Consider the following 70515-nt stretch of genomic DNA (forward strand, 5'->3'; position numbering starts at 1 on the left):
GTTTAGGTTTTAGGTGCATTTTTTATTTTATTGCTTAAATCGCATTTTCTCGACGAACTGAGCACGTTTTCTGAAATGTGCTCCTCCCGTCACTCTGGTTGGGTGCGCATATTAAAAAAGTGCTCTTGGCAGCTAGAGAGTGCCGTGTTGACCACTGCGCATGTAGAAATAACCACCTGCAACGTTTGGTTTAGGTTTTGGGTGCATTTTTAATTTTATTGCTTAAATCGCTAATTCTCGACGAGCTGAGCACGTCTTCTGAAATGTGCTCCTCCCGTCACTCTGGTTGGGTGTGCATAGTAAAAAGTGCTCTTGGCAGCTAGAGAGTGCCGCGTTGACTGCTGCACATGAAGAAATAAACACCTGCAACGTTTGGTTTAGGTTTTAGGTGCATTTTTAATTTTATTGCTTAAATCGCATGTTCTCGACGAGCTGAGCACGTTTTCTGAAATGTGCTCCTCCCGTCACTCTGGTTGGGTGCGCATAGTAAAAAGTGCTCTTGGCAGCTAGAGAGTGCCGCGTTGACCACTACGCATGAAGAAATAACGACCTGCAACGTTTGGTTTAGGTTTTAGGTGCATTTTTAATTTTATTGCTTACATCGCATTTTCTCGACGAGCTGAGCACGTTTTCTGAAATGTGCTCCTCCCGTCACTCTGGTTGGGTGCGCACAGTAAAAAGTGCTCTTGGCAGCTAGAAAGTGCCGCGTTGACCACTGCGCATGAAGAAATAACCACCTGGAACGTTTGGTTTAGGTTTTATGTGCATTTTTAATTTTATTGCTTAAATCGCATTTTCTCGACGAGCTGAGCACGTTTTCTGAAATGTGCTCCTCCCGTCACTCTGGTTGGGTGCGCATAGTAAAAAGTGCTCATGGCAGGTAGAGAGTGCCGCGTTGACCACTGCGCATGAAGAAATAACCACCTGCAACGTTTGGTTTAGGTTTTGGGTGCATTTTTAATTTTATTGCTTAAATCGCATTTTCTGGACGAGCTGAGCACGTTTTCTGAAATGTGCTCCTCCCGTCACTCTGGTTGGGTGCGCATAGTAAAAAGTGCTCTTGGCAGCTAGAGAGTGCCGCGTTGACCACTGCGCATGAAGAAATAACCACCTGCAACGTTTGGTTTAGGTTTTGGGTGCATTTTTAATTTTATTGCTTAAATCGCATTTTCTCGACGAGCTGAGCACGTTTTCTGAAATGTGCTCCTCCCGTCACTCTGGTTGGGTGCGCATAGTAAAAAGTGCTCTTGGCAGCTAGAGAGTGCCGCGTTGATCACTGCGCATGAAGAAATAACCACCTGCAACGTTTGGTTTAGGTTTTGGGTGCATTTTTAATTTTATTGCTTAAATCGCATTTTCTGGACGAGCCGAGCACGTTTTATGAAATGTGCTTCTCCCGTCACTCTGGTTGGGTGTGCATAGTAAAAAGTGCTCTTGGCAGCTAGAGAGTGCCGCGTTGACCACTGCGCATGAAGAAATGACCATCTGCAACGTTTGGTTCAGGTTTTAGGTGCATTTTTAATTTTATTGCTTAAATCGCATTTTCTCGACGAGCTGAGCACGTTTTCTGAAATGTGCTCCTCCCGTCACTCTGGTTGGGTGCGCATAGTAAAAAGTGCTCTTGGCACCTAGAGAGTGCCGCGTTGACCACTGCGCATGAGGAAATAACCACCTGCAACGTTTGGTTTAGGTTTTAGGTGCATTTTTAATTTTATTGCTTAAATCGCATTTTCTCGACGAGCTGAGCACGTTTTCTGAAATGTGCTCCTCCCGTCACTCTGGTTGGGTGCGCATAGTAAAAAGTGCTCTTGGCAGCTAGAGAGTGCCGCATTGACCACTGCGCATGAAGAAATAACCACCTGCAACGTTTGGTTTAGGTTTTGGGTGCATTTTTAATTTTATTGCTTAAATCGCATTTTCTCGTCGAGCTGAGCACGTTTTCTGAAATGTGCTCCTCCCGTCACTCTGGTTGGGTGGGCATAGTAAAAAGTGCTCTTGGCAGCTAGAGAGTGCCGCGTTGCCCACTGCGCATGAAGAAATAACCACCTGCAACGTTTGGTTTAGGTTTTGGGTGCATTTTTAATTTTATTGCTTAAATCGCATTTTCTCGACGAGCTGAGCACGTTTTCTGAAATGTGCTCCTCCCGTCACTGGTTGGGTGCGCATAGTAAAAAGTGCACTTGGCAGCTAGAGAGCTACTCGTTGACCACTGCACATGAAGAAATAACCACCTGCAACGTTTGGTTTAGGTTTTAGGTGCATTTTTAATTTTATTGCTTAAATCGCATTTTCTCGACGAGCTGAGCACGTTTTCTGAAATGTGCTCCTCCCGTCACTCTGGTTGGGTGCGCATTGTAAAAAGTGCTCTTGGCAGCTAGAGAGTGCCGCGTTGACCACTGCGCATGAAGAAATGACCATCTGCAACGTTTGGTTTAGGTTTTAGGTGCATTTTTAATTTTATTGCTTAAATCGCATTTTCTCGACGAGCTGAGCACGTTTTCTGAAATGTGCTCCTCCCGTCACTCTGGTTGGGTGCGCATAGTAAAAAGAGCTCTTGGCAGCTAGAGAGTGCCGCGTTGACCACTGCGCATGAAGAAATAACCACCTACAACGTTTGGTTTAGGTTTTAGGTGCATTTTTAATTTTATTGCTTAAATCGCATTTTCTCGACGACCTGAGCACGTTTTCTGAAATGTGCTCCTCCCGTCACTCTGGTTGGGTGCGCATAGTAAAAAGTGCTCTTGGCAGCTAGAGAGTGCCGCGTTGACCACTGCGCATGAAGAAATAACCACCTGCAACGTTTGGTTTAGGTTTTAGGTGCATTTTTAATTTTATTGCTTAAATCACATTTTCTCGACGAGCTGAGCACGTTTTCTGAAATGTGCTCCTCCCGTCACTCTGGTTGGGTGCGCATAGTAAAATGTGCTCTTGGCAGCTAGAGAGTGCCGCGTTGACCACTGCGCATGAAGGAATAACCACCCGCAACGTTTTGTTTAGGTTTTAGGTGCATTTTTAAATTTATTGCTTTAATCGCATTTTCTCGACGAGCTGAGCACGTTTTCTTAAATGTGCTCCTCCCGTCACTCTGGTTGGGTGCGCATAGTAAAAAGTGCTCTTGGCAGCTAGAGAGTGCCGCGTTGACTGCTGCGCATGAAGAAATAACCACCTGCAACGTTTGGTTTAGGTTTTGGGTGCATTTTTAATTTTATTGCTTAAATCGCATTTTCTGGACGAGCTGAGCACGTTTTCTGAAATGTGCTCCTCCCGTCACTCTGGTTGGGTGCGCATAGTAAAAAGTGCTCTTGGCAGCTAGAGAGTGCCGCGTTGACCACTGCGCATGAAGAAATAACCACCTGCAACGTTTGGTTTAGGTTTTAGGTGCATTTTTAATTTTATTGCTTAAATCGCATTTTCTCGACGAGCTGAGCACGTTTTCTGAAATGTGCTCCTCCCGTCACTCTGGTTGGGTGCTGTCAAACGCACCTCTTGGATTAAGGTGCCCCCGGCTTCCCGGTAACGGGTTTGTTTTAGCCGGGTTCGGAGATTCGTCCGTAATCTAACCACCCGAGTTAAATTAACTCCACCGGAATCAATCTAATTTCTGTACGACGGCAATCCCTCTCAAATCACCCGAAGCTCGTGCCGAGTAACTCAATTCGAGGCAGGACTTCGAAGTGACCGCATCGTATTGATGGCTCCCCGCTAATGTTTGAAGTTCTTATTTTGTTACGGATATTTTTTAGATGTCTTTGTTAAGACCTCAGGGATTCGTTTGTATAGCGCACCCAAGCACTAGTTTTGCCGAAGTAAATGTTATATGGGTCCGTTCCACTTGGTCGCTCATGCAGCGAGCCGACCAACTTGTTTATTCGAAAGAGAATCGAATTAATAAAAGTGTGACAATAATAGCATTTAAGAAGAAAATTAATGCACTTTATATTATTAATTCTAACTTCTTATATGTAAATCTAGCACTTAACTGTCGGAGTGCTTCACCCCACTTGATTGCTTTAAAAAGATTAACAACTTTCTTAAAACGAATAAAAATGTCTTACTCTATTTAGATTTGCCCAGTAATTAATTTGGAAGGCAAGTCTATCTTTCGATCGTGTCCTGTTAAACTTTTGACGCGGCCCGACAAATTTAATTTAATTTTAAATTTTACGAAGGCGGGGGTGGTCCTGCTTCGGTGCTTCCTCCACTCTTGCAGCCGGTTGCCAGTGCGGATAGCCAGAGCGATGATGGCGTCGAGGTCGGTGGGAAGGTCTAAGGGGATTAGCTGATCCTGTATGGACCCAGAGAGGCCCCGGAGGAAGACGTCATATAGTGCCGTCGCGTTCCAACCGCACTCCGCGGCCAGCGTGCGGAACCGGATGGCGTAGTCCCCGACGGTGTCTTGTCCCTGGACTATCTGACAGAGTTGGCGAGCCTTTTCTCGGTCAGCGGAGATTGGATCGAACACCGTTCGCAGAGCCTTGATGAACGCGGGGAGAGAGTGACAGGAGACGGAATCCCTGGCCCATTCCGCGGTGGCCCACGTGCGGGCCCTTCCCGTCAGGTAGGAAACCATGTAGGCCACCTTGGAGCGCTCGGTGGGGAAATCTGCTGGGGCCCTCTCAAAATGCATCCCGCATTCTGTAATAAATGCCCGGCTAAGGCCGGGTTCACCGGAGTAGCGCTCTGGAGGAGCCAGTCTGGCACCGCCGGTCATGGGAGCTATGGCAAGGGGAGTAACTGAGGAAGCAGCGGGTGTACTGGAAGTCGCTGCTGGTCCCGCGTTTAAGAGCGAGAGCACGTCCTGCATTTGCTGGCCCAGCTGTGCTACTTGGGTGGCGACCGCTCCTCTGAATTCTTCTTGGCACTTAGCGATTCCTCGGATTTCTTCCCTCAAGTCGCCCACTTGCTTCTGGTGCTGGGCGAGCTGTGAGGCCTGGGAACGCACTGCGGCGCACAGGTGCTCTGACTCTGCCGAGTCCATGTCTGGCCAGTGTGTACTGTCAGGCAGGGGACAAGACGGAGGACTCAGATGCAGAGTCGTTTCTTTCTGGGATTTATTCCAGCAAGCACACTGAGCAAAAGTACAAATCAAATCGCCTCTTGCGAGGGAAAACACGTGGCAAAAAGTACAAACAAAAGGTGTCGCACTGAGGCGAGTCAAAAGGCTAAAAGTACAAATCAAAACGCCTCTTACGACGGAAAACACGTAGCAAAAAGTACCAACTAAAGGAGTCGCACTGGGGCGAGACAAAAAGGCGATGGAGACCAAGGCACAAACAAAAGCGTCGCTCGGTGGCGAGACAAAAAGGAGGGTTCTTACAGAGAGTTCGGACATCAAGGGATCGCTGGTGGTCGGGACGAGGCAAGACACACTGGCACAAGACAAGGGGAAGACACGGACTAAATACACACAAAAGGGCGGGGACACAGGTGATGACAATTAGTGTCGATTACGCAGGTGCACACAATCGGGATCAGGGAAGACAAGACAACCAAACACCGAGGAAGGAAACACGAACTGAAACGGAAGGGATGACAAAATAAAACCGGAAGTAAAGTTACGACAATTGACGAGACAAAAAACTGAAAAAATAAACGCGACCGCATGACAAATCTATTTTAACCATCGTCGTTATTTTAACTTTTAACGAAATTCACTCTTCCCTTAAATATCTACAAAAGTTATTTAATTCTCTAACATGTTCGGAGTTACCTTTTACGCGGCCCGTCAAAAGGGGGAACGGGCCTGCGCCCTTCAAATAATTAAATTACTTTCAGTTCTACACCAAACTAATAATCCAATTTAAACACTTCCGTTAATTTATTCAGACGAAGCAAACTTTCAAACGAATTGAAATTCACTCGTGTCTCAAATAACTACGAAAGTTATTCAATTCTCTACAATTGTCTGATGTTACTTTTATTTATTACGGTCCTATGTTATACCATAATAACCCCCCGCACATTAATCAAATCGTCAAATCAACCCCAAACCATCGATTGCACATTCAGTACAAATCAGAGCACAACCAAGTAAATAATATACGAAACACATTTATTGAAGAAACATGAAACAGAATTACAAATCTCAATTACTCCAGAAACCGAACAATTTCACTCACTGATACCCGTGTTAATAAAATCATTCAATCCCAGAACAATTCGATTGGAAAACACAGTTCATGAAAGAGGGAAAAGGTAGATACCAGCTGCGTGCTATTTTTGGTGGAAGCAAAGTCGAGTGATCAATTCGATCTTACTTCTAAAATCCAAATTAGAGAAACAGGCTGGCCTCGAGGGGGCCGGCGGCCCGATGACTATTCCCCACTCTCGCTAAAATACATAAAAGTCGTTTTCCTTCACCTAGTTTCTCCTGTAAAGTTGTCCAGTCCAATTTTTTGGAGTAAATCCAAGTTAGTTTCGGACCAGCGATCCTGCGTCTCACACAAAGATCCCGGGACTCTGGAAAAAATCTTGAAGCTCCTTCGGGCTTCTTCACGTATTCTTTGGGGGAAAAAGCCTCTTAGCTGCTCCTGCAGGACTTTTTATAGGCTTGTCTGGTACCTATATCCTCTCTATAGGGTAAGACCGCCTAGTTTCCCACGCCTTATAGATTTTGGTCAGTTTTCCCACGCTGTACACCTGCTGTCCTTCAGCAGATGTTTCCGCCTTGACCATGCATTACTTTCCACCAATGTACAGCTAGCCCCTGGTAAAGCCTTTCACTTCCCCTTTTCTTCACTTCCTGTTTCATGAAAATAACTTTTTAAAGTTACGCTTCAATTTACTCTGAAATAAAAATCCAAACCTTTGATCTATTTCTTCAAACAATTTTTGTCACGCCACTATTCTCATAGTGGCGGGCCTCTTGACCAAATTGACTAACAATATTGCTTTAAGCTCTTACAGAATACATTTTTAGCCAAGCAAAGAAATCAAAAAGTAAAAATCACATTTGTGCTTCTCCAAACAATTTATGTCACGCCACTATTCTCATAGTGGCGGGCCTCTTGATCAAATTGACTAACAATATTGCTTTAAGCTGTTACAGAATACATTTTTAGCCAAGCAAAGAAATCAAAAAGTAAAAATCACATTTGTGCTTCCATGCGTGACTCACAATCCGACACCGTGTTCCTGTTTTATTTCTATTTTAACTAGTTTAGCTTATTGTGGCCCCTTTTTGGTCTCATGTTTTGGTCTGGCGCTATCTTTTGGACAAATTTGGAATTTCAGCTCTGCCAATTTATTCCTGTGAACAATCCATATTTTACCATTTGCACCACCTTTACCCCCCATGTTACATGACAATATATATACATATACTATATATATATATATATATATATATATATATATATATATATATATATATATATATATATATATATATATATATATATATATATAAATAAGTACAAAGTGCAGCAGTGATAATTATGCAATAGTGCAAGTAGGCATAACAGTATTCAAGAGTGTGCAGAGGAATGCTAAACCATGTATTAAACTTCTATTTAAAGGGTTTATACAAGTTCAGTAAAGTTGGTAGTGCGAGATAGTGCAAGATAGAGGTCCGTAGTGTCATAAAGTACAGTTCTGTGAATGTGTGATGCAGAGTTCAGTTTAGAGCTCAACAGTTCTAGTGTTCAACAGTCTGATGACAGCAGGGAAAAAGTTGTTGCAGAACCTGGTGGACCTGCAGCGGATGCTGCGAAACCTCTTCCCAGAGGGCAGCAGGGAGAACAGTCCATGGTGGGGGTGTGATGGGTCATGGATGATGTTACGGGCACGGGACATGCAGCGCTGAGATGAAATGTCCTGAATGGAGGGAAGAGGAACCCCTATGATCCTCTCTGCTGTCCTCACCACTCTCCTCACGTTCTTCCAATCGGAGGCGGTGCAGCCTCCACACCACACAGAGAGACAGCTTGTCAGAATGCTCTCTATGGTGCTCCTGTAGAACGTCCTCATGATGGGTGGGGGCAGGTGGGCTCTCCTCATCCTCCGCAGGAAGTACAAGCGCTTCTGTGCCCTCTTGACCAGTGCCGTAGTGTTCATAGTCCAGGTGAGGTCTTCTGTGATGTGGACCCCCAGGAATTTGGTGCTGCTGACCACCTCCACAGCTGAGCTGTTGATGATCAGTGGAGCGTGGTGAGGCTGTTTTTTCCTGAAGTCGACGATGATCTCCTTCATCTTCTCCACATTCAGGAGGAGGCTGTTGTCTTTGCACCAGCCCACCAGCTGCTCCACCTCCTCTCTGTAGTCCAGGTCGTTGTTGTCTCTGATGAGCCCCACCACCGTTGTGTCGTCTGCGAACTTCACGATGTGATTGGTGGTGAACCTGGGGACGCAGTCGTGTGTCATCAGGGTGAACAGCAGGGGGCTCAGGACGCAGCCCTGAGGGGAGCCTGTGCTGAGGGTGATGACATCAGAGGTGTTCTGTCCGACCCGGACTGACTGAGGTCTGTTGGTGAGGAAGTCTAGCAGCCCAGTTGCGAAGGGGGGTGTTGAAGCCCAGGTGTTCCAATTTTCCTACCAGATGCTGTGGGATGATGGTGTTAAACGCTGAGCTGAAGTCCAGGAACAGCATCCGCACATGGGTGTTCTTCTCCTCCAGGTGAGCCAGGCTCAGGTGAAGAACGGAGGAGATGGCGTCCTGAGTGGAGCGGTTTTGCCGGTCGGCAAACTGGAACGGGTCAAATAATGGGGGGAGTCTGGAAACGATGTGACCTTTAAGCAGCCTTTCGAAGCACTTCATCATGACCGGAGTCAGTGCAACAGGTCGGTAATCATTAAATGAGGTGATTTGAGGTTTCTTCGACACCGGAATGATGGAGGCAGTCTTAAAGCACGCTGGCACTGTGGCTTGGCCCAGCGAGGTGTTAAAAATGTCTGTGATGACCCCAGCCAGCTGACTTGCACATTCCCTGAACACACGCCCAGGAATGTTGTCGGGGCCAGGGGCCTTACGGGGGTTGACTCTCCTCAGGGTCTTACACATCGGCGGAGTCAAGGCAGAGTACCTCCTCTTCCTGATGGGGGACAGTTTTAACTGCTGGAGTGCCGTTTAGTGCCTCGAACCTCCCAAAGAAGTTATTTAGACCATTTAGAAAGTCAGCATCAACTTCACCCACCGGGGGGGGGGAGGTGATTTGTAGTCTGTAATCGCCCGTATGCCTTGCCACATACTCCTGTTGTTGTTGGCATCGTGGAAACGATCCTGAATTTTTCGACTGCGGTCTCGCTTCGCTACCCTGATGGCACGGTTCAAGTTGGCTCTCGCTGTCCTCAGTGTCTCCTTGTCGCCAGACTTGAAGGCAGAGTTCCGCGCTCGTAGCGTTTGACGTACCTCCTCAGTCATCCAGGGTCGTTGGTTGCCCCGGGTGATGATATTCTTAGTGGTGCTGACGTCCTCGGTGCATTTGTTGATGTAGGCTGACACAGTCATGGCGCTCGTAGCGTTTGACGTACCTCCTCAGTCATCCAGGGTCGTTGGTTGCCCCGGGTGATGATATTCTTAGTGGTGCTGACGTCCTCGCTGCATTTGTTGATGTAGGCTGACACAGTCATGGCACACGCATGTCAAATCTACATCGGGAAAACTGGGAGGGAGGGAGGGAGGGAGGGAGGGAGACAGGCAGGCAGGGAGGCAGGCAGGGAGGCAGGCAGGCAGGCAGGCAGGCAGGCAGGCAGGCAGGCAGGCAGGCAGGGAGGGAGGCAGGCAGTGTCTGTCTGTTGAGGTTTTAACCTTGTTCTTCTCCTGCTGAAGTTCTAACTGGACGTCCATCAGTTTGGCTCTCAGCTCGTCATTGGCGGCCTGAAGGGCGCCCGTTCACTCCGCCTTGGCCCGCCCTGCCGGAGCTCGTTTGGACATCTCTTACTCGAGTCTCGCCCGGTCGTCAGTCAGAGATCACAACATTTGTACTTGGAGAGCACAAACGCAGTGCTGTTTTCCACTGGCTTCGGACTCAACTTCAATCGGTACCGTAACTTACAACATCATAAACATAGATCTAGCTTGACTTATTCATTGAATAAATGCATTTAGTTCTTCAAAACTGCATCACGCAACATAGCGTGACCGAGACGGCCGTTATCCACCTGCGTGAAGTTATTTGGTGAAATGAATGAGACGTTTAAGACACCATCGTTCTGTCTCTATGTAGATGAAGGGAAATAATCGATTGCTGAAGGTCCAAAGGTGTTGTGATAAACAAATAAACATTTTAGTGATTAGTGACATATTTGTGATAAACATATTAGGCAGGATAATCACATATGTTAACTTGCCTGCCCACACTGTATTTATGGTTATTTGTTAAATCGAGTACTGTTAGACATGAAATAGGAAGTGTTTCACATAAATGGACGACGAAAGGGGTACTCACCATTGTAGCTCCAGCTGGTCAATGATATGAGCCTCTTCTTGCAGTGGAAAACATACAGTCAACAAACACCGTGGAACCTAAAGGAATGAAATTAAACATTAACATTTAGCCTCAACCAACATTCACAAACGTAAATCTTTTTAAACACAATGAGTTGTACTTACCGTGTACGCTCTAGACGGTCCACTTGCAAGCAGAAAATAAAGATATTTCTGTTGATAATCGTCGTGTTTGTATCCGTTGTCTCGCTCAAGGCCATTGCGCCCACAGATTTGAATTTTGGCGAGAGTTCAGCCTATTGACGTCATTTCCGCGTTGTAATACCCGCATATCTGAAACGGCAAAGTTAAGAATAGAGTTAAAGTTTTTAATCAACGCAATAAATTACAACCGTTGACCAGTCGAAATAATCGTCGAAATTTGGCGTCTGTGGCTGGAAGCAGACGCCGAGTTCGACGTTCCTCCCAAACGCCACACTCCCTCGCTTTTCAGGGCTACACAAAAAAAAACATATTTTTCAAAACAACGAGTTGTAATTACCTTGTACGCTCTAGACGGTCAAGTTGCAAGCTGAAAACAAAAATATTTGTCTTGTTAGTCGTCGTGTTACTAACCGCTGTGTCTTGTTTGCCAGCATTGCCGCTTTCCTACTTCCTGTTGCACATGACTGCGACATAATATTATCTAAAACTGTTTGTGCTGTATTGTGTTGTTTTGTGCGGTATTGTGTTATTCTGTGCGGCGTCGTGTTGTTCTGTGCGGCGTCGTGTTGTTCAGTGCGGCGTCGTGTTGTTCAGTACGGCATGGTGTAGTTCAGTGCGGCATGGTGTTGTTCAGTGCAGCATGGTGTTGTTCAGTGCGGCATGGTGTTGTTCAGTGCGGCATGGTGTTGTTAAGTGCGGCATGGTGTTGTTCAGTGCGGCATGGTGTAGTTCAGTGCGGCATGGTGTTGTTCAGTGCGGCATGGTGCTGTTCAGTGCGGCATGGTGTTGTTCAGTGCGGCATGGTGTTGTTAAGTGCGGCATGGTGTAGTTCAGTGCGGAATGGTGTAGTTCAGTGCGGCATGGTGTTGTTCAGTGCAGGATGGTGTTGTTCAGTGTGGCATGGTGTTGTTCAGTGCAGCATGGTGTTGTTCAGTGCGGCATGGTGTTGATCAGTGCGGCATGGTGTTGTTCAGTGCGGCATGGTGTTGTTCAGTGTGGCACGGTGTTGTTCAGTGTGGCATAATGTTGTTCAGTGCGGCATGGTGTTGTTCAGTGCAGGATGGTGTTGTTCAGTGCGGGATGGTGTTGTTCAGTGCAGGATGGTGTTGTTCAGTGCGGCATGGTGTTGTTCAAAGCGGCATGGTGTTGTTCAGTGCGGGATGGTGTTGTTCAGTGCGGCATAATGTTGCTCAGTGCGGCATAATGTTGTTCAGTGCGGCATGGTGTTGTTCAGTGCGGCATGGTGTTGTTCAGTGCGGCATAATAATGTTCAGTGCGGCATAATGTTGTTCAGTGCGGCATAATGTTGTTCAGTGCGGCATGGTGTTGTTCAGTGCGGCATGGTGTTGTTCAGTGCGGGATGGTGTTGTGCAGTGCGGCATGGTGTTGTTCAGTGTGGCATGGCGTTGTTCAGTGCGGCATGGTGTTGTTCAGTGCGGCATGGTGTTGTTCAGTGCGGCATGGTGTTGTTCAGTGCGGCATGGTGTTGTTTAGTGCGGCATGGTGTTGTTCAGTGCGGCATAATGTTGTTCAGTGCGGCATGGTGTTGTTCAGTGCGGGATGGTGTTGTTCAGTGCAGGATGGTGTTGTTCAGTGCAGGATGGTGTTGTTCAGTGCGGCATAATGTTGTTCAGTGCGGCATGGTGTTGTTCAGTGCGGCATGGTGTTGTTCAGTGCGGCATAATGTTGTTCAGTGCGGCATAATGTTGTTCAGTGCGGCATGGTGTTGTTCAGTGCGGCATGGTATTGTTCATTGCGGCATGGTGTTGTTCAGTGCGGCATGGTGTCGTTCAGTGCGGCATGGTGTCGTTCAGTGCGGCATGGTGTCGTTCAGTGCAGCATGGTGCGTTCAGTGCGGCATGGTGTTGTTCAGTGCGGCATGGTGTTGTTCATTGCGGGATGGTGTTGTTCAGTGCAGCATGGTGTTGTTCAGTGCGGCATGGTGTTGTTCAGTGCGGCATGGTGTTGTTCAGTGCGGCATGGTGTTGTTCAGTGCGGCATGGTGTTGTTCAGTGCGGCATGGTGTTGTTCAGTGCAGGATGGTGTTGTTCAGTGTGGCATGGTGTTGTTCAGTGCGGCATGGTGTTGTTCAGTGCGGCATGGTGTTGTTCAGTGCGGCATGGTGTTGTTCAGTGCGGCATGGTGTTGTTCAGTGCGGCATGGTGTTGTTCAGTGTGGCATAATGTTGTTCAGTGCGGCATGGTGTTCAGTGCAGGATGGTGTTGTTCAGTGCGGGATGGTGTTGTTCAGTGCAGGATGGTGTTGTTCAATGCGGCATGGTGTTGTTCAAAGCGGCATGGTGTTGTTCAGTGCGGGATGGTGTTGTTCAGTGCGGCATGGTGTTGTTCAGTGCGGCATAATGTTGTTCAGTGCGGCATAATGTTGTTCAGTGCGCCATGGTGTTGTTCAGTGCGGCATGGTGTTGTTCAGTGCGGGATGGTGTTGTGCAGTGCGGCATGGTGTTGTTCAGTGTGGCATGGCGTTGTTCAGTGCGGCATGGTGTTGTTCAGTGCGGGATGGTGTTGTTCAGTGCGGCATGGTGTTGTTCAGTGCGGCATGGTGTTGTTCAGTGCGGCATGGTGTTATTCAGTGCAGCATGGTGTTGTTCAGTGCGGCATGGTGTTCAGTGCAGGATGGTGTTGTTCAGTGCGGGATGGTGTTGTTCAGTGCAGGATGGTGTTGTTCAGTGCGGCATGGTGTTGTTCAAAGCGGCATGGTGTTGTTCAGTGCGGGATGGTGTTGTTCAGTGCGGTATAATGTTGCTCAGTGCGGCATAATGTTGTTCAGTGCGGCATGGTGTTGTTCAGTGCGGCATGGTGTTGTTCATTGTGGGATGGTGTTGTTCAGTGCGGCATGGTGTTGTTCGGTGCGGCATGGTGTTGTTCAGTGCGGCATGGTGTTGTTCAGTGCGGCATGGTGTTGTTCAGTGCGGCATGGTGTTGTTCAGTGCGGCATGGTGTTGTTCAGTGCGGCATGGTGTTGTTCAGTGCGGCATGGTGTTGTTCAGTGGGGCATGGTGTTGTTCAGTGCGTCATAGTGTTGTTCAGTGCGGGATGGTGTTGTTCAGTGCGGCATGGTGTTTTTCAGTGCGGCATGGTGTTGTACAGTGCGGAATGGTGTTGTTCAGTGCGGCATGGTGTTGTTCAGTGCGGGATGGTGTTGTTCAGTGCGGCATGGTGTTGTTCAGTGCGGCATGGTGTTGTTTAGTGCGGCATGGTGTTGTTCAGTGCGGGATGGTGTTGTTTAGTGCGGGATCGTGTTGTTCAGTGCGGCATGGTGTTGTTCAGTGCGGCATGGTGTTGTTCAGTGCGGCATGGTGTTGTTCAGTGCGGCATGGTGTTGTTCAGTGCGGCATAATGTTGTTCAGTGCGGCATAATGTTGTTCAGTGCGGCATGGTGTTGTTCAGTGCGGGATGGTTTTGTTCAGTGCAGGATGGTGTTGTTCAGTGCGGCATGGTGTTGTTCAATGCGGCATGGTGTTGTTCAGTGCGGGATGGTGTCGTTTAGTGCGGCATGGTGTTTTTTAGTGCGGCATAATGTTGTTCAGTGCGGCATGGTGTTGTTCAGTGCGGCATGGTGTTGTTCAGTGTGGCATAATGTTGTTCAGTGCGGCATAATGTTGTTCAGTGCGGGATGGTGTTGTTCAGTGCAGGATGGTGTTGTTCATTGCGGCATGGTGTTGTTCAGTGCGGGATGGTGTCTTTCAGTGCGGCATGCTGTCGTTCAGTGCGGCATGGTGTCGTTCAGTGCGGCATGGTGTCGTTCAGTGCAGCATGGTGTCGTTCAGTGCGGCATGGTGTTGTTCAGTGCGGCATGGTGTTGTTCATTGTGGGATGGTGTTGTTCAGTGCGGCATGGTGTTGTTCAGTGCGGCATAGTGTTGTTCAGTGCGGTATCGTGTTGTTCAGTGCGGTATCATGTTGTTGTGTTGTTCGTATTGTGTTGTGTTGTTCGTATTGTGTTGTGTTGTGTTGTTCGTATTGTGTTTTGTTGTTCATATTGTGTTGTTCGTATTGTGTTGAGTTGTTCGTATTGTGTTGTGTCGTTCGTATTGTTTTGCCTTTAACACTTAGCCTCTAACACTTAGCCTCTAACATTTAGCCTCTAGCACCTAGAAGGTAAATAAATAGGAAGGAAGGACTCACCGGTGACGTCTTTGCCCACGTCCAAGCGTTGTACTTTGTATTTTCATCCTTCTGACATTGGAAAACATATAGCCAACAAACACCGTGGAACCTAAACGAATGAAAGAAAACTATCATTTGGCCACAACCAACATTCACAGATACAACACAATGTGACGTGCGGTGGTAGAGGTTAAAGGTTGAGTGAAGGGCCCTCGTTTTGAACAACTTTTTTGAAAAGGATTGGGAACAAGTAAGACGTATTTAATTTATTTAATGGGAAGTAGTAAGAGCTATTGAATTTAATCTATGTATTATATTCTATTGTATTGTATTCTGTTGTATTCTTTTGGATTGTATTCACACTAACCCCACTAAAACTTCAGCCCACAAAAAGCCTCTGGCACTTAGCCTCTAACACTTACCCTTTAACATTTAGCCTTTAACACTTAGCCTAGAAGGTGAATAAATAGGGTTAAAGGTTGAGTGAAGGGCCCTCGTTTTAAACTACTTTTTTGAAAAGGAGTGGGAACAAGTAAGACTTTTTTAATTTATTCAATGGGAAGAAGACTTATTTAGATTAATTGATCTATTTTTGTTCCCTGGCAAAATTCGATTTGCTGCAATTCCAAATTTCCAAAGTGAATGAAGGAATGAAGTCGTTTAAATTATGATTTTGTATAAATTGTAGGCATAGACACAAAATCCACGGCACAAAATGGGCAGACTTTACTTGTTTGAAGAGGACTGGTTACAAGACAGACTTTTCTGATTTATTTAATGGGAAGAAGACTTATTTAGTTTATTTAATCTATTCTTGTTCCCTGGCAAAATTGGATTTGCTGAAATTGTATTTTGCCAAATCTTGACTTGAGACCTGATAGGAAGTATTAAACGCTTAGTTAAATGAAAGCAATTTAAATTATGACTTTGTATAAATACTAGATATTAACAGAACATCTACTGCGCAAAATGGGCAGAGTTTACTTGTTTGAGGAGTGGCTTATTTAAGACTAAGATTTATTAAATCTGTTTGTTCCCAGGCAAAATTGGATGTGATGCAATTCCAAATTTCACCACATGATGGTGCCCAATTTTGACTTCATAGGACATTAAACACTTAGCTTGTTATTATCTTCAAGGTAATCAGATTTGTTTATTATTCTAATGGCCTTTTCAAAACTATTCTGGATTACTACTTTGGATCTATTCTACATTACTCGGCAACAACATACTCTGTAACAGATTAGGCAGTATAATCACATATGTTAACTTGAGAGTGCCCACACTCAATCTACTTATCGTGATGTGTTAAATCAATTACTGTTAGACTCTATTTGTCTGATAATCTACCAAATCTTTGAATTGAAAAATTTGTGGTTTAATTAATAGCTTGCTATTATGTTCAGGGTAATCAGACTTGTATATAATTCTAATGGCCTTCTTTTGAAAACTATTCTGAATTACAACTTTGGATCTTATATTACTTTGCAACAATATACTCGGTGACAGATTAGGCAGTATAATCACATATGTTAACTTCAGTGCCCACACTGTATTTATTTATGGTTATTTGTTAAATCAAGTACTGTTAGACATGAAATAGGAAGTGTTTAAGATAAATGTTATGGCTACTCACCATTGTAGCTCGCTCCTGGTCAATGATACTTGTAGCTCGCTCCTGGTCAATGATACGAGCCTCTTCTTGCAGTGGAAAACTTACAGCCAACAAACACCGTGGAACCTAAAGGAAGGAAATTAAACATTAACATTTAGCCTCAACCAACATTCACAGATGTAACGCAACGCAAACTACACAAACGTAAATCTTTTTAAACCTAATGAGTTGTACTAACCGTGTACGCTCTAGACGGTCCACTTGCAAGCAGAAAATAAAGATATTTCTGTTGATAGTCGTCGTGTTTGTATCCGTTGTCTCGCTCAAGGCCATTGCGCCCACAGATTTGAATTTTGGCGACAGTTCAGCCTATTGACGTCATTTCCGCGGTGTAATACCCGCATATCTGAAACGGCAAAGTTAAGAGTAGAGTTAAATAAAGTTTTTAATCAACGCAATCATTTACAACCGTTGACCAGTCGAAATAATGGTCGAAATTCGACGTTCCCCCCAAACGCCACATTCACTCGCTTTTCAGGGCAACAAAAGTACTTCTTTTTAAAAACGATGAGTTGTACTTACCGTGTACGCTCTGGACGGTCCAGTTGCAAGCAGAAAATAAAAATATTTCTCTCGTTAGTCGTATGTTACCATCCGCTGTGTCTTTGTCAACATCGCCATTTTCCTACTTCCTGTTGCGAGCCACGCCCACGGATTTAAATTCTGGCGGAAGAGCCCGCCCATTGGCGTCGTTTTCGCGTATAGCAAATCCGATTGGTTGGGAAGGGGGCGCGGTTATGCAGCCGAGGAGTCCTGTGATCGGTGGGATGTAAAGTAGGCGTCGACGTCACGTCCGCGTCACGTGACCACGACGTGGCAGACGTCATATAGCAACCGCTGTTTTGTTTAGTAGACTTACAGTTGTTATGCATTGACATAATGGCGCACACTCCAAATGGATTTGAATAAATTAAATAATTCTTCTGCCCACTCCCTTTTAAACAAGTTAACTCTCCCCGCGGATTTGAATTCCGGCGGAAGTTTCGCCCATCAACGTCACGTCTGTCACGTGACCACAACGTGGCAGATGTCATATAGCAACCGCTGTTTTGTTTAGTAGATTTACAGTTGTTATGCATTGGCATAATGGTGTGCACTCAAAATAGATTTAAATAAATTAAATATTTCTTCTGCCCACTCCCTTTTAAACAAGTTAACTCTGCCCACGGATTCTAATTTCGGAGGAAGGTCCGTCCATTGATGTCTTGTCTGCGTCACTTGACCACGTAGCGACGTCATATAGTAACCGCTGTTTTGATCAGTAGACTTAGTTATTATGCGTTGACATAATGGCGCACTGGTTAGCATGTCCACCTCTTAAGCATGATGTTGCGGGTTCGACGCCTGATCAATGTTAGCCATGGAGTGAGCTGAAGTGCATGGCGCTGAAGATTTGAATCTTTGAAATGCGCTGAGGTCTGACATATCAGGCAGAATGGTTTGCCATCACGTTCAACAAAAAATAGAAACTTTCCCACTCTGATAAAAACGTCCTGTGTTCATCTACATATTGCCGTTTTGCTGTGCATCTTTTCCCTGCGATTTCGAGAGCCCAATTGACACTAATAGTTTACTGGAATGTGTTTGCCCATCCTACTTTGTGGAATTTCACCACATGCGCTTTTGACCAAAATACCAAATTAAACTCAAGTGAAGCCAACACGCACAACCCCCCCCCCCCCCCCCCCCACACACACACACACACACAAATGTTGATATGAACATAAAAGGGCCGCATGAATCCAAGCAAAGAGCCGCATGCGGTTCAGGAATTGCGGCTTGGCCAAACCTGTACTATACAACTTTATTTGTATAAAATTTTCACAACAGCTGTCACACAAACAAAGCGGGAAAAAACGAAGACGTGCGTGTTCCGCCCACGCTGGATTTATTTGCACCTTTGAAAAGACACCGTATTGCCGCAGATGTGGCAAAGAGTACTTTTGGGCATCTGAGACGGAAGGATGTCCAAAGCATCACGTCACCTGCTCTGGTCGGCATGGTGGTGGGACGTTGAGGTCAACCGCTTTGGGGTTGGCTGAATCTTTGGTCGCAGGATGCCACACACTTGAAGACAGAAGCAGAAAAGCAGAGCTAAATGCAAAATGTACTCACCGGTGACTCCAATTTTTTTCCCCCCTGAAGAAATGGATGGACGGGTGGCCCCGGCTGGCCGGTGGGACTCTTGTTATTCTGACCCTTTTTAGTGCGCGTTTGGGGCAACAACCGTTTTTTGTGGCGCTCTCTTCTGGTTCAAGAGTGCCCTGCATGTGAATTTGCCTTTCCTGCCTTCTGATTGGATGAGCGCCGGTGTGACGCGGTGCCTCTGTCACCGTGGCGGGGGGTATACGTCGGCATCGGAGCGTCTGCCAACGTCTGAGACCGGCTGGCAGTGTATCGGAGGTGTCGAGTGCGGTGCCGCTGGAGCTCACTCACCAGCTGGTGTTAGGGCCACAGAATGAAGGCCAAGGAGAATAGAAAGAGAAACAGAAACTTCTCCTCCAATTGTTTGATTTGTCTCTTCTGAGCTTCGATGAATTCTTTCAGCTCTTTGTTCCTCTAGGACGGACAAATGGAAAGTGGCCTTCAAAAGCCAGTAAGCGTGCAAGTAAGTGCCGGGCTGGCTTTGGGCCCTTACCTGTTGCGCGCTGTGCAGCAGATCCATTCTCTCTTGGAGGATGCAAGCGTCGCGCTCCCTCAACTCGCACATCAGGGCTCACTTCCATTGGTCCACGGCGCTCCTAAGCTCTTCTCTCTGATCCGCCGTCAGCACGTCATTCACGCCAGCGTGGCTGGCTTTTTCGCCGTCCGTGGCGGGGCAGTCCCGCTGCGGTAGCGCCTCGTACAACATGGCCTCCAGCTCCAGGATCCTCTGGGCCGCAATCCTCGTCCATCAGTGGTCCGGCGGGAGATTTGAGGGTGGCTTACCTTATGAGCCTGGTCCATGGAACGCTTCCTGAAGTCCAACTCTTCATCCAGGTAGCCCTTCTGCTTACAGAACATATCCTAGCACAGCTCAAAGTCAGAATTGTTGGGGCACATTGCCGGAGTTCCCCTTGGCTGATGTCGCGTGTCTGTCTACCTTCTCACTTTCCATGTCCAACATCTACTGTTGAAGTGCTGACTTGGTCACTTTGATGTATTCTAACCACTGAGGAAAGGCTGCTGTCACATAAGCAGAATGCGAGAGCGTGCGTGGACGTGCGCGTTACCTTCTCGGCTAGGGTGAGAAGGGTCCTGGCGTGAATCACGACCACCTGCTCCTCGTTGGTGAGATTCTGCAAGAGCCCAAAGGCACAGCGTCAATAAGCTTCTTTCAGCGCAAAGCCTTCCAAAAGTCACATTTGAGCCGCCGAGTCTCGTGGAGTGCGAACATAAGGAGTTCGACATACACTTACGGCGTTATCGCCCAGGATGTCCAGCTTCTTCATCAGATCACTGATGACGATGTCCGGGGGAAAGGCGCAAGGAGCAATGTAAGGTGTTCTGGGACCTCGGGTTAAGGTTAGGGTTGCGAGGGACGCCTTACGTACGCTCACGCCCTCGGCCTCGCAGTAGATCTGCAAAGGGCTGAGGCCGTCTGGGAAACGGACTTGCAGAAACTTCAAGACGGGGGAGCGCCACTCCCTCTCCTGAAAGGCAGAGGCATGCATCCGTCCGTCCGTCGGTCTGTCACATCTCTGGCCTCAACACGCTTGTGCGAGTCTTCCCCCCTCCAGCTCCAGGATGCGGAACTCAAGCAGTTCGTTTTGGTCTCGGATATCCTGGATGTGCTCTTTCAGACGCGCTTCTTCCGCCTCCATCCGCCTGACCTGAAAAGACAGTCAGACCTCATCTGCGGGGCTTCCCGACGGGTGTGACGCCAAGCGACTCCGCCCAGCGCCTTTCTTTCCGTCACCTTTTCGGCCAACTGCTGATTGCTCTGACGCAGCAGCTGCTTCTCCTCCACCCACTTGACATTCTAGAAGAGACAAACGCGTGGACAGCTTTGGAATGTTGTGTCATTTTCATCCACAAATTCTTTGGTTGACTGGAAAATGACATTTGCTTTTCTCCGCATTTTCCCAGCCACGTTCAGGGGGGGGTTGGTCCAGTAATGCCAGACGAATGAGTGACTGAAGAATGTAGCTATTTTGTCTGAGAAAAAGGTCTGCTCATTGATGACCTTACCTGTCCTTGTTGCTTCAGCGCTGACTCCAGATCTGCTACTCTGCTTTGATAGTGACCCATTTCTACCATCAGCTTTTCTCTGGTCTGAAAGGAGGAGGAGGGTGGCTCCTCCTCCTCCTTTCAGACCAGAGAACACCCGAGGCTGGGTGAGAACGGGGAGGCTGCGACCCGGCCGGGGGTTGCGGGAAGGGGCGCCACCTTCTCCTTCTCGGCGTCGTAGTCCCCTCCGCTGGTCTGGGCGAGCAGAGCGTAGGCTCGTTGCAGCGCTTGATATTCTTGCGTCAGCTGGCGGTAGCGAAGCTCCGCCTCCTCATGCACACACCAATGCAACACAGCACTAGTACCAGAATCAGTCAGGCCGGCGACAAAGCACCCGCGACGCAAAGACGAGTCCGATTCCAGGCTGAAGAGGAATGTTTGGCGCCAATACGCTGGCAGAAATGGCGGGCTACCTCTTCGGGTTCCGTGGTGGGGGTTCTGTCGGTGTGAAAAGACAAGGACGATCCGTCCGAGTCCACCAACACGTCTTCGTCGTAGCCGTAAAATGTTTCGATGACCTGCGGGCGCGGAAGCAAACATCTCTCTGAACAAACTGAAGCGACACCTCACGATGAATCGACGAGAGGAACGATAGCGAGAAAAAGGCCATTTCATCTTGCGCAACACCAAGCAGCCGCAAACAAACAGACTCACCTTGCAGGACCTCACGCTTTGTTCCTCCTCAGAGATTCTCGACGTCGGTATCGTAGCAGCAAATCTCTCTCCTGTCGACACAAATAATCCGCCTTTGAGATTCTTTGGATGCAAAGGGAACGAACGGCTCCGGCGCAGAAACAAACGCGACTCACAATGACATTTCTGACATGAGCTCCTGTCTCCAGAGCCTGAAAAACACGTCACCGGCGATGATTGGAGGGACGCTCGTCTTTTCCAAAAGTGACAACTACAGGGTGTGTCAGGGTTTTCCAGATTATCTTTATCGTATGATTATGTTGCTTTGACTTTGACTGCAACCTGTAATAAATAATATTATTTATCCCTTATTTATCCCTATCATAAGCGATAGCAACTTCCTACACAAAGTTGTAAAACACCCCTTGCTATGATTTGACTAGAGGTCAAGGGCTTTCTCTATTCAATCCACGCTTACACCCACCCTGTTTCTCTTAATAAAAATGCTCGTGCAGGAGCCGAGAGTCAGACTTCATTCGTACAACGGATGGACTCTCCACCTGCAGGTGTCCAAAAGAATTTACTTGTCTCCCGTGTGGTTCTTCCAAAATAAGTTGGAGCGAGCGCAACTCTAACAGGGTGCATTTTGCCACTAGCTCCCTACGGACAATGACGTCGCGCTCGCGGCTAATGGTTGACGGGCTGAGCAGCCGGGCGAGTCCGTTGTTTTCAGCGCACAGCGAGTGGCAAAGGCGCTGACAAAACGGGAGCTTTGAGCTGCTGAAAACGGCAAAACAAGTCTAAAGCGTGTTCAAACGCGTGCGCACAATGCTCCTGTTTGAAAGGTCGGAATTTAAGGGGCCAATTTTTTGGATGGCGGCCGCCGGCCAAGCTTTGGACGGAAAAGGTTTCCTGGCGACAGCGAGCGAGCGCGGCGCTGCCGTACGTGCACCGAGTCGCCTGCCTGAAGACCTTGGACAAGTCGTCGATGATGTGCCGCTGCTCCACAACTTGAAGGAACTCCATTTCACCGTCCTGCTGGCCGCAACCGCGGTCCAGGTCATTGAGCGAACTAGGCCTTCTCTGTGGAACACAAATGCAGTGGACTCTGTTGGCACGCCGCCGTTGTCCACGTCGACTTACCAAGCTTGCCATCTCCTCGTTCTCCTGGGTGACAAAGCGCACTTTGTTTTCAAGGCGAGACAGCACCAGCGAGAGTTCTTCATTCTTCCTGCTCAGGCGTTTGTTTTTGTACAGGAGTGGCAGAAACTGGCTTTCTGTTTCTCTCAGTCGCTTTAGCTGCAAGCATGAAGTGCGGGATGTGAAAGACGCACAACACGCGGGCCAGAACGTATCCATTCCTTTTGCATCGGTTTGAACGGAATCGTGGCATTGGCTCCCAATAAAAGACATCTACCAGGCAAGCGACTCGCCGCGCCGCTCAACTAATAAGCAAGCGCAATGGGTGCCTCGCTGGATGGCGCGCATCAAACGTAGCGCAAACCTTCAAGCGTGCCGTCAATAAATTACCAGTTCATCGCGCTCTTCAGAAAGCAGGGCGTTTCGATCCTCCAGTTTCCTGATGACTGCGCTGAGCTCAGCGATTTTCAGATGAAACCGTCGCGTGTCCCGATCCTCCTGAGACTGAAAACGCCCCGCAACACACACACACAACCACTCGTTCAAAGTTCAAAACTGTTTTTTGTGCGACCTTCCTCCAGCAACGAACTAAGTCATGCGTACTGCAAGTGTGTGATGAGGTGGCTTACGCTATGAAGGGGATTGCTAGTAGCGGCGTTGACCCCACTTCCAGGGTAGTTTAGGCCCGCCCTTTGGGAATCCCTCAGGGCAGCGATCTGCTGCTCGGCAGCCTGAGTCTGCAGCTGAAGGCGGTGGACGTGGCCGGCCCCAGGGCTTTATCCAAAACACTAACCGCTCTGTCTTTCAGCTTGATCTCATCCATCTGGATGTACAAACGGGGAGCGTTCAGGCAGGCGGGCAAACTCATTTGCCAGAATTGTGACAAAAACAAAGAGAGCAACCGGCCAATTTTTTTCTTGAATCGACTAGAACACCTTTGCTGTGACAAAAGCGAAGCGAGCAACCGGACATTTTCTTCTTGTGAAATAGAATAGAATGCCTTAGGTGTCATTGCACTGCAGGTATACGACGAAATTGGGAACATAGCCACGCACCGCGCATCTGATCAGTCCTACCAGTCAACGGATCTCCCTCTCGCAGTCTCTCTTGGTTCGGCTCAGCTCCTCCCGATGCTGGTGATGAGCTGATCGGAGCTCGTCCGCTCGGGACCGCCAGGCCTGCTGGGCCGCTGCCAGGGCTTCTTCCGCGCTCCTGGTGGAGGCGACACCGCTCGGTCTCCCAACACCGCCGCGTCTCCTCCACCTCCGCCAGCAAAGCGCCCCCGCTCCTCACCTGAGCAGACATTGCGCCACACCGGGCCGTTGAGACCGCAACGGAGCGCCGCGACGCTTACTGGGGACAAGCTACACAATACGGTAGCGGCCGCATCGGAGCCCGACGTGGCGTGCGGATAGTCAGACACGGATTGAGCGGATCACCTTGTCCATGGAGTCGTCCCTCAGGCTGAGGACCAAGGCATTCAGTCGCTGGATCTCTCCATCTTTGATTTTGATCACTCTCCTCAGCTCCATTTCATACTGCCGCAGTAATGTCTCCCTGGTAACGGCTAACTCTTTCTGCTTCTCCTCATGGAGTTTGCTTTTGAGTTCCGTCATGGCGGCGGTGGCACAGTGGTGGTCCGCCCGCAGGTCCTGACTTCTCTCTCTCTCCAGACAGCTGACCTGACATGACTTAGACTTAGACAAACTTTATTGTCATCTTGTCTGCACATGGTGCATACAAAACGAAATTTCGTTGCATACGTCTTACAACAAAGTAGTGATATTGCAGTTGAATAGAAGTAACATATCCTATGAAAATATATTGTCAAACGCACCTCTTTCATTAAGGTGCCCCCGGCTTCCCGGTAACGGGTTTGTCTTAGCCGGGTTCAGAGATTCGTCCGTAATCTAACCACCCGAGTTAAATTAACTCCACCGGAATCAATCTAATTTCTGTACGACGCCAATCCCTCTCAAGTCACCCGAAGCTCGAGCCGAGTAACTCAATTCGAGGCAAGACTTCGAAGTGACCGCATCGTATTGATGGCTCCCCGCTAATGTTTGAAGTTCTTATTACGTTACGGATATTTTTAGATGTCTTTGTTAAGGCCTCAGGGATTCGTTTGTATAGCGCACCCAAGCACTAGTTTTGCCGAAGTAAATGTTGATATGGGTCCGTTCCACTTGGTCGCTCATGAAGCGAGCCGACCAACTTGTTTATTCGAAAGAGAATCGAATTAATAAAAGTGTGACAATAATAGCATTTAAGAAGAAAATTAATGCACTTTATATTATTAATTCTAACTTCTTATATGTAAATCTAGCACTTAACTGTCGGAGTGCTTCACCCCACTTGATTGCTTTAAAAATTTAATTCTCTAACATGTTCGGAGTTACGTTTTACGCGGCCCGTCAAAAGGGGGAACGGGCCTGCGCCCTTCAAATAATTAAATTACTTTCAGTTCTACACCAAACTAATAATCCAATTTAAACACTTCCGTTAATTTATTCAGACGAAGCAAACTTTCAAACGAATTGAAATTCACTCGTGTCTCAAATAACTACGAAAGTTATTCAATTCTCTACAATTGTCTGATGTTACTTTTATTTATTACGGTCAGAAATCAGAATCAGAAAACCTTTATTGTCATTCTACATAGTACAATGAAATTGGAGACCTCCATCCAGTGCATGAGGTAGACACAAGTAACATAGTCAAGTAATCGACTAGTAGAAAAGTAGATGAAATAATCAGAAACAGTAGTGCGGACAAAGTGCAGTAATAGTGCAGGAGGAAAGTGTCATCAGTGTCGGCTGTAGTTGAGGGCGGCTATGGCTTGGGGAAAGAAACTGTTTCTGAGTCTGTTTGTCCTGGTCTTCATTTGCCTGTAGCGTCTTCCAGAGGGCAACAGGTCAAACAGGGCGGAGCCAGGGTGGGAGCTGTCCGCTGAGATGGCCTTAGCCCTGCTGAGGCAGCGGGTAGTGTAGATGTCCGTAAGGGAGGGGAGAGGGCGGCCGATGATCCTCTGGGCTGCCTTCACCACTCTCTGCAGCTTCTCCCTGTCAGCGGCGGTGGAGCTGCCGAACCATACTACGATGCAGTAGGTCAGTAGACTCTCGATGGAAGATCGGTAGAAGGTCAGCAACAGGTCGGTGTTGAGGTTGTACCTCCTGAGGACTCTCAGGAAGTGTAACCGCTGCTGAGCCTTCTTGACGATGGTGGTGATGTTCTCTGACCAGGAGATCCGGTCAGAGATGTGGACGCCCAGGTACTTGGTGCTGTGGACCCTCTCCACCTGCTCGCCGTTGATGAAGAGGGGAGTTGGCTCAGGGCTGTGTCTTCTGAAGTCTATGATGAGCTCGTTTGTCTTCTTGGTGTTCAGAGCGAGATTGTTCTCAGAGCACCAGTCGACCAGCTCCAGGACCTCCTCTCTGTAGGCTACCTCATCGCCATTGGAGATGAGACCGACCACAGTGGTATCGTCGGCGAACTTGACAATCCGGTTGTGTTTGTGAGCCGGTCTGCAATCATGAGTGTAGAGGCAGAAGAGGAGGGGGCTCAACACACAGCCCTGTGGGGAGCCGATGCTCAGCGTACGGGTGGAGGAGAGGCGGGAGCCAACTCTCACAGCCTGGAGTCGGTTGGTCAGAAAGTCATTAATCCAGGCACATGTGAGAGAGGGGAGTCCGAGAGTGTCCAGCTTTGTGGTGAGTCTGTCCGGGAGGATGGTGTTGAATGCCGAACTGTAATCCACAAAGAGCATCCGGACATAGCTCTGCTGCTGCTCCAGGTGGTTCACCGCACAATGGAGGGCTACGGCGATGGCGTCTTCTGTGGATCTGTTGGTCCGGTATGCAAACTGGTGGGGGTCGAGGTGTGGGGGAAGATAATCCTTGATGTGCTGAAGGACCAGCCTCTCAAAGCACTTCATGATCACCGGAGTGAGGGCCACTGGCCGGTAATCATTCAGGCTAGAGATGGCCGACTTCTTCGGCACTGGGATGATGGTTGAGGTTTTTCAGGCAGGGCGGGACGGTTGCTAGGGCCAGGGAGCGGTTGAAGATCGTGGTGAAGGTGGGGGCGAGCTCCTCAGCGCATGCCCTCAGCACCTTGCCGGGGACCCCATCCGGGCCTGTGGCCTTTCTGGGATTCACTGTAAGGAGCACCTTTCTGACCTTGTGCTCCTGAACAGTGAGTGGAGTGATGTCAGAGCTGGGTGGGGGAGGGGGCAGGGCAGGGACAGGGGAGTGCTGCTGGGATGTTCCAAACCGAGCAAAGAAGCTGTTTAGCTCCTCTGCCAGCTGTGCGCCTTGGTCTTCGACTTGAGCGGCACTGCCCCTGAAGTTGGTGATCTCCTGGATGCCCTGCCACACCTTGCGGCCATTGTTGCTGGACAGGTGGGACTCGATGCGTTTTCTGTGGTCCGCTTTCGCCCGTTTGACTCCTCTCCTCAGCTCAGCTCTGGCAGCGCTGTACAGAGCTCTGTCTCCTGACCTGAAGGCGGTGTCGCGGGCTCTGAGGAGAGAGCGGACCTGGCTGCACATCCAGGGTTTCTGGTTAGGGAAGACCCGGATGGTTTTGGTCACAGTCACATTGCTGGCGCAGAACTGGATGTAGCCCAGAACTGTGTCTGTGTGTGTCCCCAGCTCCTGGTGGTCGAACAGGTCCCAGTCTGTCCGTTGAAAACAGTCTTTGAGTTTGTGGAGTGCATCCTCAGGCCAGGAGGTGATGGTCCTTAAGGTGGGTCTGAGTTTGCGTCTGAGGGGGGTGTAGGCAGGGAAGAGCAGGAGGGACAGATGGTCTGATTGCCCGAGGTGGGGGAGGGGGATGTGTAAACAGCAATGACGATAACAACAGCTAGCTCCCTCGGGAGGAAAAAAGGCCGGCACCTGACTGCCATGTACTCGAGGTCCGGACAGCAGTGGCTGCCTACGATGGTCGCATTGTTGCCCCAGTTTTCGTGCACATACATACAAAGCCCCCCACCTCTGCGTTTACCGGAGTCCAATGTTCTGTCCGCGCGTAGCAGGGAGCGGCTTGCTAGCTGCATGCTAGCATCGGGGATATCCGGGCGCAGCCAGGTTTCGGTTATAATAATCACACAACAGTCCCGGACGTAGTGGTTTCCCGTGAGCTGTAGATCCAGGTCGTCCATTTTATGCAGCAGGGATCTGGCGTTGGAGAGAAACAGGCTCGGGAGAGGCGGCTTGTGCGGTTGTTTACGTAGCCTTAGCATTAGGCCAGACCGACGGCCTCGCTTTTGCTTCCTCTCTCTTCTCCACCTGCGTCGCCTCCCAGACCCGACAACAATCCACGGAGACCCCGGCGGTCTCGCAATCTCGTCTGGGATGTTGTGCTTGCGGTGAAAGTCACTTGAAATAGGTATCCGTGCTTGGTGTCCAATGTCCGTGAGCGAGTGGAAAGTGTACTTGGGATTCCCAGTACAGAGTGTGCCAAAGAGTGAAAATAAAAAAATATAGGCAAGGAGAAAAGAGCACTGGCGTGGAGAGCCGTAAGCCGCTGCGTCCGTGCGCGCCGCCATCTTGGAACCCGCCGCCATCTTGGAACTATGGAACTCCTATGTTATACCATAATAACCCCCCGCACATTAATCAAATCGTCAAATCAACCCCAAACCATCGATTGCACAAATTTAGTACAAATCAGAGCACAACCAAGTAAATAATATACGAAACACATTTATTGAAGAAACATGAAATAGAATTACAAATCTCAATTACTCCAGAAACCGAACAATTTCACTCACTGATACCCGTGTTAATAAAATCATTCAATCCCAGAACAATTCGATTGCAAAACACAGTTCATGAAAGAGGGAAAAGGTAGATACCAGCTGCGTGCTATTTTTGGTGGAAGCAAAGTCGAGTGATCAATTCGATCTTACTTCTAAAATCCAAATTAGAGAAACAGGCTGGCCTCGAGGGGGCCGGCGGCCCGATGACTATTCCCTGTTAGGGTTTTCCAGGTTATCTTTATCGTAGGATTATGTTGGAATATAGACTATAATGATTAAATCAATCTTGTCTTGCCCTCACAATGTAATGATTAAATCAATCTTGTCTTGCCCTCACAATGCAGAGTAAGATGAAGTGGTTGCTTCCTCTGCTTGATTGACCAGCTGCAGGGGAAGCAATCAAAGTTGTTCTGTTTCCCACAACAGTGTAAAACACCCCCTGCTCTGATCTTATCAGAGGCCGGGGGTTCACCAAACCTGTCCACTCCCACCCCCACTCTGTTCCTCCTAATAAATATGCCCTTGCAGGGAGGAGACTTTTAGATTTCATTCCTGTAGCGAGTGATCTCTCCACCTGCAGGTGTCTAAAAGAACTTGCCTTGTCTCCCGTGTGGTTCTTGCAAAATAAGTTGGAGTGAGCAAATCTCTAACATTTTGGTGCCAAAACCCGGGATCCTCATACCCACCATCTGACCGGCGAAGGAGGACGTGCTGCATTGTCGACAAGCCAGCGTCCATTAAGAGGACCTGGAGGAGAAAGACCTGGGAAGGAAATTCTTCGCTGGGCCAGCATCTTAGGTCTGCCTTCGTCTGACAGAGGTGGATTGACGGGACCCGGCAGTGCAACGAACCAGGGGACAAGTAAGTTAAAGGCCATAATTGTGTTGTGTTGTTAAACGCGTAACACGTAGAGGTGCACGGGAGCCAGCTTGGGTTAAAGTCCCAGTGGAAGAAACAGGCTAAGAAAGGCAGAGCTTCTTTTTCGTTCATCGAAGAAGTGTGTAGACTCTTCTTGGTCTGTTTTTCCGAGCTGAGGGATCTGGCTTGGGTTAAAGTCCCAGTGGAAGGAACGTGCTAAGAAACACGGAGCTTCTTTTTTGTTAATCAAAGAAGGGCGTAGATTTTTCTTTGTATGTTTTTCCAAGCCAAAGAACAGCTTGGGTTCAAGTCCCAGTGGAAGAAACGGGCTAAGAAAAACAGAGCTTCTTTTTCTTAATTGAAGAAGGGCGTAGATTTTTTCTTTTGTCCGTTTTTCCAAAGCTGTTTGGGAGGGTTTTACACCCATCCCTGGATAGGCCTAAAAAAGCGCTGGAGTTTGTGTGATTGAGTGTGTGACTGGTAGGATAAATTGACTAAGAAGCAGTTCTAGCGTTGATCCATGGCAATAAAACAGGCTAGTAATTTGTTGAAAGGTCAATTTAAACCTGCATTGAGGATCCTCAAAGAAATAAATAAGTAATAATAATAATAATAATAATAATAATAATATTTTTGAGAAAAAGAAATTGTAAAACCTAAAACTACTAGAATTAAGATGGGAAATAAAAACGGTAAATCTTTACCTCTTAACGGAGATGAGAAGTATATGGCGAGTAGATTTCTTAATTGTATGCAATATATGCCGAAGTGGAAGAAAAAGTATGGAGTAGAAAGGAAGTTGAGAGTTCAAGTGGTAAAGAAATGCAACTTGCTTCTAGAAGATAAATAAATAAAATTAGAATGTGCTGTCCTCGTGTGCATGGGAGGGACCAGCTCATGATCGACCACAGGAAATGGCCAGCCTGTGACGAATCACTGGTGCTGGGAACTACCTTTTGCGTGCGAGAGCTGTGCATGTGTGTGCATATATGTTAAAATGATGAACATTGGCTAAAGTTTTAGTATAAAAAAATTGCTAGACTGTGGTCTATCCAATTTGCACCGCAGAACAGAAATGATTTTGAAAGATAAAAATGAGAGGAAAAAGAGAGAAATCTGTTTGCAAGCAGAAACTAATCCACACTAGTGCATGTTAAGTGTCGAGCCCACATGAGAAATTCGAAGAAAAAAAAAAAAAGACAGAACATGCTTTCAGGAATTGGAAGAAGCTAAATTGTGAATTTAAGATTTTGCAATGCTATATTTAATAGGAATAATTGATTGGTTGTGTTATAAGATTATACAAAATTCTAAATGTAAGCTAAATCTGAGAGATTGAGTTCTTCAAATTTAAAAACAAAGAAAAAATTCAGATTAATTTGCCAATTGTTTGTTTTAGTTAAGTTTTTTTTGAATTGGTGGATTGTTCTACCAGGAAACCTGAGTTGAAAATGATATATGAATGTTGTGTGGTGAGCTTGGATGAATTGGGACCAATGTGATAGAAAGACTCCTTTTTGGAGACTGTGTGTGAGATGCAAATGAACATTGATGAATGATAGCCTGAATGAAAAGAAATTACAGGTTGAATGGTTGAAGTTGTTGGCGACTACTATGGAAAATTAGTAGAGCAACTTTGATGAAAGAGTGATTTTGAGCAGGTTGAATGTTAGAAAGAAACACGTAGCTTTTGGGTTGATAATTAACTACAAAAAAAAAAAAAAAAAAAAACTGGAGAACCAGTAACACATGTAGAAGATGTGTGAACTGAGAAATTGAGAAGCGTTTTGGAAAGAAAGTCAAATTAAATGATGATGGAATCGTATGTAGTAAAGAACACATTCTCCCAAAAAGTTTGTCAAGGTGTGAGGCATGGGCGTTGCCAAGCCTCAAAAGGGGGGTGTGAGTAGGACAGATAGTGGAAGATAGTAATAATACAACACTTTATGACAATGAATTTTCGAATACATTTGGTGTTATACTGTGGTAAATTTTTTGTTCTGGTGTAGATAGGTTAGCAACACGAGAGATTTAGAGGTTCAAAAGAAAGACAGTTAAAAGAAAACATTTTTGATTTGGACAATTGCAGGCTAACAGGAACATAAGAACGATAAGAACTACGAGAGTTGCAAACAACAGATGAAGAGCAGTCCTTGGCAGATTATATGATCAGGACGCTCAAACTGTGTCAAAGACAAATTTACTGGCGCCTGATCTTTCCTCCTCACAGGTCGACAACCCCATCAATCCAGGAGGCTGGGTCTACATCAAGGTCATCAAAAGAAAGAACTGGGCCAGCCCGCGGTGGGAGGGACCGTTCCAAGTTTTTCTTGCTACTCCCACGGCGGTAAAAATTTCTCAACGGCCCAGCTGGATTCACCTCAGCCACTGCAAGTTGCAGAGAGTGCTGGACCCCTAATTCGGAGTGGTGGGGAAGGCTGACTACAAAGGGGCCCCATCGTTTAGGGTGAGGCGTCTCAATGTTGGTGAAGAATTCATCGATCCCCACTCCGCTAGGCGAGGGGATGTCCCGGTGTCTCTGCCATCCTAGTAGCAACGGGGCTCCATATGCCAGATGGATCCTCTGCTGCGTTGTGGTTGGAGCGTGCTATGGTCTATTGACTCATCTGAACAGACCAAATGACAATGTTGCCCGTGGTAAACGATGGTCACATGATGAGAACTTTGAAGACTGGTCATGGGACCCCAGAAACCCATACGAAACCAACACTTGGTACCGGTATGTCAGGTTCACTGTGAGAGCTCACACACAGGAGGGATGCTATGTGTGTTCGAAACTCCCCCCTTCCTCCACGCAAGTTCGCTTGGAGGCCAGAGCAATGAATGTCACTGAAGCGAAACGTATGGCATCCATGGGAGGAGTTGGATATCAACGCCGAGCAGTCACAATCAGTGATGCCGACCCATCCCACTCTGGACTTGCAGACGGTGCCTATGATGAACACTTCTGGGCAAATCTCAATGTGACTGTTAGAGGATGAACAATACCACAAGTGGCCTACACGGAGAGACCAGCTGGAGTGAATTACACATGTTACATCCAAGGTAACAAGACCCACGTCTGCATTAACGACGACTGCTCTCCAGGAGGAAACTGGATGGGAGCTTTGGACATCACCGCTGTGTGCCAGGATGAGAGAGCCGTTTTCAAGGTGTAAGGGCTCTACTACCGACATGGCTGCACCATCGGACGGGACCTACTTCATCCAGAGTTTCAGAAGCACTGCCTCACCTGCATCCTATGAGTGCACGTGCCTGTTCAGAACGGATCATGGTTTTTTGGTCACCAGAGTTGTCCGATGCAGCCTGCCAACTGGACACGAGTGTGTGCGCCAGTGTGTGTGACAGAACACACCTACAGACTAGAACATCATCAGCTGACGAAAACACGAGCACATATACAACTTCTTAGGCGTGGCAGATGTGATAATGATAATGAGACGTGGATTGCGTAGATGCTGTTCTGTTGAGCATGTTTTACGGAAACTTGTTGATTTGATCATCAAATATGCTTCGCAAGTGATGGATACAATGATGTACTGTTTCTGTGTTTTTCTTTTTATTTTTTATTGATAGCATTCTGGTCGCCTGTGGCACAGGGGCCGTGTAAGAATTTTCCTGCTAATGACATCTGGCCAGCAGGTTTTTCGCTTACACAATAAGTTTGATCTGGGGTATTGAGGTAATGCCTCATCTTCACTGGAAAGTGTTGCTATCATTGTTTGTTGTTTTTATTTTTACCATTCTACTTTCTTCATTATACGTATATACATATATGTGTTTTTTTTTCTTCTTCTTGCTTGTCTTTGTTGTTTGGGGTGACATAATCATATGATAAAACAGGAGGGAAATGTTAGGGTTTTCCAGGTTATCTTTATCGTAGGATTATGTTGGAATATAGACTATAATGATTAAATCAATCTTGTCTTGCCCTCACAATGCAGAGTAAGATGAAGTGGTTGCTTCCTCTGCTTGATTGACCAGCTGCAGGGGAAGCAATCAAAGTTGTTCTGTTTCCCACAACAGTGTAAAACACCCCCTGCTCTGATCTTATCAGAGGCCGGGGGTTCACCAAACCTGTCCACTCCCACCCCCACTCTGTTCCTCCTAATAAATATGCCCTTGCAGGGAGGAGACTTTTAGATTTCATTCCTGTAGCGAGTGATCTCTCCACCTGCAGGTGTCTAAAAGAACTTGCCTTGTCTCCCGTGTGGTTCTTGCAAAATAAGTTGGAGTGAGCAAATCTCTAACATTCCCCACTCTCGCTAAAATAAATAAAAGTCGTTTTCTCTCACCTAGTTTCTCCTGTAAAGTTGTCCAGTCCAATTTTTTGGAGTAAATCCAAGTTAATTTCGGACCAGCGATCCTGCGTCTCACACAAAGATCCCGGGATTCTGGAAAAATCTTGAAGCTCCTTTGGGCTTCTTCACGTATTATTTGGGGGAAAAAGCCTCTTAGCTGCTCCTGCAGGACTTTTTATAGGCTTGTCTGGTACCTATATCCTCTCTATAGGGTAAGACCGCCTAGTTTCCCACGCCTTATAGATTTTGGTCAGTTTTCCCACGCTGTATAGGGTTTGGACAATTTTCCCACGCTCGTACACCTGCTGTCCTTCAGCAGATGTTTCCGCCTTGACCATGCATTACTTTCCACCAATGTACAGCTAGCCCCTGGTGAAGCCTTTCACTTCCCCTTTTCTTCACTTCCTGTTTCATGAAAATAACTTTTTAAAGTTACGCTTCAATTAACTCTGAAATAAAAATCGAAACCTTTGATCTATTTCTTTAAACAATTTATGTCACGCCACTATTCTCATAGTGGCGGGCCTCTTGACCAAATTGACTAACAATATTGCTTTAAGCTGTTACAGAATACATTTTTAGCCAAGCAAAGAAATCAAAAAGTAAAAATCACATTTGTGCTTCCATGCGTGACTCACAATCCGACACCGTGTTCCTGTTTTATTTCTATTTTAACTAGTTTAGCTTATTGTGGCCCCTTTTTGGTCTCATGTTTTGGTCTGGCGCCATCTTTTGGACAAATTTGGAATTTCAGCTCTGCCAATTTATTCCTGTGAACAATCCATATTTTACCATTTGCACCACCTTTACCCCCCATGTTACATGACAATATATATACATATATATATATATATATATATATATATATATATATATATATATATATATATATATATATATATATAGTAGCAGTGATAATTATGCAATAGTGCAAGTAGGCATAACAGTATTCAAGAGTGTGCAGAGGAATGCTAAACCATGTATTAAACTTCTATTTAAAGGGTTTATACAAGTTCAGTAAAGTTGGTAGTGCGAGATAGTGCAAGATAGAGGTCCGTAGTGTCATAAAGTACAGTTCTGTGAATGTGTGATGCAGAGTTCAGTTTAGAGCTCAACAGTTCTAGTGTTCAACAGTCTGATGACAGCAGGGAAAAAGTTGTTGCAGAACCTGGTGGACCTGCAGCGGATGCTGCGAAACCTCTTCCCAGAGGGCAGCAGGGAGAACAGTCCATGGTGGGGGTGTGATGGGTCATGGATGATGTTACGGGCATGGGACATGCAGCGCTGAGATGAAATGTCCTGAATGGAGGGAAGAGGAACCCCTATGATCCTCTCTGCTGTCCTCACCACTCTCCTCACGTTCTTCCAATCGGAGGCGGTGCAGCCTCCACACCACACAGAGAGACAGCTTGTCAGAATGCTCTCTATGGTGCTCCTGTAGAACGTCCTCATGATGGGTGGGGGCAGGTGGGCTCTCCTCATCCTCCGCAGGAAGTACAAGCGCTTCTGTGCCCTCTTGACCAGTGCCGTAGTGTTCATAGTCCAGGTGAGGTCTTCTGTGATGTGGACCCCCAGGAATTTGGTGCTGCTGACCACCTCCACAGCTGAGCTGTTGATGATCAGTGGAGCGTGGTGAGGCTGTTTTTTCCTGAAGTCGACGATGATCTCCTTCATCTTCTCCACATTCAGGATCAGGCTGTTGTCTCTGCACCAGCCCACCAGCTGCTCCACCTCCTCTCTGTAGTCCAGGTCGTTGTTGTCTCTGATGAGCCCCACCACCGTTGTGTCGTCTGCGAACTTCACGATGTGATTGGTGGTGAACCTGGGGACGCAGTCGTGTGTCATCAGGGTGAACAGCAGGGGGCTCAGGACGCAGCCCTGAGGGGAGCCTGTGCTGAGGGTGATGACATCAGAGGTGTTCTGTCCGACCCGGACTGACTGAGGACTGTTGGTGAGGAAGTCTAGCAGCCCAGTTGCGAAGGGGGGTGTTGAAGCCCAGGTGTTCCAATTTTCCTACCAGATGCTGTGGGATGATGGTGTTAAACGCTGAGCTGAAGTCCAGGAACAGCATCCGCACATGGGTGTTCTTCTCCTCCAGGTGAGCCAGGCTCAGGTGAAGAACGGAGGAGATGGCGTCCTGAGTGGAGCGGTTTTGCCGGTCGGCAAACTGGAACGGGTCAAATAATGGGGGGAGTCTGGAAACGATGTGACCTTTAAGCAGCCTTTCGAAGCACTTCATCATGACCGGAGTCAGTGCAACAGGTCGGTAATCATTAAATGAGGTGATTTGAGGTTTCTTCGGCACCGGAATGATGGAGGCAGTCTTAAAGCACGCTGGCACTGTGGCTTGGCCCAGCGAGGTGTTAAAAATGTCTGTGATGACCCCAGCTAGCTGACTTGCACATTCCCTGAACACACGCCCAGGAATGTTGTCGGGGCCAGGGGCCTTACGGGGGTTGACTCTCCTCAGGGTCTTACACATCGGCGGAGTCAAGGCAGAGTACCTCCTCTTCCTGATGGGGGACAGTTTTCACTGCTGGAGTGCCGTTTAGTGCCTCGAACCTCCCAAAGAAGTTATTTAGACCATTTAGAAAGTCAGCATCAACTTCACCCACCGGCGGGGGGGGGGGGGGTCTGTAATCTGTAATCAGATTTGTAGTCTGTAATCGCCCGTATGCCTTGCCACATACTCCTGTTGTTGTTGGCATCGTGGAAACGATCCTGAATTTTTCGACTGCGGTCTCGCTTCGCTACCCTGATGGCACGGTTCAAGTTGGCTCTCGCTGTCCTCAGTGTCTCCTTGTTGCCAGACTTGAAGGCAGAGTTCCGCGCTCGTAGCGTTTGACGTACCTCCTCAGTCATCCTGGGTCGTTGGTTGCCCCGGGTGATGATATTCTTAGTGGTGCTGACGTCCTCGGTGCATTTGTTGATGTAGGCTGACACAGTCATGGCGCTCGTAGCGTTTGACGTACCTCCTCAGTCATCCAGGGTCGTTGGTTGCCCCGGGTGATGATATTCTTAGTGGTGCTGACGTCCTCGCTGCATTTGTTGATGTAGGCTGACACAGTCATGGCACACGCATGTCAAATCTACATCGGGAAAACTGGGAGGGAGGGAGGGAGGGAGCCAGGCAGGCAGGGAGGCAGGCAGGGAGGCAGGCAGGGAGGCAGGCAGGCAGGCAGGCAGGCAGGCAGGCAGGCAGGCAGGCAGGCAGGCAGGCAGGCAGGCAGGCAGGCAGGCAGGCAGGCAGGCAGGCAGGCAGGCAGGCAGGCAGGCAGGCAGGCAGGCAGGCAGGCAGTGTCTGTCTGTTGAGGTTTTCACCTTGTTCTTCTCCTGCTGAAGTTCTAACTGGACGTCCATCAGTTTGGCTCTCAGCTCGTCATTGGCGGCCTGAAGGGCGCCCGTTCACTCCGCCTTGGCCCGCCCTGCCGGAGCTCGTTTGGACATCTCTTACTCGAGTCTCGCCCGGTCGTCAGTCAGAGATCACAACATTTGTACCTGGAGAGCACAAACGCAGTGCTGTTTTCCACTGGCTTCGGACTCAACTTCAATCGGTACCGTAACTTACAACATCATAAACATAGATCTAGCTTGACTTATTCATTGAATAAATGCATTTAGTTCTTCAAAACTGCATCACGCAACATAGCGTGACCGAGAAGGCCGTTATCCACCTGCGTGAAGTTATTTGGTGAAATGAATGAGATGTTTATGAAACCATCGTTCTGTCTCTATGTAGATGAAGGGAAATAATCGATTGCTGAAGGTCCAAAGGTGTTGTGATAAACAAATAAACATTTTAGTGATTAGTGACATATGTGTGATAAACATATTAGGCAGGATAATCACATATGTTAACTTGACTGCCCACACTGTATTTATTTATGGTTATTTGTTAAATCGAGTACTGTTAGACGTGAAATAGGAAGTGTTTCACATAAATGGACAACGAAAGGAGTACTCACCATTGTAGCTCCTGCTGGTCAATGATACGAGCCTCTTCTTGCAGTGGAAAACATACAGCCAACAAACACCGTGGAACCTAAAGGAATGAAATTAAACATTAACATTTAGCCTCAACCAACATTCATAAACGTAAATCTTTTTGAACACAATGAGTTGTACTTAACGTGTACGCTCTAGACGGTCCACTTGCAAGCAGAAAATAAAGATATTTCTGTTGATAATCGTCGTGTTTGTATCCGTTGTCTCGCTCAAGGCCATTGCGCCCACAGATTTGAATTTTGGCGAGAGTTCAGCCTATTGACGTCATTTCCGCGGTGTAATACCCGCATATCTGAAACGGCAAAGTTAAGAGTAGAGTTAAAGTTTTTAATCAACGCAATCATTTACAACCGTTGACCAGTCGAAATAATCGTCGAAATTTGGCGTCTGTGGCTGGAAGCAGACGCCGAGTTCGACGTTCCTCCCAAACGCCACACTCCCTCGCTTTTCAGGGCTACACAAAAAACAAACATATTTTTCAAAACAATGAGTTGTAATTACCTTGTACGCTCTAGACGGTCAAGTTGCAAGCTGAAAACAAAAATATTCGTCTTGTTAGTCGTCGTGTTACTAACCGCTGTGTCTTGTTTGCCAGCATTGCCGCTTTCCTACTTCCTATTGCAAGTCACGCCCACGGATTATAATTTTGCCGTGAGTTCCGCCCATTGACGTCATGTCCGCGTCACATGACTGCGACATAATATTATCTAAAACTGTTTGTGCGGTATAGTGTTGTTTTGTGCGGTATTGTGTTATTCTGTGCGGCGTCGTGTTGTTCTGTGCGGCGTTGTGTTGTTCAGTGCGGCGTCGTGTTGTTCAGTACGGCATGGTGTAGTTCAGTGTGGCATGGTGTTGTTCAGTGCGGCATGGTGTTGTTCAGTGCGGCATGGTGTTGTTCAGTGCGGCATGGTGTAGTTCAGTGCGGCATGGTGTTGTTCAGTGCGGCATGGTGTTGTTCAGTGCGGCATGGTGCTGTTCAGTGCGGCGATGTGTTGTTCAGTGCGGCATGGTGTTGTTAAGTGCGGCATGGTGTAGTTCAGTGCGGCATGGTGTTGTTCAGTGCGGTGTGGTGTTGTTCAGTGCGGGATGGTGTTGTTCAGTGCGGCATGGTGTTGTTCAGTGCGGCATGGTGTTGTTCAGTGCGGCATGGTGTTGTTCAGTGGGGCATGGTGTTGTTCAGTGTGGCATGGTGGTGTTCAGTGCGGCATGGTGTTGTTCAGTGCGGCATGGTGTTGTTCGGTGCGGCATGGTGTTGTTCAGTGCGGCATGGTGGTGTTCAGTGCGGGATGGTGTTGTTCAGTGCGGCATGGTGTTGTTCAGTGCGGGATGGTGTTGTTCAGTGCGGCATAATGTTGTTCAGTGCGGCATAATGTTGTTCAGTGCGGCATGGTGTTGTTCAGTGCGGCATGGTGTTGTTCAGTGCGGCATGGTGTTGTTCAGTGTGGCATGGTGTTGTTCAGTGCGGCATGGTGTTGTTCAGTGCCGCATGGTGTTGTTCAGTGCGGCATGGTGTTGTTCAGTGGGGCATGGTGTTGTTCAGTGCGTCATAGTGTTGTTTAGTGCGGGATGGTGTTGTTCAGTGCGGCATGGTGTTTTTCAGTGCGGCATGGTGTTGTTCAGTGCGGCATGGTGTTGTTCAGTGCGGCATGGTGTTGTTCAGTGCGGCATGGTGTTGTTCAGTGCGGCATGGTGTTGTTCAGTGCGGCATGGTGTTGTTCAGTGCGGCATGGTGTTGTTCAGTGCGGCATAATGTTGTTCAGTGCGGCATAATGTTGTTCAGTGCGGCATGGTGTTGTTCAGTGCGGGATGGTTTTGTTCAGTGCAGGATGGTGTTGTTCAGTGCGGCATGGTGTTAAAGATGGCGGCGCGTGCACACGCAGCGGCCACTCTCTGTCCCGTTCGGTGTTTTGTGAGTGTTTACTGAGTGTTTGTCTGGCAGTTTTGTGTGTATTCGTCTCGTGTGATACGTCGTGCTACTAGTGCGGCGGGCATGTTCTACTCAACATCGGCGGAAGTGGGTTTTATGGCGTTCTGGACTTTGGTGTGGAGAGATTTGCTGCTGGTGTTAGCGCTCGGACTGCTTCGTCATGGAGCGACGCCGGACTGGCCTGCTCTTCCTCCCCCGGTTGGACTGCGTCCTGAGCTCGGACTGCTCCGTCCTGGAGCATTGTTGGGATGCGTCGGCAGCGGGTCTGCGAGGCAGCGGAAGAGGGGCCAGCGCGGAGACGTCGGGCCAGGCTTGCGGCCAACCCAGCTCGCCCATCCGTGCCTTCCATTCTCCTGGCGTACGTTCGTTCGCGGGACGACAAGATGGGTTGCGTTCGCCTGATAGGATCCACGAACCGGACAGTGCGTGCCTGCTGTGTGCTCGTGTTCACAGTGGCCTGGTTGACTGTCATCTTACCGGACTCTGCTGTGCATCGGGAGCGGCTAGCGTGCTATCACGCTTATTGTTCATTGATGTTGACTTCTTATGTTATTTTTCCTGTGTTGTTTACTTGTATGTGCGTTGTGAACTCTGTCTTGTCACCCTGGGATAGTGAGAAACGTAATTTCGATCTCTTTGTGTGTCTTGACATGCGGAGGAATTGACAATAAAGGAGACTTTGACTTTGACTTTGACTTTGAAAACTTCAGCCCACAAAAACTCGCCTCTGGCGCCTAGCCTCTGGCACTTAGCCTCTAACACTTACCCTTTAACATTTAGCCTTTAACACTTAGCCTAGAAGGTGAATAAATAGGGTTAAAGGTTGAGTGAAGGGCCCTCGTTTTAAACTACTTTTTTGAAAAGGAGTGGGAACAAGTAAGACTTTTTTAATTTATTCAATGGGAAGAAGACTTATTTAGATTAATTGATCTATTTTTGTTCGCTGGCAAAATTCGATTTGCTGCAATTCCAAATTTCCAAAGTGAATGAAGGAATGAAGTCGTTTAAATTATGATTTTGTATAAATACTAGGCATAGACACAAAATCCACGCCACAAAATGGGTAGACTTTACTTGTTTGAAGAGGACTGGTTACAAGACAGACTTTTCTGATTTATTTAATGGGAAGAAGACTTATTTAGTTTATTTAATCTATTCTTGTTCCCTGGCAAAATTGGATTTGCTGAAATTGTATTTTGCCAAATCTTGACTTGAGACCTGATAGGAAGTATTAAACGCTTAGTTAAATGAAAGCAATTTAAATTATGACTTTGTATAAATACTAGATATTAACAGAACATCTACTGCGCAAAATGGGCAGAGTTTACTTGTTTGAGGAGTGGCTTATTTAAGACTAAGATTTATTAAATCTGTTTGTTCCCAGGCAAAATTGGATGTGATGCAATTCCAAATTTCACCACATGATGGTGCCCAATTTTGACTTCATAGGACATATTAAACACTTAGCTTGTTATTATCTTCACGGTAATCAGATTTGTTTATTATTCTAATGGCCTTTTCAAAACTATTCTGGATTACTACTTTGGATCTATTCTACATTACTCGGCAACAACATACTCTGTAACAGATTAGGCAGTATAATCACATATGTTAACTTGAGAGTGCCCACACTCAATCTACTTATCGTGATGTGTTAAATCAATTACTGTTGGACATTATTTGTCTGATAATCTACCAAATCTTTGAATTGAAGAATTTGTGATTTAATTAATAGCTTGCTATTATGTTCAGGGTAATCAGACTTGTATATAATTCTAATGGCCTTCTTTTGAAAACTATTCTGAATTACAACTTTGGATCTTATATTACTTTGCAACAATATACTCGGTGACAGATTAGGCAGTATAATCACATGTTAACTTCAGTGCCCACACTGTATTTATTTATGGTTATTTGTTAAATCAAGTACTGTTAGACATGAAATAGGAAGTGTTTAAGATAAATGTTATGGCTACTCACCATTGTAGCTCGCTCCTGGTCAATGATACTTGTAGCTCGCTCCTGGTCAATGATACGAGCCTCTTCTTGCAGTGGAAAACTTACAGCCAACAAACACCGTGGAACCTAAAGGAAGGAAATTAAACATTAACATTTAGCCTCAACCAACATTCACAGATGTAACGCAACGCAAACTACACAAACGTAAATCTTTTTAAACCTAATGAGTTGTACTAACCGTGTACGCTCTAGACGGTCCACTTGCAAGCAGAAAATAAAGATATTTCTGTTGATAGTCGTCGTGTTTGTATCCGTTGTCTCGCTCAAGGCCATTGCGCCCACAGATTTGAATTTTGGCGACAGTTCAGCCTATTGACGTCATTTCCGCGGTGTAATACCCGCATATCTGAAACGGCAAAGTTAAGAGTAGAGTTAAATAAAGTTTTTAATCAACGCAATCATTTACAACCGTTGACCAGTCGAAATAATGGTCGAAATTCGACGTTCCCCCCAAACGCCACACTCACTCGCTTTTCAGGGCAACAAAAGTACTTATTTTTAAAAACGATGAGTTGTACTTACCGTGTACGCTCTGGACGGTCCAGTTGCAAGCAGAAAATAAAAATATTTCTCTCGTTAGTCGTATGTTACCATCCGCTGTGTCTTTGTCAACATCGCCATTTTCCTACTTCCTGTTGCGAGCCACGCCCACGGATTTAAATTCTGGCGGAAGAGCCCGCCCATTGGCGTCGTTTTCGCGTATAGCAAATCCGATTGGTTGGGAAGGGGGCGCGGTTATGCAGCCGAGGGGTCCTGTGATCGGTGGGATGTAAAATAGGCGTCGACGTCACGTCCGCGTCACGTGACCACGACGTGGCAGACGTCATATAGCAACCGCTGTTTTGTTTAGTAGACTTACAGTTGTTATGCATTGACATAATGGCGCACACTCCAAATGGATTTGAATAAATTAAATAATTCTTCTGCCCACTCCCTTTTAAACAAGTTAACTCTCCCCACGGATTTGAATTCCGGCGGAAGTTTCGTCCATAGACGTCACGTCTGTCACGTGACCACAACGTGGCAGATGTCATATAGCAACCGCTGTTTTGTTTAGTAGATTTACAGTTGTTATGCATTGGCATAATGGTGCGCACTCAAAATAGATTTAAATAAATTAAATATTTCTTCTGCCCACTCCCTTTTAAACAAGTTAACTCTGCCCACGGATTCTAATTTCGGAGGAAGGTCCGTCCATTGATGTCTTGTCTGCGTCACTTGACCACGTAGCGACGTCATATAGTAACCGCTGTTTTGATCAGTAGACTTAGTTATTATGCGTTGACATAATGGCGCACTGGTTAGCATGTCCACCTCTTAAGCATGATGTTGCGGGTTCGACGCCTGATCAATGTTAGCCATGGAGTGAGCTGAAGTGCATGGCGCTGAAGATTTGAATCTTTGAAATGCGCTGAGGTCTGACATATCAGGCAGAATGGTTTGCCATCACGTTCACCAAAAATAGAAACTTTCCCACTCTGATAAAAACGTCCTGTGTTCATCTACATATTGCCGTTTTGCTGTGCATCTTTTCCCTGCCATTTCGAGAGCCCAATTGACACTAATAGTTTACTGGAATGTGTTTGCCCATCCTACTTTGTGGAATTTCACCACATGCGCTTTTGACCAAAATACCAAATTGAACTCAAGTGAAGCCAACACGCACAACACTCCCCCCCCCCCCCCCCACACACACACACACACACAAATGTTGATATGAACATAAAAGGGCCGCATGAATCCAAGCAAAGAGCCGCATGCGGTTCAGGAATTGCGGCTTGGCCAAACCTGTACTATACAACTTTATTTGTATAAAATGTTCACAACAGCTGTCACACAAACAAAGCGGGAAAAAACGAAGATGTGCGTGTTCCGCCCACGCTGGATTTATTTGCACCTTTGAAAAGACACCGTATTGCCGCAGATGTGGCAAAGAGTACTTTTGGGCATCTGAGACGGAAGGATGTCCAAAGCATCACGTCACCTGCTGTGGTCGGCATGGTGGTGGGACGTTGAGGTCAACCGCTTTGGGGTTGGCTGAATCTTTGGTCGCAGGATGCCACACACTTGAAGACAGAAGCAGAAAAGCAGAGCTAAATGCAAAATGTACTCACCGGTGACTCCAATTTTTTTCCCCCCTGAAGAAATGGATGGACGGGTGGCCCCGGCTGGCCGGTGGGACTCTTGTTATTCTGACCCTTTTTAGTGCGCGTTTGGGGCAACAACCGTTTTTTGTGGCGCTCTCTTCTGGTTCAAGAGTGCCCTGCATGTGAATTTGCCTTTCCTGCCTTCTGATTGGATGAGCGCCGGTGTGACGCGGTGCCTCTGTCACCGTGGCGGGGGGTATACGTCGGCATTGGAGCGTCTGCCAACATCTGAGACCGGCTGGCAGTGTATCGGAGGTGTCGAGTGGGGTGCAGCTGGAGCTCACTCACCAGCTGGTGTTAGGGCCACAGAATGAAGGCCAAGGAGAAGAATAGAAAGAGAAACAGAAACTTCTCCTCCAATTGTTTGATTTGTCTCTTCTGAGCTACGATGAATTCTTTCAGCTCTTTGTTCCTCTAGGACGGACAAATGGAAAGTGGCCTTCAAAAGCCAGTAAGCGTGCAAGTAAGTGCCGGGCTGGCTTTGGGCCCTTACCTGTTGCGCGCTGTGCAGCAGATCCATTCTATCTTGGAGGATGCAAGCGTCGCGCTCCCTCAACTCGCACATCAGGGCTCGCTTCCATTGGTCCACGGCGCTCCTAAGCTCTTCTCTCTGATCCGCCGTCAGCACGTCATTCACGCCAGCGTGGCTGGCTTTTTCGCCGTCCGTGGCGGGGCAGTCCCGCTGCGGTAGCGCCTCGTACAACATGGCCTCCAGCTTCAGGATCCTCTGGGCCGCAATCCTCGTCCATCAGTGGTCCGGCGGGAGATTTGAGGGTGGCTTACCTTATGAGCCTGGTCCATGGAACGCTTCCTGAAGTCCAACTCTTCATCCAGGTAGCCCTTCTGCTTACAGAACATATCCTAGCACAGCTCAAAGTCAGAATTGTTGGGGCACATTGCCGGAGTTCCCCTTGGCCGATGTCGCGTGTCTGTCTACCTTCTCACTTTCAATGTCCAACATCTACTGTTGAAGTGCTGACTTGGTCACTTTGATGTATTCTAACCACTGAGGAAAGGCTGCTGTCACATAAGCAGAATGCGAGAGCGTGCGTGGACGTGCGCGTTACCTTCTCGGCTAGGGTGAGAAGGGTCCTGGCGTGAATCACGACCACCTGCTCCTCGTTGGTGAGATTCTGCAAGAGCCCAAAGGCACAGCGTCAATAAGCTTCTTTCAGCGCAAAGCCTTCCAAAAGTCACATTTGAGCCGCCGAGTCTCGTGGAGTGCGAACATAAGGAGTTCGACATACACTTACGGCGTTATCGCCCAGGATGTCCAGCTTCTTCATCAGATCACTGATGACGATGTCCGGGGGAAAGGCGCAAGGAGCAATGTAAGGTGTTCTGGGACCTCGGGTTAAGGTTAGGGTTGCGAGGGACGCCTTACGTACGCTCACGCCCTCGGCCTCGCAGTAGATCTGCAAAGGGCTGTTGCCGTCTGGGAAACGGACTTGCAGAAACTTCAAGACGGGGGAGCGCCACTCCCTCTCCTGAAAGGCAGAGGCATGCATCCGTCCGTCCGTCCGTCTGTCACATCTCTGGCCTCAACACGCTTGTGCGAGTCTTCCCACCTCCAGCTCCAGGATGCGGAACTCAAGCAGTTCGTTTTGGTCTCGGATATCCTGGATGTGCTCTTTCAGACGCGCTTCTTCCGCCTCCATCCGCCTGACCTGAAAAGACAGTCAGACCTCATCTGCGGGGCTTCCCGACAGGTGTGACGCCAAGCGACTCCGCCCAGCGCCTTTCTTTCCGTCACCTTTTCGGCCAACTGCTGATTGCTCTGACGCAGCAGCTGCTTCTCCTCCACCCACTTGACATTCTAGAAGAGACAAACGCGTGGACAGCTTTGGAATGTTGTGTCATTTTCATCCACAAATTCTTTGGTTGACTGGAAAATGACATTTGCTTTTCTCCGCATTTTCCCAGCCACGTTGGTCCAGTAATGCCAGACGAATGAGTGACTGAAGAATGTAGCTATTTTGTCTGAGAAAAAGGTGTGCTCATTGATGACCTTACCTGTCCTTGTTGCTTCAGCGCTGACTCCAGATCTGCTACTCTGCTTTGATAGTGACCCATTTCTACCATCAGCTTTTCTCTGGTCTGAAAGGAGGAGGAGGGAGGCTCCTCCTCCTCCTTTCAGACCAGAGAACACCCGAGGCTGGGTGAGAACGGGGAGGCTGCGACCCGGCCGGGGGTTGCGGGAAGGGGCGCCACCTTGATCTCCTTCTCGGCGTCGTAGTCCCCTCCGCTGGTCTGGGCGAGCAGAGCGTAGGCTCGTTGCAGCGCTTGATATTCTTGCGTCAGCTGGCGGTAGCGAAGCTCCGCCTCCTCATGCACACACCAATGCAACACAGCACTAGTACCAGAATCAGTCAGACCGGCGACAAAGCACCCGCGACGCAAAGACGAGTCCGATTCCAGGCTGAAGAGGAATGTTTGGCGCCAATACGCTGGCAGAAATGGCGGGCTACCTCTTCGGGTTCCGTGTCGGGGGTTCTGTCGGTGTGAAAAGACAAGGACGATCCGTCCGAGTCCACCAACACGTCTTCGTCGTAGCCGTAAAATGTTTCGATGACCTGCGGGCGCGGAAGCAAACATCTCTCTGAACAAACTGAAGCGACACCTCACGATGAATCGACGAGAAGAACGATAGCGAGAAAAAGGCCATTTCATCTTGCGCAACACCAAGCAGCCGCAAACAAACAGACTCACCTTGCAGGACCTCACGCTTTGTTCCTCCTCAGAGATTCTCGACGTCGGTATCGTAGCAGCAAATCTCTCTCCTGTCGACACAAATAATCCGCCTTTGAGATTCTTTGGATGCAAAGGGAACGAACGGCTCCGGCGCAGAAACAAACGCGACTCACAATGACATTTCTGACATGAGCTCCTGTCTCCAGAGCCTGAAAAACACGTCACCGGCGATGATTGGAGGGACGCTCGTCTTTTCCAAAAGTGACAACTACAGGGTGTGTCAGGGTTTTCCAGATTATCTTTATCGTATGATTATGTTGCTTTGACTTTGACTGCAACCTGTAATAAATAATATTATTTATCCCTTATTTATCCCTATCATAAGCGATAGCAACTTCCTACACAAAGTTGTAAAACACCCCTTGCTATGATTTGACTAGAGGTCAAGGGCTTTCTCTATTCAATCCACGCTTACACCCACCCTGTTTCTCTTAATAAAAATGCTCGTGCAGGAGCCGAGAGTCAGACTTCATTCGTACAACGGATGGACTCTCCACCTGCAGGTGGCCAAAAGAACTTACTTGTCTCCCGTGTGGTTCTTCCAAAATAAGTTGGAGCGAGCGCAACTCTAACAGGGTGCATTTTGCCACTAGCTCCTTACGGACAATGACGTCGCGCTCGCGGCTAATGGTTGACGGGCTGAGCAGCCGGGCGAGTCCGTTGTTTTCAGCGCACAGCGAGTGGCAAAGGCACTGACAAAACGGGAGCTTTGAGCTGCTGAAAACGGCAAAACAAGTCTGAACAACACTGAACAACATTATGCCGCACTGAACAACATTATGCAGCACTGAACAACACCATGCCGCACTAAACAACACCATGCCGCACTGAACAACACCATGCCGCACTGAACAACACCATGCCGCACTGAACAACACCATGCCGCACTGAAAAACACCATCCCGCACTGAACAACACCATGCCGCACTGAACAACACCATCCCGCACTGAACACCACCATGCCGCACTGAACAACACCATGCCGCACTGAACAACACCATGCCGCACTGAACACCACCATGCCACACTGAACAACACCATGCCCCACTGAACAACACCATGCCGCACTGAACAACACCATGCCGCACTGAACAACACCATAATCCGTGGGCGTGACTTGCAACAGGAAGTAGGAAAGCGGCAATGCTGGCAAACAAGACACAGCGGTTAGTAACACGACGACTAACAAGACGAATATTTTTGTTTTCAGCCTGCAACTTGACCGTCTAGAGCGTACAAGGTAATTACAACTCATTGTTTTGAAAAATATGTTTTTTTTGTGTAGCCCTGAAAAGCGAGGGAGTGTGGCGTTTGGGAGGAACGTCGAACTCGGCGTCTGCTTCCAGCCACAGACGCCAAATTTCGACGATTATTTCGACTGGTCAACGGTTGTAAATGATTGCGTTGATTAAAAACTTTAACTCTACTCTTAACTTTGCCGTTTCAGACATGCGGGTATTACACCGCGGAAATGACGTCAATAGGCTGAACTCTCGCCAAAATTCAAATCTGTGGGCGCAATGGCCTTGAGCGAGACAACAGATACAAACACGACGATTATCAACAGAAATATCTTTATTTTCTGCTTGCAAGTGGACCGTCTAGAGCGTACACGGTAAGTACAACTCATTGTGTTCAAAAAGATTTACGTTTGTGAATGTTGGTTGAGGCTAAATGTTAATGTTTAATTTCATTCCTTTAGGTTCCACGGTGTTTGTTGGCTGTATGTTTTCCACTGCAAGAAGAGGTTCGTATCATTGACCAGCAGGAGCTACAATGGTGAGTACCCCTTTCGTCGTCCATTTATGTGAAACACTTCCTATTTCACGTCTAACAGTACGGTACCGATTGAAGTTGAGTCCGAAGCCAGTGGAAAACAGCACTGCGTTTGTGCTCTCCAGGTACAAATGTTGTGATCTCTGACTGACGACCGGGCGAGACTCGAGTAAGAGATGTCCAAACGAGCTCCAGCAGGGCGGGCCAAGGCGGAGTGAACGGGCGCCCTTCAGGCCGCCAATGACGAGCTGAGAGCCAAACTGATGGACGTCCAGTTAGAACTTCAGCAGGAGAAGAACAAGGTGAAAACCTCAACAGACAGACACTGCCTGCCTGCCTGCCTGCCTGCCTGCCTGCCTGCCTGCCTGCCTGCCTGCCTGCCTGCCTGCCTGCCTGCCTGCCTGCCTGCCTGCCTGCCTGCCTGCCTGCCTGCCTGCCTGCCTGCCTGCCTGCCTGCCTGCCTGCCTGCCTGCCTGCCTGCCTGCCTGCCTGCCTGCCTGCCTGCCTGCCTGCCTGCCTGCCTGCCTGCCTGCCTGCCTGCCTGCCTGCCTGCCTGCCTGCCTGCCTGCCTGCCTCCCTGCCTGCCTCCCTGCCTGCCTGGCTCCCTCCCTCCCTCCCTCCCAGTTTTCCCGATGTAGATTTGACATGCGTGTGCCATGACTGTGTCAGCCTACATCAACAAATGCAGCGAGGACGTCAGCACCACTAAGAATATCATCACCCGGGGCAACCAACGACCCTGGATGACTGAGGAGGTACGTCAAACGCTACGAGCGCCATGACTGTGTCAGCCTACATCAACAAATGCACCGAGGACGTCAGCACCACTAAGAATATCATCACCCGGGGCAACCAACGACCCAGGATGACTGAGGAGGTACGTCAAACGCTACGAGCGCGGAACTCTGCCTTCAAGTCTGGCGACAAGGAGACACTGAGGACAGCGAGAGCCAACTTGAACCGTGCCATCAGGGTAGCGAAGCGAGACCGCAGTCGAAAAATTCAGGATCGTTTCCACGATGCCAACAACAACAGGAGTATGTGGCAAGGCATACGGGCGATTACAGACTACAAATCTGATTACAGATTGCAGACCCCCCCCCCCCCCCGCCGGTGGGTGAAGTTGATGCTGACTTTCTAAATGGTCTAAATAACTTCTTTGGGAGGTTCGAGGCACTAAACGGCACTCCAGCAGTGAAAACTGTCCCCCATCAGGAAGAGGAGGTACTCTGCCTTGACGCCGCCGATGTGTAAGACCCTGAGGAGAGTCAACCCCCGTAAGGCCCCTGGCCCCGACAACATTCCTGGGCATGTGTTCAGGGAATGTGCAAGTCAGCTAGCTGGGGTCATCACAGACATTTTTAACACCTCGCTGGGCCAAGCCACAGTGCCAGCGTGCTTTAAGACTGCCTCCATCATTCCGGTGCCGAAGAAACCTCAAATCACCTCATTTAATGATTACCGACCTGTTGCACTGACTCCGGTCATGATGAAGTGCTTCGAAAGGCTGCTTAAAGGTCACATCGTTTCCAGACTCCCCCCATTATTTGACCCGTTCCAGTTTGCCGACCGGCAAAACCGCTCCACTCAGGACGCCATCTCCTCCGTTCTTCACCTGAGCCTGGCTCACCTGGAGGAGAAGAACACCCATGTGCGGATGCTGTTCCTGGACTTCAGCTCAGCGTTTAACACCATCATCCCACAGCATCTGGTAGGAAAATTGGAACACCTGGGCTTCAACACCCCCCTTCGCAACTGGGCTGCTAGACTTCCTCACCAACAGTCCTCAGTCAGTCCGGGTCGGACAGAACACCTCTGATGTCATCACCCTCAGCACAGGCTCCCCTCAGGGCTGCGTCCTGAGCCCCCTGCTGTTCACCCTGATGACACACGACTGCGTCCCCAGGTTCACCACCAATCACATCGTGAAGTTCGCAGACGACACAACGGTGGTGGGGCTCATCAGAGACAACAACGACCTGGACTACAGAGAGGAGGTGGAGCAGCTGGTGGGCTGGTGCAGAGACAACAGCCTGATCCTGAATGTGGAGAAGATGAAGGAGATCATCGTCGACTTCAGGAAAAAACAGCCTCACCACGCTCCACTGATCATCAACAGCTCAGCTGTGGAGGTGGTCAGCAGCACCAAATTCCTGGGGGTCCACATCACAGAAGACCTCACCTGGACTATGAACACTACGGCACTGGTCAAGAGGGCACAGAAGCGCTTGTACTTCCTGCGGAGGATGAGGAGAGCCCACCTGCCCCCACCCATCATGAGGACGTTCTACAGGAGCACCATAGAGAGCATTCTGACAAGCTGTCTCTCTGTGTGGTGTGGAGGCTGCACCGCCTCCGATTGGAAGAACGTGAGGAGAGTGGTGAGGACAGCAGAGAGGATCATAGGGGTTCCTCTTCCCTCCATTCAGGACATTTCATCTCAGCGCTGCATGTCCCATGCCCGTAACATCATCCATGACCCATCACACCCCCACCATGGACTGTTCTCCCTGCTGCCCTCTGGGAAGAGGTTTCGCAGCATCCGCTGCAGGTCCACCAGGTTCTGCAACAACTTTTCCCTGCTGTCATCAGACTGTTGAACACTAGAACTGTTGAGCTCTAAACTGAACTCTGCATCACACATTCACAGAACTGTACTTTATGACACTACGGACCTCTATCTTGCACTATCTCGCACTACCAACTTTACTGAACTTGTATAAACCCTTTAAATAGAAGTTTAATACATGGTTTAGCATTCCTCTGCACACTCTTGAATACTGTTATGCCTACTTGCACTATTGCATAATTATCACTGCTACTATATATATATATATATATATATATATATATATATATATATATATATATATATATATATATATATATATATATATATGTATATATATTGTCATGTAACATGGGGGGTAAAGGTGGTGCAAATGGTAAAATATGGATTGTTCACAGGAATAAATTGGCAGAGCTGAAATTCCAAATTTGTCCAAAAGATGGCGCCAGACCAAAACATGAGACCAAAAAGGGGCCACAATAAGCTAAACTAGTTAAAATAGAAATAAAACAGGAACACGGTGTCGGATTGTGAGTCACGCATGGAAGCACAAATGTGATTTTTACTTTTTGATTTCTTTGCTTGGCTAAAAATTTATTCTGTAACAGCTTAAAGCAATATTGTTAGTCAATTTGGTCAAGAGGCCCGCCACTATGAGAATAGTGGCGTGACATAAATTGTTTAAAGAAATAGATCAAAGGTTTCGATTTTTATTTCAGAGTTAATTGAAGCGTAACTTTAAAAAGTTATTTTCATGAAACAGGAAGTGAAGAAAAGGGGAAGTGAAAGGCTTTACCAGGGGCTAGCTGTACATTGGTGGAAAGTAATGCATGGTCAAGGCGGAAACATCTGCTGAAGGACAGCAGGTGTACGAGCGTGGGAAAATTGTCCAAACCCTATACAGCGTGGGAAAACTGACCAAAATCTATAAGGCGTGGGAAACTAGGCGGTCTTACCCTATAGAGAGGATATAGGTACCAGACAAGCCTATAAAAAGTCCTGCAGGAGCAGCTAAGAGGCTTTTTCCCCCAAAGAATACGTGAAGAAGCCCGAAGGAGCTTCAAGATTTTTTCCAGAGTCCCGGGATCTTTGTGTGAGACGCAGGATCGCTGGTCCGAAATTAACTTGGATTTACTCCAAAAAATTGGACTGGACAACTTTACAGGAGAAACTAGGTGAGAGAAAACGACTTTTATGTATTTTAGCGAGAGTGGGGAATAGTCATCGGGCCGCCGGCCCCCTCGAGGCCAGCTTGTTTCTCTAATTTGGATTTTAGAAGTAAGATCGAATTGATCACTCGACTTTGCTTCCACCAAAAATAGCACGCAGCTGGTATCTACCTTTTCCCTCTTTCATGAACTGTGTTTTGCAATCGAATTGTTCTGGGATTGAATGATTTTATTAACACGGGTATCAGTGAGTGAAATTGTTCGGTTTCTGGAGTAATTGAGATTTGTAATTCTATTTCATGTTTCTTCAATAAATGTGTTTCGTATATTATTTACTTGGTTGTGCTCTGATTTGTACTAAATTTGTGCAATCGATGGTTTGGGGTTGATTTGACGATTTGATTAATGTGCGGGGGGTTATTATGGTATAACATAGGACCGTAATAAATAAAAGTAACATCAGACAATTGTAGAGAATTGAATAACTTTCGTAGTTATTTGAGACACGAGTGAATTTCAATTCGTTTGAAAGTTTGCTTCGTCTGAATAAATTAACGGAAGTGTCTAAATTGGATTATTAGTTTGGTGTAGAACTGAAAGTAATTTAATTATTTGAAGGGCGCAGGCCCGTTCCCCCTTTTGACGGGCCGCGTAAAAGGTAACTCCGAACATGTTAGAGAATTAAATAACTTTTGTAGATATTTAAGGGAAGAGTGAATTTCGTTAAAAGTGAATTCGTTTGAAAATTTACTTCCTCTAAATAAAATAACGACGATGGTTAAAATAGATTTGTCATGCGGTCGCGTTTATTTTTTCAGTTTTTTGTCTCGTCAATTGTCGTAACTTTACTTCCGGTTTTATTTTGTCATCCCTTCCGTTTCAGTTCGTGTTTCCTTCCTCGGTGTTTGGTTGTCTTGTCTTCCCTGATCCCGATTGTGTGCACCTGCGTAATCGACACTAATTGTCATCACCTGTGTCCCCGCCCTTTTGTGTGTATTTAGTCCGTGTCTTCCCCTTGTCTTGTGCCAGTGTGTCTTGCCTCGTCCCGACCACCAGCGATCCCTTGATGTCCGAACTCTCTGTAAGAACCCTCCTTTTTGTCTCGCCACCGAGCGACGCTTTTGTTTGTGCCTTGGTCTCCATCGCCTTTTTGTCTCGCCCCAGTGCGACTCCTTTAGTTGGTACTTTTTGCTACGTGTTTTCCCTCGTAAGAGGCGTTTTGATTTGTACTTTTAGCCTTTTGACTCGCCTCAGTGCGACACCTTTTGTTTGTACTTTTTGCCACGTGTTTTCCCTCGCAAGAGGCGATTTGATTTGTACTTTTGCTCAGTGTGCTTGCTGGAATAAATCCCAGAAAGAAACGACTCTGCATCCTCCGTCTTGTCCCCTGCCTGACAGTACACACTGGCCAGACATGGACTCGGCAGAGTCAGAGCACCTGTGCGCCGCAGTGCGTTCCCAGGCCTCACAGCTCGCCCAGCACCAGAAGCAAGTGGGCGACTTGAGGGAAGAAATCCGAGGAATCGCTAAGTGCCAAGAAGAATTCAGAGGAGCGGTCGCCACCCAAGTAGCACAGCTGGGCCAGCAAATGCAGGACGTGCTCTCGCTCTTAAACGCGGGACCAGCAGCGACTTCCAGTACACCCGCTGCTTCCTCAGTTACTCCCCTTGCCATAGCTCCCATGACCGGCGGTGCCAGACTGGCTCCTCCAGAGCGCTACTCCGGTGAACCCGGCCTTAGCCGGGCATTTATTACAGAATGCGGGATGCATTTTGAGAAGGCCCCAGCAGATTTCCCCACCGAGCGCTCCAAGGTGGCCTACATGGTTTCATACCTGACGGGAAGGGCCCGCACGTGGGCCACCGCGGAATGGGCCAGGGATTCCGTCTCCTGTCACTCTCTCCCCGCGTTCATCAAGGCTCTGCGAACGGTGTTCGATCCAATCTCCGCTGACCGAGAAAAGGCTTGCCAACTCTGTCAGATAGTCCAGGGACAAGACACCGTCGGGGACTACGCATCCGGTTCCGCACGCTGGCCGCGGAGTGCGGTTGGAACGCGACGGCACTATATGACGTCTTCCTCCGGGGCCTCTCTGGGTCCATACAGGATCAGCTAATCCCCTTAGACCTTCCCACCGACCTCGACGCCCTCATCGCTCTGGCTATCCGCACTGGCAACCGGCTGCAAGAGTGGAGGAAGCACCGAAGCAGGACCACCCCCGCCTTCGTCCCAGTAGCCGGCCCGGACGTTCACCACTCCAGGCTGGACGGGGATCGGCAGCGCCAGGAGCCAGAACCGAGGCAGTTGGGCAGAGCTAAGTTGACCGAGGAGGAGAAGTTACGGCGACGCCGAGAGGGAAGATGCTACTACTGCGGTGAGCTCGGACACCTCCTTCTCTCCTGTCCAGTAAGGAGGACCCTGAAGGTGAGCGCCTTCTCTGCGGCTCCGTCCCCGGAGCGAGTGCTTCCCAAGGGCAGGATTACCCTGTTGGGAAGAGAAATAGAACTCGAAGTACTAATAGACTCAGGAGCAGATGAAAGCCTGATAGACTGGGCATTTGCTCGCCAGTGGGGGGTAAAGACTGAGCTGATGAACACCCCCGTGAAAGCTAAGGCACTCAATGGACAGGCACTTTTTGAAATAACTCACATAACAGAACCAGTCTCGTTGTCGATAGGTCCCCACCAGGAGAATATAAGGCTACATGTCGTGACCTCTCCAATGAACCCTCTCATTCTCGGGTATCCATGGCTTCAACGCCACAACCCCGTCATAGACTGGGGATCAGGGGAAATAACGGGATGGGGTCCCGACTGTCATGATTCCTGTGTCAGGTCTAACCCGCGCGCTGTGCCTCCTGCTCGAGACGCGCAAACCCCCGACTTAACCGGGGTCCCTGCGTGTTACCACCCATGGGCCGAGGTATTCAGCAAGGCCAAGGCTACCTCCCTACCTCCCCACCGTCCGTATGATTGCGCCATTGAACTCCTGCCGGGTTCAACTATACCTAAGGGGAGGCTTTATTCTCTTTCGGGCCCTGAAAAGCAAGCCATGAACGAATATATAGACTCCTCCCTGCAAGCAGGACTGATTCGACCATCATCGTCGCCTGCGGGGGCGGGGTTCTTTTTCGTGGACAAAAAGGACGGCACCCTACGCCCCTGTATTGATTATAGTCCTCTCAATCAGATCACAATCAAGAACCGGTATCCGCTCCCACTGATGTCGACCGTGTTCGACCAACTACAGCAAGCCCGGGTGTTTACAAAGTTAGATTTGCGCAACGCATACCATCTAGTGCGCATCCGAGAAGGGGACGAATGGAAGACCGGGTTCAACACCCATCGAGGACACTTCGAATACTTAGTCATGCCATTTGGTCTCACCAATGCTCCCGCTGTGTTTCAGGCCATGATCAATGATGTTTTGAGAGACTGTTTGGACCGTTTTGTATATGTATATTTGGACGATATTTTGATTTATTCCCCAGATCTGAGGACCCATAGGATTCACGTCGAGACGGTGCTGCTTCTTGCACACAAACTATACGTAAAGGCCGAGAAAAGTGAATTCCACAAGGACACCGTATCTTTTCTCGGCTTCATCGTGGCCCCGGGCAAGGTTGAGATGGACCCGGCGAAAGTCAGCGCGGTTAAGGAATGGCCTACCCCCGACTCACGCAGAAAGGTGCAGCAATTCCTGGGCTTTGCCAATTTTTATCGGCGGTTCATCAAGGGCTTCAGTGCCACGGCGGCTCCCTTGCACGCACTCACGTCTCCTAAGGTCCCCTTCCGCTGGTCAGCAGAGGCGGAGGCGGCCTTCCAGGAGCTAAAGAACCGTTTCAGCACCGCTCCCATCCTCACGCTTCCTGATCCGTCGCGACAGTTTGTGGTGGAGGTGGACGCCTCCAATCAAGGAGTCGGGGCCATCCTATCACAGAGAGCCAAGAGCGACAACAAACTACACCCGTGCGCGTTCCTGTCTCGACCGCTGACGCCCGCCGAACAAAAGTATGATGTGGGGGATCGCGAACTGTTGGCAGTTAAACTGGCACTGGAAGAATGGAGACATTGGCTGGAGGGTGCACAGCAGCCTTTTTTGGTTTGGACAGACCATAAAAATCTTGAATACATCAAGTCAGCGAAAAGATTGAATTCCCGCCAAGCCCGCTGGTCACTTTTTTTCAATCGCTTTAACTTTTCTCTATCTTACAGACCGGGATCCAAAAACACCAAGCCTGACGCCCTCTCCCGTGTTTACAACTCAGATCCAGAACTCAAGAAACCCGAATCCATCCTGCCTCCTCATTGCCTGGCGAGAGCAGTGACCTGGCCAAACGAAGGCCGGGTACAGCGGGCCAATGGAAACAAGATTATTAGAATTGGTGAAGGATAAAAGTATTTCGATTGTCCGTCGGGCGCGGCCCAGTTCCTAAATTTGTCGGGCCGCGTCAAAAGTTAAACAGGACACGATCGAAAAATAGACTTGCCTTCCAAATTAATTACTGGGCAAATCTAAATAGAGTAAGACATTTTTATTCGTTTTAAGAAAGTTGTTACTCTTTTTAAAGCAATCAAGTGGGGTGAAGCACTCCGACAGTTAAGTGCTAGATTTACATATAAGAAGTTAGAATTAATAATATAAAGTGCATTAATTTTCTTCTTAAATGCTATTATTGTCACACTTTTATTAATTTGATTCTCTTTCGAATAAACAAGTTGGTCGGCTCACTGCATGAGCGACCAAGTGGAACGGACCCATATCAACATTTACTTCGGCAAAACTAGTGCTTGGGTGCGCTATACAAACGAATCCCTGAGGTCTTAACAAAGACATCTAAAAATATCCGTAACATAATAAGAACTTCAAACATTAGCGGGGAGCCATCAATACGATGCGGTCACTTCGAAGTCTTGCCTCGAATTGAGTTACTCGGCTCGAGCTTCGGGTGACTTGAGAGTGATTGGCGTCGTACAGAAATTAGATTGATTCCGGTGGAGTTAATTTAACACGGGTGGTTAGATTACGGACGAATCTCCGAACCCGGCTAAGACAAACCCGTTACCGGGAAGCCGGGGGCACCTTCTTGAAAGAGGTGCGTTTGACAATATATTTTCATAGGATATGTTACTTCTATTCAACTGCAATATCACTACTTTGTTGTAAGACGTATGCAACGAAATTTCGTTTTGTATGCACCATGTGCAGACAAGATGACAATAAAGTTTGTCTAAGTCTAAGTCATGTCAGGTCAGCTGTCTGGAGAGAGAGAGAAGTCAGGACCTGCGGGCGGACCACCACCGTGCCACCGCCGCCATGACGGAACTCAAAAGCAAACTCCATGAGGAGAAGCAGAAAGAGTTAGCCGTTACCAGGGAGACATTACTGCGGCAGTATGAAATGGAGCTGATGAGAGTGATCAAAATCAAAGATGGAGAGATCCAGCGACTGAATGCCTTGGTCCTCAGCCTGAGGGACGACTCCATGGACAAGGTGATCCGCTCAATCCGTGTCTGACTATCCGCACGCCACGTCGGGCTCCGATGCGGCCGCTACCGTATTGTGTAGCTTGTCCCCAGTAAGCGTCACGGCGCTCCGTTGCGGTCTCAACGGCCCGGTGTGGCGCAATGTCTGCTCAGGTGAGGAGCGGGGGCGCTTTGCTGGCGGAGGTGGAGGAGACGCGGCGGTGTTGGGAGACCGAGCGGTGTCGCCTCCACCAGGAGCGCGGAAGAAGCCCTGGCAGCGGCCCAGCAGGCCTGGCGGTCCCGAGCGGACGAGCTCCGATCAGCTCATCACCAGCATCGGGAGGAGCTGAGCCGAACCAAGAGAGACTGCGAGAGGGAGATCCGTTGACTGGTAGGACTGATCAGATGCGCGGTGCGTGGCTATGTTCCCAATTTCGTCGTATACCTGCAGTGCAATGACACCTAAGGCATTCTATTTCACAAGAAGAAAATGTCCGGTTGCTCGCTTCGCTTTTGTCACAGCAAAGGTGTTCTAGTCGATTCAAGAAAAAAATTGGACGGTTGCTCTCTTTGTTTTTGTCACAATTCTGGCAAATGAGTTTGCCCGCCTGCCTGAACGCTCCCCGTTTGTACATCCAGATGGATGAGATCAAGCTGAAAGACAGAGCGGTTAGTGTTTTGGATAAAGCCCTGGGGCCGGCCACGTCCACCGCCTTCAGCTGCAGACTCAGGCTGCCGAGCAGCAGATCGCTGCCCTGAGGGATTCCCAAAGGGCGGGCCTAAACTACCCTGGAAGTGGGGTCAACGTCGCTACTAGCAATCCCCTTCATAGCGTAAGCCACCTCATCACACACTTGCAGTACGCATGACTTAGTTCGTTGCTGGAGGAAGGTAGCACAAAAACAGTTTTGAACTTTGAACGAGTGGTTGTGTGTGTGTGTTGCGGGGCGTTTTCAGTCTCAGGAGGATCGGGACACGCGACGGTTTCATCTGAAAATCGCTGAGCTCAGCGCAGTCATCAGGAAACTGGAGGATCGAAACGCCCTGCTTTCTGAAGAGCGCGATGAACTGGTAATTTATTGACGGCACGCTTGAAGGTTTGCGCTACGTTTGATGCGCGCCATCCAGCGAGGCACCCATTGCGCTTGCTTATTAGTTGAGCGGCGCGGCGAGTCGCTTGCCTGGTAGATGTCTTTTATTGGGAGCCAATGCCACGATTCCGTTCAAACCGATGCAAAAGGAATGGATACGTTCTGGCCCGCGTGTTGTGCGTCTTTCACATCCCGCACTTCATGCTTGCAGCTAAAGCGACTGAGAGAAACAGAAAGCCAGTTTCTGCCACTCCTGTACAAAAACAAACGCCTGAGCAGGAAGAATGAAGAACTCTCGCTGGTGCTGTCTCGCCTTGAAAACAAAGTGCACTTTGTCACCCAGGAGAACGAGGAGATGGCAAGCTTGGTAAGTCGACGTGGACAACGGCGGCGTGCCAACAGAGTCCACTGCATTTGTGTTCCACAGAGAAGGCCTAGTTCGCTCAATGACCTGGACCGCGGTTGCGGCCAGCAGGACGGTGAAATGGAGTTCCTTCAAGTTGTGGAGCAGCGGCACATCATCGACGACTTGTCCAAGGTCTTCAGGCAGGCGACTCGGTGCACGTACGGCAGCGCCGCGCTCGCTCGCTGTCGCCAGGAAACCTTTTCCGTCCAAAGCTTGGCCGGCGGCCGCCATCCAAAAAATTGGCCCCTTAAATTCCGACCTTTCAAACAGGAGCATTGTGCGCACGCGTTTGAACACGCTTTAGACTTGTTTTGCCGTTTTCAGCAGCTCAAAGCTCCCGTTTTGTCAGCGCCTTTGCCACTCGCTGTGCGCTGAAAACAACTGACTCGCCCGGCTGCTCAGCCCGTCAACCATTAGCCGCGAGCGCGACGTCATTGTCCGTAGGGAGCTAGTGGCAAAATGCACCCTGTTAGAGTTGCGCTCGCTCCAACTTATTTTGGAAGAACCACACGGGAGACAAGTAAGTTCTTTTGGACACCTGCAGGTGGAGAGTCCATCCGTTGTACGAATGAAGTCTGACTCTCGGCTCCTGCACGAGCATTTTTATTAAGAGAAACAGGGTGGGTGTAAGCGTGGATTGAATAGAGAAAGCCCTTGACCTCTAGTCAAATCATAGCAAGGGGTGTTTTACAACTTTGTGTAGGAAGTTGCTATCGCTTATGATAGGGATAAATAAGGGATAAATAATATTATTTATTACAGGTTGCAGTCAAAGTCAAAGCAACATAATCATACGATAAAGATAATCTGGAAAACCCTGACACACCCTGTAGTTGTCACTTTTGGAAAAGACGAGCGTCCCTCCAATCATCGCCGGTGACGTGTTTTTCAGGCTCTGGAGACAGGAGCTCATGTCAGAAATGTCATTGTGAGTCGCGTTTGTTTCTGCGCCGGAGCCGTTCGTTCCCTTTGCATCCAAAGAATCTCAAAGGCAGATTATTTGTGTCGACAGGGGAGAGATTTGCTGCTACGATACCGACGTCGAGAATCTCTGAGGAGGAACAAAGCGTGAGGTCCTGCAAGGTGAGTCTGTTTGTTTGCGGCTGCTTGGTGTTGCGCAAGATGAAATGGCCTTTTTCTCGCTATCGTTCTTCTCGTCGATTCATCGTGAGGTGTCGCTTCAGTTTGTTCAGAGAGATGTTTGCTTCCGCGCCCGCAGGTCATCGAAACATTTTACGGCTACGACGAAGACGTGTTGGTGGACTCGGACGGATCGTCCTTGTCTTTTCACACCGACAGAACCCCCGACACGGAACCCGAAGAGGTAGCCCGCCATTTCTGCCAGCGTATTGGCGCCAAACATTCCTCTTCAGCCTGGAATCGGACTCGTCTTTGCGTCGCGGGTGCTTTGTCGCCGGTCTGACTGATTCTGGTACTAGTGCTGTGTTGCATTGGTGTGTGCATGAGGAGGCGGAGCTTCGCTACCGCCAGCTGACGCAAGAATATCAAGCGCTGCAACGAGCCTACGCTCTGCTCGCCCAGACCAGCGGAGGGGACTACGACGCCGAGAAGGAGATCAAGGTGGCGCCCCTTCCCGCAACCCCCGGCCGGGTCGCAGCCTCCCCGTTCTCACCCAGCCTCGGGTGTTCTCTGGTCTGAAAGGAGGAGGAGGAGCCTCCCTCCTCCTCCTTTCAGACCAGAGAAAAGCTGATGGTAGAAATGGGTCACTATCAAAGCAGAGTAGCAGATCTGGAGTCAGCGCTGAAGCAACAAGGACAGGTAAGGTCATCAATGAGCACACCTTTTTCTCAGACAAAATAGCTACATTCTTCAGTCACTCATTCGTCTGGCATTACTGGACCAACGTGGCTGGGAAAATGCGGAGAAAAGCAAATGTCATTTTCCAGTCAACCAAAGAATTTGTGGATGAAAATGACACAACATTCCAAAGCTGTCCACGCGTTTGTCTCTTCTAGAATGTCAAGTGGGTGGAGGAGAAGCAGCTGCTGCGTCAGAGCAATCAGCAGTTGGCCGAAAAGGTGACGGAAAGAAAGGCGCTGGGCGGAGTCGCTTGGCGTCACACCTGTCGGGAAGCCCCGCAGATGAGGTCTGACTGTCTTTTCAGGTCAGGCGGATGGAGGCGGAAGAAGCGCGTCTGAAAGAGCACATCCAGGATATCCGAGACCAAAACGAACTGCTTGAGTTCCGCATCCTGGAGCTGGAGGTGGGAAGACTCGCACAAGCGTGTTGAGGCCAGAGATGTGACAGACGGACGGACGGACGGACGGACGGATGCATGCCTCTGCCTTTCAGGAGAGGGAGTGGCGCTCCCCCGTCTTGAAGTTTCTGCAAGTCCGTTTCCCAGACGGCCTCAGCCCTTTGCAGATCTACTGCGAGGCCGACGGCGTGAGCGTACGTAAGGCGTCCCTCGCAACCCTAACCTTAACCCGAGGTCCCAGAACACCTTACATTGCTCCTTGCGCCTTTCCCCCGGACATCGTCATCAGTGATCTGATGAAGAAGCTGGACATCCTGGGCGATAACGCCGTAAGTGTATGTCGAACTCCTTATGTTCGCACTCCACGAGACTCGGCGGCTCAAATGTGACTTTTGGAAGGCTTTGCGCTGAAAGAAGCTTATTGACGCTGTGCCTTTGGGCTCTTGCAGAATCTCACCAACGAGGAGCAGGTGGTCGTGATTCACGCCAGGACCCTTCTCACCCTAGCCGAGAAGGTAACGCGCACGTCCACGCACGCTCTCGCATTCTGCTTATGTGACAGCAGCCTTTCCTCAGTGGTTAGAATACATCAAAGTGACCAAGTCAGCACTTCAACAGTAGATGTTGGACATTGAAAGTGAGAAGGTAGACAGACACGCGACATCAGCCAAGGGGAACTCCGTCAATGTGCCCCAACAATTCTGACTTACAGCTGTGCTAGGATATGTTCTGTAAGCAGAAGGGCTACCTGGATGAAGAGTTGGACGGTGAGTACATTTTGCATTTAGCTCTGCTTTTCTGCTTCTGTCTTCAAGTGTGTGGCATCCTGCGACCAAAGATTCAGCCAACCCCAAAGCGGTTGACCTCAACGTCCCACGACCATGCCGACCAAAGCAGGTGACGTGATGCTTTGGACATCCTTCCGTCTCAGATGCCCAAAAGTACTCTTTGCCACATCTGCGGCAATACGGTGTCTTTTCAAAGGTGCAAATAAATCCAGCGTGGGCGGAACACGCACGTCTTCGTTTTTTCCCACTTTGTTTGTGTGACAGCTGTTGTGAAAATTTTATACAAATAAAGTTGTATAGTACAGGTTTGGCCAAGCCGCAATTCCTGAACCGCATGCGGCTCTTTGCTTGGATTCATGCGGCCCTTTTATGTTCATATCAACATTTGTGTGTGTGTGTGGGGGGGGGGGTGTTGTGCGTGTTGGCTTCACTTGAGTTCAATTTGGTATTTTGGTCAAAAGCGCATGTGGTGAAATTCCACAAAGTAGGATGGGCAAACACATTCCAGTAAACTATTAGTGTCAATTGGGCTCTCGAAATGGCAGGGAAAAGATGCACAGCAAAACGGCAATATGTAGATGAACACAGGACGTTTTTATCAGAGTGGGAAAGTTTCTATTTTTTGTTGAACGTGATGGCAAACCATTCTGCCTGATATGTCAGACCTCAGCGCATTTCAAAGATTCAAATCTTCAGCGCCATGCACTTCAGCTCACTCCATGGCTAACATTGATCAGGCGTCGAACCCGCAACATCATGCTTAAGAGGTGGACATGCTAACCAGTGCGCCATTATGTCAACGCATAATAACTAAGTCTACTGATCAAAACAGCGGTTACTATATGACGTCGCTACGTGGTCAAGTGACGCAGACAAGACATCAATGGACGGACCTTCCTCCGAAATTAGAATCCGTGGGCAGAGTTAACTTGTTTAAAAGGGAGTGGGCAGAAGAAATATTTAATTTATTTAAATCTATTTTGAGTGCGCACCATTATGCCAATGCATAACAACTGTAAATCTACTAAACAAAACAGCGGTTGCTATATGACATCTGCCACGTTGTGGTCACGTGACAGACGTGACGTCGATGGGCGAAAGTTCCGCCGGAATTCAAATCCGCGGGGAGAGTTAACTTGTTTAAAAGGGAGTGGGCAGAAGAATTATTTAATTTATTCAAATCCATTTGGAGTGTGCGCCATTATGTCAATGCATAACAACTGTAAGTCTACTAAACAAAACAGCGGTTGCTATATGACGTCTGCCACGTCGTGGTCACGTGACGCGGACGTGACGTCGACGCCTACTTTACATCCCACCGATCACAGGACCCCTCGGCTGCATAACCGCGCCCCCTTCCCAACCAATCGGATTTGCTATACGCGAAAACGACGCCAATGGGCGGGCTCTTCCGCCAGAATTTAAATCCGTGGGCGTGGCTCGCAACAGGAAGTAGGAAAATGGCGATGTTGACAAAGACACAGCGGATGGTAACATACGACTAACGAGAGAAATATTTTTATTTTCTGCTTGCAACTGGACCGTCCAGAGCGTACACGGTAAGTACAACTCATCGTTTTTAAAAAGAAGTACTTTTGTTGCCCTGAAAAGCGAGTGAGTGTGGCGTTTGGGGGGAACGTCGAATTTCGACCATTATTTCGACTGGTCAACGGTTGTAAATGATTGCGTTGATTAAAAACTTTATTTAACTCTACTCTTAACTTTGCCGTTTCAGATATGCGGGTATTACACCGCGGAAATCACGTCAATAGGCTGAACTGTCGCCAAAATTCAAATCTGTGGGCGCAATGGCCTTGAGCGAGACAACGGATACAAACACGACGACTATCAACAGAAATATCTTTATTTTCTGCTTGCAAGTGGACCGTCTAGAGCGTACACGGTTAGTGCAACTCACTAGGTTTAAAAAGATTTACGTTTGTGTATTTTGTGTTGCGTTACATCTGTGAATGTTGGTTGAGGCTAAATGTTAATGTTTAATTTCCTTCCTTTAGGTTCCACGGTGTTTGTTGGCTGTAAGTTTTCCACTGCAAGAAGAGGCTCGTATCATTGACCAGGAGCGAGCTACAAGTATCATTGACCAGGAGCGAGCTACAATGGTGAGTAGCCATAACATTTATCTTAAACACTTCCTATTTCATGTCTAACAGTACTTGATTTAACAAATAACCATAAATAAATACAGTGTGGGCACTGAAGTTAACATATGTGATTATACTGCCTAATCTGTCACCGAGTATATTGTTGCAAAGTAATATAAGATCCAAAGTTGTAATTCAGAATAGTTTTCAAAAGAAGGCCATTAGAATTATATACAAGTCTGATTACCCTGAACATAATAGCAAGCTATTAATTAAATCACAAATTCTTCAATTCAAAGATTTGGTAGATTATCAGACAAATAATGTCTAACAGTAATTGATTTAACACATCACGATAAGTAGATTGAGTGTGGGCACTCTCAAGTTAACATATGTGATTATACTGCCTAATCTGTTACAGAGTATGTTGTTGCCGAGTAATGTAGAATAGATCCAAAGTAGTAATCCAGAATAGTTTTGAAAAGGCCATTGGAATAATAAACAAATCTGATTACCTTGAAGATAATAACAAGCTAAGTGTTTAATATGTCTGTCATGTAACATGGGGGTAGAGATGGTGCCAATGGTAGAATATGGATTGGTCACATGAATAAATTGGCAGAGCTGAAATTCCAAATTTGTCCAAAAGATGGCGCCAGACCAAAACGTGAGACCAAAAGAGGGGCCAGAATAAGCTAAACCAGTTAAAATCGAAAAGAGGAACACGGTGTCAGAGTGTAAGTCACGCATGGAGGCACAAATGAAATTTTTATTATGTGATTTTTATTTTTTGATTTTTTTGCTTGGCTAAAAATGTATTCTGTAACCGCTTTAAGCAATATTATTTGTCATTTCGATCAAAAGACCCGTCACTATGAGAATAGTGGCGTGACATAAATTGTTTGGAGAAGCACAAATGAAATTTTTATTATGTGATTTTTATTTTTTGATTCCTTTGCTTGGCTAAAAATGTATTCTGTAACCGCTTTAAGCAATATTATTTGTCATTTCGATCAAAAGACCCGTCACTATGAGAATAGTGGCGTGACATAAATTGTTTGGAGAAGCACAAATGAGATTTTTATTATGTGATTTTTATTTTTTGATTTTTTTGCTTGGCTAAAAATGTATTCTGTAACCGCTTTAAGCAATATTATTTGTCAATTCGAAATTGTTTAAGAAAGTAGGTCAAGGGTGAAAAGGGGAAGTGAAAGGTTTTACCACTAGCTGTGCATTTGGTGGAAAGTACTGCGTGGTCAGGGCGGAAACAGCTGCTGAAGGCCACAGATAACCGGGCGTGGGGAAACTGGCCAGTTCCCTCTATAGGCGTGAGAAAGCTGGCCAGTCCCTTCTATAGGCGTGGGAAAACTGGGCAGTCTTACCCTATAGGGAAAGTACCGGAGAAAAGAAAGGGGAGGGGGGGGGACGGAGAGGTCTATAAAAGGTCCTGCTGGAGTAGCTTCAGGGCTTTTTTCCCCCAAAAGAGCGCTTATACGTGAAGAGGCCCGGAGGAGTTTCAAGATTTTTTCCAAAGTCCCGAAGATCTTTGTGTGAGACGCAGGATCGCTGGACTGAAATTAACTTGGATTTACTCCCAAAAATTGGACTGGACAACTTTATAGGAGGAATAGGTGAGAGGGATTTATATTTTTTATGTATTTTAGCGAGAGGGGGGAATAGTCATCGGGCCGCCGGATTCCTCGTGGCCAGCCTGTTTCTTTAATTTGGATTTTAGAAGCAAGATCGAACTGATCACTCGACTTTGCTTTCACCAAAAATAGCACGCAGCTGGTAATTACCTCTTCCCTTTTTTATGAACTGTGTTCTGCAATCGAATTGTTCTGGGATTGAATGATTTTATTAACACGGGTATCAGTGAGTGAAATTGTTCAGTTTCTGGGGTAATTGAGATTTGTAATTCTATTCCATGTTTCTTCAATAAATGTGTTTTGTATATTACTTACTTCGTTGTGCGCGGATTTGTGCTAAAATATGCAACCGATGGTTTGGGGCCGATTTAAATAAAATAAATTAACGGAAGTGTTTAAATCGGATTATTATTTTGTGTAGAACGGAAAGTTATTTAACTATTTGAAAGGCTCAGGCCCGCTTCCCCTTTTTGACGGGCCGCGTAAAAAGTAACTCTGAGCAAGTTAGAGAATTAAATAACTTTCGTAAATATTTAACGGAAGAGTTGAGTTCGTTGAAAGTGAATTCGGTTGAGAATTTACTTCCTTTAAATAACATAACGACGATGATTAAAATAAATCAGTGAAGTTGGTGGAGGATAAAAGTATTTCGATTGTCCGTCGGGCGCGGCCCAGTTCCCCTTTTTGACGGGCCGCGTAAAAAGTAACTCTGAGCAAGTTAGAGAATTAAATAACTTTCGTAAATATTTAACGGAAGAGTTGAGTTCGTTGAAAGTGAATTCGGTTGAGAATTTACTTCCTTTAAATAACATAACGACGATGATTAAAATAAATCAGTGAAGTTGGTGGAGGATAAAAGTATTTCGATTGTCCGTCGGGCGCGGCCCAGTTCCCCTTTTTGTCGGGCCGCGTCAAAAGTTAAATAGGACACGATCAAAAAATAGACTTGCCTTCCAAATTAATTATTGGGCAAATCTAAATACAGCACGACATTTTTATTCGGTTTAAGAAAGTCGCTATTCTTTTCGAAGCAATTAAGTGGGGTGAAGAACTCCGACGGTCAAGTGCTAGATCTACGTATACGAAGTTAGAATTAATCATATAGGGTGCATTAATTTTCTTCTTAAATGCTATTATTGTCACACTTTTATTAATTCGATTCTCTTTCGAATAAAAAAGTTGGTCGGCTCACTGCATGAGCGACCAAGTGGAACGGACCCATATTAACATTTACTTCGGCAAAACTAGTGCTTGGGTGCGCTATACAAACGAATCCCTGAGGTCTTAACAAAGACATCTAAAAAATATCCGTAACGAATAAGAACTTCAAACATTAGCGGGGAGCCATCAATACGATGCGGTCACTTCGAAGTCCTGCCTCGAATTGAGTTACTCGGCACGCGCTTCGGGTGACTTGAGAGGGATTGGCGTCGTACAGAAATTAGATTGATTCCGGTGGAGTTAATTTAACTCGGGTGGTTAGATTACGGACGAATCTCCGAACCCGGCTAAAACAAACCCGTTACCGGGAAGCCGGGGGCACCTTATTGCAAGAGGTGCGTTTGACATTTTGGCGCCCAACGAGTAGGAGGGGGGTTGTGAGTAAAAGTTTAGAAAAAAAATAAAAATGAGACAATAGAAGAACATTTGTTTTTTTTGTTTTGCTCACAGCTCCAAAACGAACCTGTGTGGAGTTTTTCAGTTTTTTCTTCCCAGAAACTGTCTTAATTCCGCTCACTGATACAAATAAATGTCAGAACGGCCTTGAGTGACATAAGTACAGTCTCTTTAAGGAATAGAGTTTCCTAGAAAAGAACCTTATTAGCACGGGAGGATTAGAACTGTATTGTGTCATAGTAAACGGTGACCGTTGCCCCTCAGCACATTACTTTAAGCATGAGTAAGGAGGAGTTCCTTCACAGCTTGTACTTGTATGGGGTGCTGAAAGTAATGTTTGTAGTATACGCAGAGTATGCAGCAGAACTTGCAAAAGCCAGAGGGGCCGGTACATGGGCACGGATATTGGGTATAAATACAGAAGATGAACCAGTCGACGAGGAGCCTGCAAATGTTTTAGATTTCATGCCAAAACCAAAGCCGAGGAGGAGGCAGATAGTTAGGAGACCGACAGAAGAGAGGGCTTTTTATTTTGAAAGATAAAAAAGAAAGACAAGTAGGCTTTTCTCCTCTCTTCTTTTTCCCTTTTTCCTTCTTAATTTCATTTTATAATATATACTAATTTCCCCCTTACAAGATTTTTGTTGCTGAATTCCTGTGTGGATTACAAAATTTTTTGTTCCTGGACACGTTGTGTGGATTAAAAAGTTTTTTTTTTTTTGTTCCCGGACACCTGTGTGGATTACAAATTTTCTTGTTTCCGGACACTTGTGTGGATTACAAATTTTTTTGTTCCCGGACACCTGTGTGGATTACAAGATTTTTGTTCCCGGACACCTGTGTGGATTACAAATTTTCTTGTTTCCGGACACCTGTGTGGATTACAAATTTTCTTGTTTCCGGACACTTGTGTGGATTACAAATTTTTTTGTTCCCGGACACCTGTGTGGATTACAAATTTTCTTGTTTCCGGACACTTGTGTGGATTACAAATTTTTTTGTTCCCGGACACCTGTGTGGATTACAAGATTTTTGTTCCCGGACACCTGTGTGGATTACAAATTTTCTTGTTTCCGGACACTTGTGTGGATTACAAATTTTTTTGTTCCCGGACACCTGTGTGGATTACAAGATTTTTGTTCCCGGACACCTGTGTGGATTACAAGATTTTTGTTCCCGGACACCTGTGTGGATTACAAATTTTCTTGTTTCCGGACACTTGTGTGGATTACAAATTTTTTTGTTCCCGGACACCTGTGTGGATTACAAGATTTTTGTTCCCGGACACCTGTGTGGATTACAAATTTTCTTGTTTCCGGACACTTGTGTGGATTACAAAGATTTTTGTTCCCGGACACCTGTGTGGATTACAAATTTTCTTGTTTCCGGACACTTGTGTGGATTACAAATTTTTTTGTTCCCGGACACCTGTGTGGATTACAAGATTTTTGTTCCCGGACACCTGTGTGGATTACAAATTTTCTTGTTTCCGGACACTTGTGTGGATTACAAATTTTTTTGTTCCCGGACACCTGTGTGGTTTACAAGATTTTTGTTCCCGGACACCTGTGTGGATTACAAATTTTCTTGTTTCCGGACACTTGTGTGGATTACAAATTTTTTTGTTCCCGGACACCTGTGTGGATTACAAGATTTTTGTTCCCGGACACCTGTGTGGATTACAATTTTTTTTGTTCCCGGACACCTGTGTGGATTACAAGATTTTTGTTCCCGGACGCATCAGAGGATTACAGATTTTTGTCCGCTGAACTCACAAAAGGATTTTTTTTCTTCTTTCCGCCCTTTCCCTTTTTCCGCTTGTTGAGGACGACAATTGAAGCTCACCAGGAGTAGTAAACGTACATACTCTCCAGACAGTCAAAAATCGGCCACAACGATTCTTCTGAGGCTTGTATGGTTCATGACCCTTAACTGTTGGCGACCCGCTGTGACTTACAGGTTCCCAAGAATTGAAAGGCTGAGGGGCTTCGGGCTGATGATTAGTCGTCATTTCCTGTTCGCTACAATAACGTTTGAATTAGAATTTGCTGTTGAATGTACCCTTGTTAGGATTTCCTGTCAGTAGAAAAACCTGGTGGGAAAAAAGAAAGAAAAAAAAAAAACTTGCATCCCGCCGTTGAGAGCATCAATAAGTGAGGCAAGAGTTCTCATATTGGTGTTCTGAGTAGAGGCGACGCAAAGGGCGCCGCTGAGTAACTAAGAGCTGTATCGTCCCTGTTCCGAGTGCGCACGGAAAGGCTTCGAAAGAAGACAGCTCGACCCTACAACTGAAAAAACTGCTATTCATTAAAGAGATGGCTAGCGGTGGAAGAGGACTGGACCTCGAACCTGGTAATCCTATGGAAGGAACCAGAAAGGAGGGGTCTAATCCAGACCCTCTGAGACGACATGAGGAACCAGCATGTGTAATATTGTATGGAGGAGGCTTGGAGAAGTGGCCTCAGAAATGGACTGAGTACATAGTGGGATCTAACCCGTCGATAGAGGCGGAATGCCTCTCAACGCGAATGGAAGAAGCCATCGAGAAAGATGGAAGATTTTTTGCCGAGCAGCCAGGAGAAGATGGACTAACAATAATAGTGTCAGCCCACCCTGAAAGGGGCTACACTCGAAGAGAAGCACCTGACTGGTGTGAATGGGGGGCAAAAATGGTGGAGGAATGTAATATGAGAAAAATAATAAGTACAAGTACAGATTTGGACTCAATAGTGAAAATGCTGACCAACGAATCTGGCATCCAGAGCGAGCTTGCAACTCCATTACCTGGAGAAGTGCAGGCAGTGCCTCGCTATTACGAGTGCATGCAGCACCTGGCGAGGATGAGAAGTATTTTGGAGAAAAAAACTGATCAGCCGGTATTCTCCAGTGAAGACGAAGAGGAAGTGCCTAAAGAGGAAGAAGGGTTGGGCACGAGCAAGGACACAGAGGAGGTATGGGAGACCAAGGACACCAGGCGCGAAGGCGCCTTTGCACCAAAGCTCAATCCCCTTATTAGAAAAGACCCCCTACCGTCTTTACCGGAAGAATCAACCAAGAAAGTGATTGTGGGCAACGGAGTGCTGATGTGCCAGTTTGTCGGAGATATTTGGTCACTGACAGGAGACGCCCTCATTGTTTTCACCAACGACAAATTCCGTGCCTGGAACCAGACCTTTGATTCACGGTTGAGGTTGATGGCCGGTGAAAAATATATTGAGGACCTACAAGATGCAAGACGGCAGATGGAACATGTCCCGGAGGATCTTACCTTCATCTTCACAAGTGGGGGAAGATCAAAATATCACATGATAATACATGCCGTCGTGCAGAAGTGGAGTGCGGACCTGGACCAGCAGGATTACCTGAAGATGATGACAAAAATTCTGGAGAGAGCGGTGGATGCTGCCATCGAGAGGGGGGCCAGAAGAATAGTTACGGAAGTAAATGGCGTTAGATCTGGACGGATGTCATGGAAAATTGCGGAAACAGCAATTGCAGGAGCTTATA

At 47.6% G+C, this 70515-nt stretch overlaps 2 protein-coding genes, 2 long non-coding RNA genes and 1 pseudogene across 5 annotated transcripts; all 5 read right to left on the bottom strand.

Annotated features, from left to right (window-relative positions):
- Positions 1-10553: 10553 nt before the first annotated feature.
- Positions 10554-14818, bottom strand: LOC137839692 (uncharacterized). Its single transcript, XR_011085750.1, has 3 exons — positions 14733-14818; positions 10926-10955; positions 10554-10717 (listed from the first exon to the last, which is right to left on the bottom strand). It is a non-coding gene; the product is annotated as an uncharacterized lncRNA (long non-coding RNA).
- Positions 14819-18875: 4057 nt separating this feature from the next.
- On the bottom strand, positions 18876-20049 carry LOC125987071 (janus kinase and microtubule-interacting protein 3-like). Of its 2 annotated transcripts, none has more exons than XR_011085859.1 (3): positions 19788-20049; positions 19028-19667; positions 18876-18948 (listed from the first exon to the last, which is right to left on the bottom strand). XR_011085859.1 is itself a non-coding variant. In XM_068649056.1 (3 exons), exons 1-2 carry the CDS (start codon positions 19390-19392, stop codon positions 19106-19108), a joined length of 231 nt encoding a protein of 76 aa, XP_068505157.1. In that variant the 5' UTR covers positions 19393-19755; the 3' UTR covers positions 18876-18948; positions 19028-19105. The 2 variants fall into 2 exon arrangements, 1 of the variants encoding a protein (XP_068505157.1); XM_068649056.1 differs by lacking the exon at positions 19788-20049 and having other exon boundaries at positions 19028-19261; positions 19318-19755.
- A 9-nt stretch (positions 20050-20058) lies between these two features.
- On the bottom strand, positions 20059-23990 carry LOC125987517 (janus kinase and microtubule-interacting protein 3-like; annotated as a pseudogene).
- LOC125987091 (uncharacterized) lies at positions 20982-21760 on the bottom strand. The gene is made up of 3 exons (XR_007487879.2): positions 21408-21760; positions 21253-21323; positions 20982-21116 (listed from the first exon to the last, which is right to left on the bottom strand). It is a non-coding gene; the product is annotated as an uncharacterized lncRNA (long non-coding RNA).
- Positions 23991-43124: 19134 nt separating the features above from the next.
- LOC125987040 (janus kinase and microtubule-interacting protein 3-like) lies at positions 43125-46246 on the bottom strand. The gene is made up of 8 exons (XM_068649059.1): positions 46117-46246; positions 45421-45980; positions 45161-45223; positions 44976-45074; positions 44661-44894; positions 43901-44540; positions 43696-43821; positions 43125-43326 (listed from the first exon to the last, which is right to left on the bottom strand). The coding sequence occupies exons 2-6, from the start codon at positions 45487-45489 to the stop codon at positions 44355-44357; spliced, it is 651 nt and encodes a 216-aa protein (XP_068505160.1). The 5' UTR covers positions 45490-45980; positions 46117-46246; the 3' UTR covers positions 43125-43326; positions 43696-43821; positions 43901-44354.
- Between the last annotated feature and the right edge of the window lie 24269 nt (positions 46247-70515).

Source organism: Syngnathus scovelli, chromosome 19 (genome assembly GCF_024217435.2).
Source record: "Syngnathus scovelli strain Florida chromosome 19, RoL_Ssco_1.2, whole genome shotgun sequence".
Classification (NCBI taxonomy): Eukaryota; Metazoa; Chordata; class Actinopteri; order Syngnathiformes; family Syngnathidae; genus Syngnathus; species Syngnathus scovelli.

Excerpts from the sequence above, each read along its gene's own strand:
- LOC125987071 (XM_068649056.1), bottom strand. The coding sequence starts at position 19,392 with ATGTTCTGTAAGCAGAAGGGCTACCTGGATGAAGAGTTGGACTTCAGG. Across the intron at positions 19,262-19,317 it reads CCATGGACCAGGCTCATAAG|AGGATCCTGGAGCTGGAGGC; the intron begins GTAAGCCACCCT and ends ATTGCGGCCCAG.
- LOC125987040 (XM_068649059.1), bottom strand. The coding sequence starts at position 45,489 with ATGGTAGAAATGGGTCACTATCAAAGCAGAGTAGCAGATCTGGAGTCA. Across the intron at positions 45,075-45,160 it reads ATCAGCAGTTGGCCGAAAAG|GTCAGGCGGATGGAGGCGGA; the intron begins GTGACGGAAAGA and ends CTGTCTTTTCAG. Across the intron at positions 44,541-44,660 it reads ACATCCTGGGCGATAACGCC|AATCTCACCAACGAGGAGCA; the intron begins GTAAGTGTATGT and ends GGGCTCTTGCAG.